At 48.0% G+C, this 68071-nt stretch overlaps 10 protein-coding genes; 3 read left to right on the top strand and 7 right to left on the bottom strand.

The window, feature by feature from the left end:
* Window positions 1–3623: 3623 nt before the first annotated feature.
* On the top strand, window positions 3624–5687 carry GSTUM_00010828001 (uncharacterized protein). XM_002841539.2 has 5 exons: window positions 3624–4022; window positions 4080–4173; window positions 4221–4333; window positions 4379–4981; window positions 5090–5687. The coding sequence occupies exons 1-5, from the start codon at window positions 3691–3693 to the stop codon at window positions 5478–5480; spliced, it is 1533 nt and encodes a 510-aa protein (XP_002841585.1). The 5' UTR covers window positions 3624–3690; the 3' UTR covers window positions 5481–5687.
* Window positions 5688–27691: 22004 nt separating this feature from the next.
* Window positions 27692–28767, top strand: GSTUM_00010824001 (uncharacterized protein). XM_002841538.2 has 3 exons: window positions 27692–28241; window positions 28303–28395; window positions 28484–28767. Exons 1-3 carry the CDS (start codon window positions 27808–27810, stop codon window positions 28572–28574), a joined length of 618 nt encoding a protein of 205 aa, XP_002841584.1. The 5' UTR covers window positions 27692–27807; the 3' UTR covers window positions 28575–28767.
* Window positions 28768–34530: 5763 nt separating this feature from the next.
* Window positions 34531–35230, top strand: GSTUM_00010822001 (uncharacterized protein). XM_002841537.2 has 3 exons: window positions 34531–34710; window positions 34778–34846; window positions 34900–35230. The coding sequence occupies exons 1-3, from the start codon at window positions 34615–34617 to the stop codon at window positions 35089–35091; spliced, it is 357 nt and encodes a 118-aa protein (XP_002841583.1). The 5' UTR covers window positions 34531–34614; the 3' UTR covers window positions 35092–35230.
* Window positions 35231–35452: 222 nt separating this feature from the next.
* Window positions 35453–38436, bottom strand: GSTUM_00010820001 (uncharacterized protein). XM_002841536.2 has 3 exons: window positions 37929–38436; window positions 36228–37686; window positions 35453–36176 (listed from the first exon to the last, which is right to left on the bottom strand). The coding sequence occupies exons 1-3, from the start codon at window positions 38144–38146 to the stop codon at window positions 35859–35861; spliced, it is 1995 nt and encodes a 664-aa protein (XP_002841582.1). The 5' UTR covers window positions 38147–38436; the 3' UTR covers window positions 35453–35858.
* Window positions 38437–39302: 866 nt separating this feature from the next.
* On the bottom strand, window positions 39303–39966 carry GSTUM_00010819001 (uncharacterized protein). XM_002841535.2 has 4 exons: window positions 39853–39966; window positions 39724–39793; window positions 39618–39649; window positions 39303–39541 (listed from the first exon to the last, which is right to left on the bottom strand). Exons 1-4 carry the CDS (start codon window positions 39904–39906, stop codon window positions 39461–39463), a joined length of 237 nt encoding a protein of 78 aa, XP_002841581.1. The 5' UTR covers window positions 39907–39966; the 3' UTR covers window positions 39303–39460.
* Window positions 39967–42681: 2715 nt separating this feature from the next.
* On the bottom strand, window positions 42682–45104 carry GSTUM_00010817001 (uncharacterized protein; the record flags this gene model as incomplete). XM_002841534.2 has 5 exons in its annotated part: window positions 42682–43175; window positions 43225–44093; window positions 44148–44862; window positions 44924–44945; window positions 45012–45104. The coding sequence occupies 5 exons, from the start codon at window positions 45102–45104 to the stop codon at window positions 43072–43074; spliced, it is 1803 nt and encodes a 600-aa protein (XP_002841580.1). The 3' UTR covers window positions 42682–43071.
* Window positions 45105–45113: 9 nt separating this feature from the next.
* GSTUM_00010816001 (uncharacterized protein) lies at window positions 45114–46382 on the bottom strand (the record flags this gene model as incomplete). XM_002841533.2 has 7 exons in its annotated part: window positions 45114–45237; window positions 45404–45420; window positions 45469–45626; window positions 45789–45959; window positions 46062–46150; window positions 46216–46242; window positions 46340–46382. The coding sequence occupies 7 exons, from the start codon at window positions 46380–46382 to the stop codon at window positions 45176–45178; spliced, it is 567 nt and encodes a 188-aa protein (XP_002841579.1). The 3' UTR covers window positions 45114–45175.
* Window positions 46383–49450: 3068 nt separating this feature from the next.
* Window positions 49451–51356, bottom strand: GSTUM_00010814001 (uncharacterized protein). XM_002841532.2 has 4 exons: window positions 50691–51356; window positions 50536–50621; window positions 50384–50477; window positions 49451–50296 (listed from the first exon to the last, which is right to left on the bottom strand). Exons 1-4 carry the CDS (start codon window positions 51229–51231, stop codon window positions 49770–49772), a joined length of 1248 nt encoding a protein of 415 aa, XP_002841578.1. The 5' UTR covers window positions 51232–51356; the 3' UTR covers window positions 49451–49769.
* A 276-nt stretch (window positions 51357–51632) lies between these two features.
* GSTUM_00010813001 (uncharacterized protein) lies at window positions 51633–52708 on the bottom strand. XM_002841531.2 has 1 exon: window positions 51633–52708. The coding sequence occupies exon 1, from the start codon at window positions 52627–52629 to the stop codon at window positions 51925–51927; it is 705 nt and encodes a 234-aa protein (XP_002841577.1). The 5' UTR covers window positions 52630–52708; the 3' UTR covers window positions 51633–51924.
* Window positions 52709–58794: 6086 nt separating this feature from the next.
* Window positions 58795–62700, bottom strand: GSTUM_00010812001 (uncharacterized protein; the record flags this gene model as incomplete). XM_002841530.2 has 2 exons in its annotated part: window positions 62370–62700; window positions 58795–62288 (listed from the first exon to the last, which is right to left on the bottom strand). Exon 2 carries the CDS (start codon window positions 62209–62211, stop codon window positions 58795–58797), a length of 3417 nt encoding a protein of 1138 aa, XP_002841576.1. The 5' UTR covers window positions 62212–62288; window positions 62370–62700.
* Between the last annotated feature and the right edge of the window lie 5371 nt (window positions 62701–68071).

The raw sequence follows: 68071 nt of genomic DNA, 5'->3' as shown, positions 1-68071 counted from the left end.
CAGTGGGTATGATATTCAATAGATATTTAAACCCTCATGCGAGTACAAATTCAGTTACAGGTAAATGCAACAGGTGTTTCCTGAGGATCTTAAGGTGTTGACGTGCTTTTGGTACTAGACCCTCAACTCCCTGCATTTGTGCATGTGGGGGAATACCCAACAGTCGTTACTTGGATCCTGGGAAGAAGGCGGTGAGCACCGTATTCGAGTATCGTAAAAGAAGGGGCATTGGGGAAATAGCACTTTGATTATGGTACGGTAGGTGCCCCGGAAATCTGAATTTATTGTGCCGGCACTTATGATGGAGAATCTGTGGCGGTGCAATACCTTAACGGCATCTCCCGGACAGCTGAGACACTGGGAAAATTTGGGCTGCCCTTGTCAGTGTCTGAGACACAGGTTAATAATAAGCAACTTTTGTTTAATTGCTGCGACTTCACATCAGCCAAATGCGCAAACCCCAGGCCATGGCCAATACGGTGCCAGCTATGATCGCACCTGCGCTTCCATCGTCGCTGAAGGGTGCTGGGGTGGTACTTGTACCTCGGTCCTCTCTGTCCTCTGACAGGGCCGCGCAAAAGACTTCCACCGCCTCAGCAGTTCAGGAGGGGAGTTGAACACTACAGGTACTGTGGCACTTGTATCATATTGCTTGTGATGTTGGAGGCATTTTTTGCGGGGGCAAGCTATGGTATCGGTACTGATACGGTGGTAAATGCTCGTGAAGCCGTCCGGATTCCTGGAACCCACTCTGATGAGCGATATCGATAACTATTGGTTCTAGTGTTACGTTGGTGGTATTCATTGTATCTTTCAGGACCTGGGTCGATTTATTCCACGGTTAATCGGGTGCTGCTACAAGTCCCAGACAAGAAGTATTCCGAAACAGGGGGCCCTGTCATGGGTTGCAGGGAGGGTGGAAGATGTGTGAAGGTCCTTGTACTTAGACTAAAAAGGTAGTTAGCCCCTAATTAAAGATCATGAAATACCTTTTCAAAAAACATCGGGTGCAATTATCATATCAAAATACTGTATCTTTTAAAGTGTTTTTTTCGTAAGTGAAGCGCCAAATATACCAAAATGGGATATCAGCTAATTTATCTATAGACAATGCCGCAAGTTAAAACCCAGGAAACCTCATACAAGGAGAGGTGCATAGTGCAGGCTTTACAATTCAAAGCAGGCTGGGGATATCAGCGGATTTCTGATAACCAAGGGTTAGCAATTAGTACTATATCAGATGTCTGTCAGGTACTAGCAACACCAAAAAAGAGAAAGAGTCAACCCTTCTCTATTACTCCCACTATCCGCAGAGTCCTTGTTGCTGCTGCAACAAGGGATATCAAGCATTGTCAGATGCCATTAACAGACATCGCAAATATCTGAGGAGTCCAGGCCTCAGAGAAAACACTTCGAAAAGCCTTTGTCCTCGAGGGCTACCACAGCTGCAAGGCTTGGAAAAAGCTTCTTGTAAATTCAGACCAGAAGGCTAAGCAGCTTGAATTCACTCTCACCTATCGAGGCTGGTTCTGAGATGATTGGCAACTGGTTATCTGGACTGATGAATGCTACATGTGGCTGTCAGGCATATGTGGCACAGTCTGGATAACCCGTTGCGCTGGTGAGGAGTATGAGGATGCATGCCTCTCTACTCAGTTCAAGAAGTGGGATGCTATCATGATCTGGAGGGGGATATGTGGTCAAGCAAAGGCACCTCTTGTTCTTTAGGAGCGAGAGAATTGGGGTACAATAACTGCAAGTGCGTATTGTACCTATGTTTTAACTCTGGCTCTCTCTCTATTCTGGTATCAGGATTGTACCCAGGTCCAACAAAGACTTTGGGTAATAGAGGATGGTGCCTCTGCCCACAAGGCACGATATACTCAAGCAAGGCAGGAGGAGTATGGTATGCCAATGTTCAATTGGTCCCCTAGCTCCCCTGACCTGAATCCGATTGAGAATGTTTGGAATCTTTTGAAAGGTATACTTGATGCCTGGTGTCATGAATGTGGCTTGGCATGGAAAAGGTTTTTACATGACTCATGATTATGAGTCATAGGTATGTTATTGTTTTACGCATATGACTTGTTTAGGTCATATGATTTATTATGTTATGATTTGTTATGTTTCACACATGGCTTAAATATGAGTCATGGGACATGCGCCTGGCGAGTTTGCCTTGCAAGTGTACCTTGTGAGTATGCCTTGTGCATATGATTTATGTTTTACACATGACCTTGTTATGAGGTCATGGGTTTCGTGCATATGACTCAGTCGAGTCATATGACTTGTTTATTGTGTTATGACTGGTTTATGAGTTTTCGTACATGACCTTGCTATGAGGTCATGGGTTTTGAGCGTGTGACCACTTTGGTCACATGACTTTTTTTTCCTTTGTTATGATTTGGTTTCGCACATGTGACCACTTGGAGTCACATGACTACAGGCGGGAAGAACACTATATAAGGAGGCAGATGCGGCCGAGAAGGATAGGTTCTTCATGCTTTATTCTAAGTACTTTTCCTACTTATTATTTTAACGAATATAAAACACCTTTACAATCTTTATCTTTATTGCAATATTTATCGTTATGCAGAGAAAAAGCTCTTCACAGAGAAGAGTTAGAGAAAGCTTACGATAGCCGTTTCCGATAGAAGACAGAGGTCTTGTACTATCGGTAATGTAGGTAGAGGCCTAGTGCTATCGTAAGACGAAGAAAGAGGAAGAAGGAGAAGAGAAGTATTGTTCCCCATCGCCAAGAACTAACCATCCGAGGAGGGATCATTACACCTGGTGGCCTTGCGTTCGGGGAAAAGCTGCCATGGCAGCTGCAGTTCCAGAAGAATGGGATCGGATATCTCCATCTGTTGTGGTTTCGTTCATTGATTCCATGCCCAAACCGATTGAGGCCATTATAGCTGCTAATAGAGAACATACTCGCTGGTAGACTAGACCAATCATTTTTTCATTTTCTCTAATTTTTAATTTTTAATATTTACAATTGTTTATTTATATTTATTATATCTATCTCAATGTACTCTATATACAAATATTCAATAGTTTATAATCGTTTATAAGTTTTTGGGAAGCTATTTAACAATCTTTGATCATGGGCTAACTGCCATTTTAGTCTAAGTACTCCAACATTCAGGCATCTTCCGCCCTCCCTTCAGCTTATGACAGGGGCCCCCTGTTTCCGAATACTTCTTGCCTGGGACGTGTACTCAGAGACCCGGTCAAGAAAATAATGGGATCTGGAGAGTCTCCTTCCTTAACTGGAAATAAATTACCAGGGTTTCAAACTAAGTACTTGTACTCGTACTAGTACAAGTACTTGTAGGACCTGCTCCGTTGACCTCGGGTGCTCGACGGACTGCGAGTACGGTAACTTAGTCTACGGGGCAGAGGGGAACTCCATCAGCTGGTCCCGAAAATCACAATGTAATAAGCTGGCCTCCCAACTATCAACCCCATATCAGTGGCCTACGATGTGTTACCCCACCGGCCTGATAATACTTCCATGCATTATTTGCGATTCCCAAGTTGCTCTAGTTTTAGGCGCGTGACGTGATGTTTTCCCAGCTTTTCATCGTTTCCCCCTCAATTCCCGCTGCCCCCACCTTGCTATGCGTCAGTCTGACTTACGCCATCCTCCCTAAACACTCTCGGTCTCTCAAGAGGATACCAATAATGTCGAAAAGAGCCTCGCCACGCGAACTAGAATCCCTACACGCTCCAGTTTCTCCTCCAATGCTGAAGCGAAAAGCGCAGTCTCCAACTCCACCATCGGAAAAGAGGTTGAAGGAGGGGAAGGCACGAATGGGGCCTGAGGATGAAGGCAGTAGCGACTTGATGGCTGTTAAACCGAGGATAAGGGTAGCTTCACCCTTCCAACTCACGAGAGTTGACGAATTACCCGAGAGCGAGAATGTCGACGCGGTGGGAATTAGAGATATTCTTCGCAGAGGTCCACTCAAGGAGGTTTGGATATTCAATTACTTGTTTGACTTGGATTGGGTTATGTATGTTATTCCCGGTTAGCGTGTTTTGCTATGTGCTGACTGGAAGGGATTATATAGGAATCAGTTTGATCCTGACGTCAAGGACACAGTGAAAGTGAGAATAGTCCATGGGAGCTGGAGACGGGAGGACGCCAACCGAGCTCGAATTCACGTTAGTCGACCACCATTATTGGAATGGATTATGCTAATCTTTGGTAGGACCAAGCGGAGAGTTATCCTAATGTCAAGCTTGTTTGTGCCTTTATGCCTGAGCCCTATGGAACCCATCATTCTAAGATGTTTGTTCTGTTCCGGACCGATGATCATGCTCAGTAAGACACCATCCGTATCGACGATGACAGGGCTGACAAACACAGGATCATAATACACACCGCCAATATGATCCCGTTCGACTGGCAGAATATGACACAAGCTGTCTGGCAATCTCCACTTCTCCCCCTCTTACCCCAAGATCATGGATCGCCTCGCGCCCAGACCTTTAAACCCATTGGACAGAGGTTCAAGACCGATATCTTGGCCTACTTCTCGGCTTATGGCGAGGGGAGGACAGACTTTCTCACTACACAGCTTTCGAGATACTCTTTCGATCCGGTCAAAGCAGTATTTGTCGGTAGTGTCCCCGGGAAATTCCACATTGACGCATCCAACGGGAAAGGCTACGAATGGGGTTGGAGGCGATTGGCCAGTGTCCTTCGGAAGGTGCCCCTTCGAAGTCCTGAAGCCAAAGGCTGCATAGTAGTCCAAGTGTCCTCTATTGCTACTCTCGGATCAAAGAACACATGGCTTTCCCCAGTCCTATTTGCAAGTTTGAAAACGAGCAGGTTCACAGCATCCGCTGAGCCAAAATTCCACGTGATATTCCCCACGGCCAACGAAATCCGCGAATCTCTAAATGGATATAGAAGTGGCTCATCTCTGCACATGAAGTTTCAGTCCCCAGCACAGCAGGCACAACTGGGGTATATGCGGCGACACCTCACACACTGGGACTCGAACCCTCCACCGAATACTCAGTCCTCCTCCTTCTCCTCCTCCTCCTCCTCCCCCGCTCTCAAGGATGCAGGAAGGGCGAGAGCAGCACCTCATATAAAAACCTACATCCGCTTCTCAGACACCGACTGCACGCAGATTGATTGGGCCCTTCTAACATCAGCAAACATTTCTATCCAAGCCTGGGGCGCCGCAGAGAAGGACCCGATAGGAAGAATTAACCACAGAGAAGTGCGCATCTGCAGTTACGAAGCAGGGGTTCTGGTGTACCCTGAGATCCTAGACGTGGAAGAAATGGTGCCGACATTTAGGAAGGATATCCCGGATGAGATTGGAGATGGGGGAACAGCGGGGTTGAGGATGCCGTATGGGTTGCCGTTGCGGAAGTACGCTTCAAACGAAATGCCGTGGTGTGCTTATAAGAGTTATTCGGATGTGGATTGGTTGGGACAACGTTGGGAAGCGTGATTGACGGAGTTGGCGTGGGGTGGACTGAGAACTTGCATCACACTGTGTTTTCTCATGATTTCTGGCTCTGGTTGCTCTGGAAACATGAAGTGTGAGAGGTGATTAATGTATAATAGTTTACTGCATCATGTGGGATCTGCTCGGGCTTTCTAGGTGGGTACGGTGTTTGCTAGACCTGATACAATATATGACTTATGGTATGCTTTTCCTGCACTGGCCGTAGGATGTGATTCCAGCAGGGGTGGGAGACTGGATAGTGGCGCTTCACCGAGAGCATGATATAAACTTCCTGGGGTTGTTTGCAGTTTGTTTCGGGGGGGCTGGATGATTATCGTATGAGGCGGAGTGATTCTCTGTGACCTGAGTACAAGTAGATACCGTACTGTAACAGCACTCACTACCATTGTGGTTGCTCCTGTTGCTTTCTACTGCTTGCCCGTGTCCTCTATCCACCTTTAATCACGGCGGCAGTCTTCGTGCCAACTGCCGTGGACAAGATTATTAAAAATTTTCTGAAGTTCTACCCTATATTATATAATATTATAGTTTACCCCACCAACGCCCATCCCCCGTGCTCTCACAAGGCTGATACCAATCCCATGTGGTGAGCAGATATTTGAAGCAGGGAAGGTGCAATTCATGCACCAGGATATGATATCAGTCTACCATACTCGGCGAGCGGAAATTAAGCAATCACATGAACGCCACCCGATGCTTTTTCCAGTTCTCCCCAACTCATCCCCTGGCTGCTCCTTTAATATAGGCCTCGTCGCGTTCGTCGGGCATATCGAACCCCCATGCTATGGGATCGTTGTGCCTGTCCAGGGGCTCCGGCTTTTTGGAGGAGCCATCCCACATTGGATTCTATTCCTTTAGTCTACAAGCAATATCCAGTAGACTCGAGACAAAGAGGAGAGACTCACGTTCGAAATTCGACGCAATTCTCGATTGAGTGATACTCTTGGGTATAACACTGGTGCCTTGCTTACTCGCCCGATCGATCAAAACCCTGCGCGAGGTCCTCCCCATCTCCTTTGCGATCTTTTGAGCCTCCTCATCATCGATAACCGTTTCCTTTCCATAAGTGTTGCTTCGCGATGGACTGTAGGCGGTTACATGGATTCCCTTGCCATCGAAGTATTTCTTTAGCTAGGGTGTTCCAGTTGCAGGAATGGGTGTGTTTCGATGGAGTTCTATCTGATTAACAGCCGGCACAATCTTGACCGTTTTTGGGAGCCCTCCGAGACTGTACGGATGTTGGATTTGGGGGCCGCGGTCGCGCGGACATTGCCCTCCTTCGCGAGTTTCTCCATCGCGGTCTAGGTGTCACCGGCGAGGATGCCTGCTTGTGCGAACTCGCCGGTTTCAGTATGGGGGAGCTGTTCATTTCCCGGACGGAAGACAATGCGCCAGCAGATCTGCCGGTGTGGAGGTTGGCTCCTGCTGGTGGGTGGGAGGAAGGGGAGGGGCAGTTACCGTACTCGTACGAGGTATTCCGTATAGATCCAGAGAGTAAGGTCTTGTTCGGTCTACCGGTAGTCCTTTCTAGACGTCCCCGCTGGTCTCGGGTGATTCGGGGGCTTGCCACCGATAGCAAGTAATGTTCCCTCTCTTGGGACACCAGAATTCTTGATTCGTTATTGCAGATGGCTCTATCGCTAAAACGCTTTCATTAGCCTCCAAAATTTCTTTCTCATACATTCTGGGTTGTAGAACTAACATCTATCCATGTCCCGCCTTCGACGCCCATTCAGTAGCCCTTTCGACCCCATTGGGCTTTGACGGCCAAGTTCCCAGTCCCACGGCTCGGATCTTAGTACTGGTTTTCAAAGTATAAATCATTTCAGAATACATTGTTGATAGTAATCTCTTGCCGGATGGAGGTTTTCGTATGAGACCATGGCAGATGGAATAAATTCTGTGGGTGGAAGGGCTGCGGGGGGGCCTGGGGTTTTTAACGGCGCGGACCCGGATTGCGGGCTATCTCATTGGTGTTTTTATTATCAGTTTGAGGGGGGGGGAGGTGTTTGCCCATGAATGATTGAAGGTCATTTTGGAAAGAGATATACCGGTAGCTATTTGGACTAATGAGTGGGATGGCGGGGTTTGAGTAGGGGGAGTGGAAATCGAAGAGCTTGCACAGGTTGGGTGGGCAGTTAGTTACAGATGATCGGAAGAGTCAGGGACGAGGACGAGGTTCTACTAGCACATAAGTATTTAGTCTTCTGTGATTGTGGTAATAGTCTCCTACAGTAGATGAACTAGTACTGGTGGCTATCTTAACTACGCCAGTGTTGGTTGGTTAAGATGTGACCTGCTCACGGACACAGCTAACAACTCAAGACATTTTGTTCTAATCACCCTGTACCTTTCAAACTCACAACTACCGTACAGCCTCCGCACTTGAAGCCGAATATTTTACCCACGGCTGGCTCCCTTTCCCCGGGTACTCGACTTCCCGAAATCCTTCTTGCCTCCGGCAATAATTCTGTAACATCTGGAAGACGCCTCCTGCAGAACCCTGACAAGCCACGAGGACCTTCCCAAAACTCAGAGCTCCATTGGCCGGATTTTATTTTAACAATCCGGAAAGATATATTTGCGAATTTGAGTTTGTGGACTTTCTAAACAGTCCAAGCGAGCAGATAATGCCTAAGTACGGCGGAGTGACTGGAGATTTGGGTGTACCGTAATGAAGGGGACTTGACTCCAGTGTGCTATTCATGGCGGTGTGTGCACGCAGAGGACAGTCTGCAGCCGTGCAATGACGGAACGGATATATCGGTAGTCTGGTGCTAGTAGATTTCCAATCCCCTATTATACACTGCTGGCTGTCAAAACCAGGGCCACGAAAGAAACTGGGGCAATTTATTTGTTTCTTATACTCGGAGAGCCTAGTTATTCGGTCAAGGTCGATGGAACATGCTACTGTATCGAAGGTCAAAGTAGTTGGAATATCAAAGCTTTTTTTCGCTGCAAACCTTGTTTTGATAGATAAGCTACTACTACTCGTCCCAAGCAAGAAGTACCGGTATCCGAAAGCCGGGATTCGCGAAATATATATGGCAAGATATGCATGCGTACCTGAGTGAACATATACACCCCCGATTGGCATCTTCGGATTCTTCTCGCCTAAGGCCAGCAGCGCTGATTTTGCCGGGTGAGATGTGGTGAGACAATCCGGGATGTTGCCTAGTCGAGTAGTGCGCCGGTACTATCTTGATGGTAATCTGCCTCAAAGCAAAGTTTAACTGACGTGCTGCGCTTTATTATATTCATACCAGGGAGGTAGGGCGGTACGTACTGTACCGGAGCGCGTGCTCTGGCGGAGAATTCGATCTGCGGCGGGAATGAGGTACTTGACGATCGGAACTTTACAAAGTGGCCGTAGACCACTGACAACGTCTAACTGAGGAAAGGTGGTATTCGGATTATTGTGGTGGGATAATGTGCTGGTGTATGATAACTCCAACAACGCTTGCGGGACTTGAAGGTAGTTCTTGGTCGTGCGTCTGGTGTAATAATTCGGGATGAGGTACTGTACCGGTATATAGCAGTTATCATACTTTCGCGGTAGGGGTTTTCAAAGTTAATAAGGTGGAAAAAAAACATGGCTTACTTTGCAGTTTCATGCAAGCTTGGCACCCCTGGAAACAGATAATTTACCATTACTTTACCTAACCATACAATACTTTTCTCTCTGGTAGAGAGAGGTCCAGAGGTTCTTAAATTGCTACAAAATTCCGTTTAACTGAACCCTACAAAAAACTAGAAACAATACATGAAGTACAAAGAAATTGATATAAATATTGTAGTGGTGTGCACTGACTTTAGAAAACAGTTATCCACATTCTGTGGCAAAAATATCTTGATTGATTTTTTGTTAATGAAATAAGATTTATACAAAGCCTGTAAGTACTAGTATTAAAACTTAAATGGGATGGAGAGTACTCTGTAGCATGCTCAATTTCCAAATTTAAAATTAATTGAACAATTATAGTTAGATACGTGCTAGATATGGAAAATGAGTTGGAAGGAAACCAGGGAATGGGTTGGCAATATTCCAATGTTCTAGAGAATGCTCTCAATACTGTTTGGAATCCAATTCCAACTGAAAGCCTTGAAGACATGATCAGAACAATGCCACAGCACCTCCAGGCCATTATTGATATTGATAGAGGACCAACTGGATATTAATTTCTATATTTTAGTGCACATAGTATAGACTTTATTTCTTTGCTGATTTTATTCATAATATATCACTTGCAGTACTCCTCATTTTGAAGGGACCTGACTTTTTGCCACCACCAATAAAATCTCACCAGCAATCACTTGAATTTCCTAACCTGGTTTAGCCTACATACAAATGTCACATCTCTTTTGGGATCAGGACCCGACTTTTGTCAACCCCCTAGTACTAGTACAAGTACATAGTTTTTTGTATGACGTTTTCGGTATGGGTTCGATCTTCCGCTATTACCTACGGGTGAGTCAGGGCGTCGTGATTTTCGGAGGCCTCTTTTATTCCTGTTGCCTTCACGTCCCAGCTGTATTCCCTATTCGGTCGCTGGGGTAGACAACAGGCTCGAGTGATGGTGTGTGAGGGGCAGGCTGGTCACTCGGTTTTGTTCGGTCTTGCCGAGGCTGCTATTGAAGTTTGTGTTCGGACAGTTCCCCCACCCTTCGCACTGGATGCGTCCAGATTTGGATTTAGGGGTCTGGATGATGGTCTGGATGAGTACTTGGTTGTGTTCTGTGGTTGCTCGAACATGGTGATCGGGAGTCTTCACTACTCTATTTTTTAAAGCTCCTGTGCGGTTTCTCTTGTCAACGAAGCAATTTTTGTAGAGCTCCTCTCGTCCCCTGACCATACAGCGGCTGTGATAGTATCATATTGCTTGAATGTGCATTTAGCAGTAATTTGAAATTCGGAGCTTTCATCGAGCTACCGTAGCTTGTTGTATTATATATGCTATGCAATAGACTGAACTGCTGAAACTCCTATTACCTGTCATAAACATTTTCCAAAAATGAAAAAAAAGCCAAAATTTCTATGTCGTATGCTCCGACCGATGCTCCACCATTACCAAAAAAATATTGTCCCAAGTGAAAGTTCAAACAACCACCCTCCCTGCACTGTTCACTCCACCACCAAAACACTCACACCCCGCCAGCGCCCACGGATCCCTCATCAGGGTGTCGATCTCCTGCCTCTCCTTCTTTATCAACACCTTAACAACCTCACAATCCAAATAGCCATCCCACTTCCCCGCCACTCCCGCCACCGCCGCCTCCTCCACATGCCGCGCCTGCGCCCACGCCAGTAGATTCTCGCCGATTGCGGAGGGGTTTAGGAAGCCGTTCGCCAGCGCCAAAAATTCCACATCATGTCTATTGGGGGAGTAGTGCAGAGCATGCAACGGCCAATTCTGCGAAGCGTACCCCAGCAACGAGTAATCCTCTACCCTCCTCTCAAACTCCGCCTCGTCCCTCGTGGGTCCCAACTCGAAATCTTCAAAGGACAAATACGTCAAGCAACGTTTTGCAAGAAGCACGTGTGTCTCTTCGAGGTTTATCTTGAATGGCGCTGCATCGGGACTGTTCTCGATATGCGGGGATATCAGGTACTCTTTTATAGAATAGTGCGCTAGGCCGACGGTTTTCCCGTCATCGCTGAGACTGACTAGGCCGGCGCATATGTCTATTATGTCCTCGGGGTCATTGAGCAGGGTTGTTCGATCGAGTGTGCAAGCTCCGGGCTCTATAGCTATGGCCTCGACAAGTTCTTCCAGTGTCAATGGCCGGAAGGAGCATACGAGCCACTGCAGGACGCGCTGGGCGAGGGCGGTGTCTTCCGGGGGGATTTTTGCGAATATGCCTTCGTAGGTTTGGTTCATGTCGCGGGAGAGGGCGTGGAGGGTGGATCTTATTGCTTTGTTGGAGCGCTGACGGGCGACACGGTCTAGGGAGTGTTTTGCCAAGCGGAACCTATGGTTTGTGCGTGATAGTGAGTTGCGCCGTCTGCGAGAGAAAGGGAGGGGATAGGGAAAATGTATCATACATTCCATCAGCGCCAATTGTCAAGGCATTCATGATCTCCGCTTTCATGTGCGGCGGTAGGCGCCGAAGCTTTGGCTGGCGCTCTATCTCTGCTGTGACGAACCTTTTGATATCACCCTTGATATCTGCCGGTTTGATCGCTATACTCGGGGCCCCCGAGAATGCCCACTTAATATCTGCTTCCTGGCGACTGGTGATAAGAAGATTGACCTTCCCGCTCGCTGGCTCATGGAGTTTCGACAAGCTGTCAAGGATCTCCGAACGATCCTGGCACTCATCTAGGGCGTCGATTACTATGACGGTCTTGGGCCGAGTTTCTAGCAGCTTGGGAAGGGCTATTTTCAGGTCGTCGAGATCTGGTGGGTTGCCGTTGGCGTCGTCGTAAAGTTTTTCAACCTCAGGAGGGACTTCGGCGTCGTGCTCGAGGAGTTGGGATATTAGGTTTCCGTAGAGGTCACGAGAGGTTTGCTTGGCGGCTTCTTTGAAGTCGAAGTAGTAATATATTAATTCTGTATCAGTTTGTTTAATTTCGTCTTGGATTTTGTCGATTATTACTGCTCTGAGTCGGTGTTAGAAGTGTATAGAGGCGGTTTGTTTGAGCACTTACGATAGGATGGTTTTTCCGCAACCGGCTAGTATTCTCTAAAGTTAGCCGCCGAGTACTGGTGCAGCAGTAGTAGCGGTATTGAGGACGCACGAATTCCATGAACCCAGAGCATTGAATTATCCTTCTGCAACCACTCCTTGAAATCATCCCTCTCTGTGAACCACTCGCCAGTCCCTGGCTGCCTCAGCATGCACGCCGCATCATAGTTTCTCCAACGTTCCGCTGGTGACAGCCAATTCAGTGTCTTAAGAAACTTATCCCCTACAATAACCACCTTCGCGATTAGAAAGCACATGGGGAAAATTCTTCGGAGTAGCAACCTTTCCTCTTCAAAACGGCCAATCTCCTCTCCTCCTCCTGGTCCTTCTTCAGCTCGAGTACGTTCACCGATATAACCCGTGAAAGATGTCTGAAGCCACCCCCAAGTTAGTCACATAGCCCGACCCGCAAAAGTAGAAGGGGGGTTCGAAACGTACAATCCATCCGTCGACAACGCCAGCGAAAACGTACTCTTATATCCCTCAATCCTCCCAATCCACTCTTTCGTCTCCTGCTCTTTCAACGGCCACTTCATCCTCTTCACAAGGTTCTTTACCTTCCCGGCTGCCGGGTCCTGATACTTTTGCAAAGTCAGCAAGAGCTTCTCCAACTGCGTAACGCATTCGTCAAGGCTACTTTGCAGTGAGTTCCCAATCAGTGTCGGATGTGCCCCCGCGATGGGGTTTTTGGTGGGGTCTAACACGCCCCTCACCGCATCGAGGACTGTACTGAAGGATACTAACTCGGCTGCTAGGTCTCGGAGTTCTTGAGGACAACCCAAGACACCGGCGCCATAGGAGTATCCCAGAGAGATTAGTTGGCCGGTTAGGGTGACAACGGTGATTACACTGGCAGTGATGGAGAGGGGGTCCATTTTGGGGGGTGTTTTGGGAGTGCTGTGAGGGGCGGGAGTGTGTGGGGGGGAGGTGTTATATATTGTCCGTATTTCTGGCTATCTGTCTGGCTATCTGTTTGTCTGTTTGTCTGTTTGTCTGTCTGCATTCAGAGATTTCCGTTCGGCGGGAAATGTGTACGTCTGCCACTCGAAGGGCTGATTCTAGTCCTGAGCGCCGGGGGACAGCCTTTGCATGGCAGGAAGGAAAGGAAGTGTCGCCTCTATAAGCTTCCACTCGAGCCACGGGATTTTGAGCGTCACGAAGTATGCGGGGGAGTTCCTGTGCTGTGAGGGAGGGGAGAATCGAGCTGTGTCCGCCTTAGCCGCGCTGGGTGGGAATCCCCTGCAGGCTGCCGAGCTCTGCCACTCCTTGCTATTGGCGATACACATGGTCTGAGACGCACAACAAATGACTTTTAAGTTTACTGGCACAGATAGTAGGCATGAAGCAACAGAGAGCAGGGATCAAAAACTTGCATGGCAAATTATCTGAGCGCATCTGAGCGCCTGTGCCAGTGCTAAATCCAGACTGAAATGCTGCGGGAACTTGTAGCAGGTTTGGAGATGTTGTAGGATCCTCTGACCTTTGAACTGAAATGGTTTTAAGAGTAGAATTCCCTAACTCACGTCGTGCTAGTCGATTCACTACTACGTACAAGTATGTTAAGGTAAGGCTTTCCAGACGCCAGAACAGTATGATACCGTAGGGTCAGTGGTTTGGGGTGGGCATAACGTCGTGTTCTTATCTCTCAATCCACATACCACCATAACTTACAGTACAAGTCTTCCCTTCCCTTCCCTTCCCTGACCTCCCGACCATGGCGCAGTCCAGCTCGCTTCCTGCAAATAACGGTGCCTAATCTACCCCCAGCAGAAAAGAAAAAAACAAACATGGAATTTCCTCTTTGCTCAACCCAGCTGTCGAAAACCCCGCAGTTGAACTAGCACCATTCCATGTAAACGGCCCGGTACCGCAACGGAACGGCCCGTCATATTAGCCGCCCCCTTGTGGCGCTTAAATCCACCAGAAACCTTGTGAAACTCCTCAGCCCCAACCAACGCAGGGCACTGCCCACAGTGTGAAAATTTCTTCGGTGTAAGTGAGCAGAGTACCAATGGATTAGTTCAAAGGGCCGTTTTTTTTTTTCGTCGGGTGGCGTGGCTGTGGGTGCTACGGTAGATGTGGTCATTTGACGCCGGCTGTGCTATGTCAAGATGGGTGGACGGGGGGGGTGCATTTAGAGTTTTGCTGTTCGTGCTGCGGTGGTGCAGTATCTTGTATAGTATCTTCTTACTAAGTACCGGTACTAGTACAGTGCCGTACGATCGCTCCGGTAGGACTGGGGGGACACGAAGCTTGTGCCGTACTTCTCTAATACAGGTAAACAATAAAATTCTGAGCTAGATCCCAGTGCTTACCCTTGAGGTCCTGAAGACTTGAACCGTATTGAGTCTCAACTACAGCCCACTAACTGTTCGACCTGATCAATCATAAACCGAGCTGGCTTAAACCTGGGGCCTAACTCGTATCCAACAGGCCCGTGCTAAACACAATTCTTACATCATGACACCTCCGACTGCGTCACACAATGGTATCCAGGAATCTAAGACTTATCTTGGTGCCTATCAGAGCAACCTCCCGTGCGAGCAATCAGCTTGGATAAATTCATTAAAAGTGTAAAGCGCCCAGAAGATTATTGAAAGAGGTCAAGTCGCCCCAAGGCAGAATTCTTGAAGGTAAACTTTTACCAAAGGGTTTAGCTACCACTGACGTATGGCAGTGGGGGATTATACGGGCTCATACACTTTACATCCTGCAAATACAGCGCATGCAATTACGTGTTAGTTACATCCTCTGTCTTCACGACACCTCTGGTCGTTGAAATTTATTTCCTAATTGGAAGTGACTCAGCATTGGAGAGCTATGATCACTTTTCTTGGTTTGTGCCCCCATTCATGGGCAGCATAGGCACCCTTCTACACCTCTACTTTGGCTATGGCCACCTTGTTTTCCTCTCCTGAGGTCTACACTCTCGTGGCTCTTCTCTGCTCTCTTCTCATCTTGTGATATTTTTCTCTAACTTCCTTCCCTTTTGCTTTGTATCTCACTTAGTATTTAAGAAGTAACAATTCTCAATTTCAGTTCAACAGATTAGGACCATACAAGTACTTTATAGATGGTAACTTGAGGGAGAGATATTTTTTTGTGAGTTATGGTGAAACCTTTGCTAGCTCCATCCTCTGATATTTTTAGAACTTTAATATTACAATCTCTTATGAGAAAGATGAGTTTTGTTTCATGGGCCTTCTTTTAACTTTTAGAATTCTATTGAAAATATCAGCAAATTCTAGGATTTATCACTGGTATCATAGTTTGAATTATATATATATTTTTTCATAATATATATTTTTTTTTTACAAAAGGGAAAGTGACCGAGAAGATTTTATGAGAAAAATTAATATTACTGGTAGTTATATGACTATTTAGGACAGTTATTTACTAGTATCTAATGTCCTATACAAACAAAAAAAAGTCTAACTTAATGTCAGTGCTATAGGCAGTCCCAACCAACTGGACCAAATTGTTTTTTTTCATGTCAGCAGTTTAGAGTATCTCAAATACTCGCATGACTGCAGTACTTGTGACTGACTGCCCAAAGAGGCTACCTCTCCAAGGAGGTTGTGCATAGGTGATGTAGTCTAAGAAAATACTTGAACAGAATAGGATTTTCGTACAATCATACGTGATTAGATTTTGACAAGGAAAGCTGTTGATTTCGATGTCTGGAAGGGGTAATAAATTGCTTCAATGTGCTAGTAACTGAGGGAAAGCATGTGCATACCAGTAGGGTTTTCATACTTGATTCTTGTATCTTATAGTAGTAACTTAACAATGTAACAGCGATTTTGTAGATAAGGTTTTTTTTTTTTTTTTTTTTTTTTTTTCGCGAACACGGCTGCTATTGCACACCGGTACCCTTCTTTTAAACTTACCTTAGTGTCATGCAATAGTGGTTCTGCTCCTAAACATTGTGCAATTAATTATGTGTACGATTACTGTACTCTACGCGGTATCATACCGTAGATTTTACTAGTAAAATGAAGAGTGTACAGTACTGTACTGTACGTACTGTAAACTGCATACCATTATAAGCTTCAGCACAACTTGCCGTGCAGCGTGCCGAGTTCGGATCATAACCACCAATAGCGAAAGGCGCGCTTCTCCCCCATCCGCTTCCGATTACACCACTTTGCGGCACTGAAATTGGCGACGCCAACCCACATCTGCCGCATACCATCATATTAGGCGACAGTGCTGCCTGCCCAGCTACCTGCCATTCGCTCCCCTGTTTTTATCCTTCTACGAGTATATAAACCTTTAGCCGCCGGGGCTCTGGGAGACTTGTGTGCTCTTTTTTTCCTTATCGGAAGCTTGGACGTCGTTTTTCTTTTTTGACCTACACGAACTTCTCACCGTCTATCGCTCTGAAGCCCCAGCATACAAGACCTATCATACACTCACCACCATGGAAGGCCTCTCGCTATCTTCCAATATCATAGCAGTGCTCACGCTCGCGGGCAAACTCCTCGCGACAGGATACAAATACGGCTCCAGTTCCGCCCAATTCCCTCCTGAACTCCGGCACCTGATACAGGAAGTCACGGCACTCAGCGGGGCCCTGCACACTGTAAAAGTGCTAGTCGATGACCCTGTTGCCCATACCAGAACCGCATGCGGGAGTTCCGGAGATCTTGTAAGAATTATGGGTGAACCTGTCGAGCAGTGTCGAAAGTTGATAGAGGGGATCTTGAAGGATTTGCAGAAGTATGATGCGGCGAGTAGGAGGCGGGGCACTTGGAGGTTTTGCTGGCCATTGAAGGAGAAGACAACGAAGGAGTGGTGTGAACGGTTGGAGAGGCATAAGTCGTTCTTTGAGGTTGCCTTGTCCGTGGATGAGGTGTGAGTGCTTTGTGAATATTTTGAGTGAGTAGGTAACGAGGGTTATCTAATGGGATATTAGGTCGCTAGCGAGGGAGATTCGAAATGATGTAGAGGACATTAAAGCAATCTAATTCTTGAATAAGCAGGACGAGAAGCAGGGTGTTTACAGTAGGTTGATCTCTATTCCCGCTGAATTGTGAAGATTTTGGGCGTTTGGGATGTTGGATTTAAGGACGCGGATACCAGATGAGGTTCTCTTGGCTCCGTAGTGTTTATCTCCGGAATATATCTTTTCATTCATCAATCCCCAACTTCAGATACCATCGAACTTTGCTAATTCCTTTAGGTAATAAGCAAAAGAAGATCCGCGATTGGCTTTCCTCGGCGGACCCGCAGTCTAATCATTTGGGGGCAAGAAAGTTGTGCCAGTATGGCACTGGGCGCTGGCTCACTGAAGGGAAAGAGTTTCAAGACTGGCTCAAGGGGGGCAAATTTTTTCTCTGGCTGTATGGGATACGTTAGTTTCCCTCTATACATCCGACTAAGCTTCAATTGGTGTGACGGTAGGCGGTTGCTAATCATAAAAAAGCTGGTGCGGGGAAAACAATCCTATCGTGAGAAAGTCTCCTAGTGTACCGTGGGAGTAGTTACTGATCAACCCCTCCAAGGTCTACCGTAATCGAACATGTTTCCGCAAGGTTTGCTAAAGAGCCCGGCTCAATGCTTGCATACTTCTATTGCAACTTCAAACAAGTATCCAAGCAAAACGCGACAAGCCTCATAGGATCTATCATTTGGCAAATATCAAATCAGGAGCATACCATGCCTCAGGATGTGGAAGACTACTTTTCAGAGAAGCCGCAGGATGGTCCGCCTAAATTATCGGGTCTCCTTAACCTTCTCCGACGTCTTTTAAGACGGATTCCTAAGCTTGCGACTGTAGTTGATGCGCTGGACGAGTGCAGAGATAGCTTACAATCGGTCATGCTAGAAACCTTAAGGGAACTCTCAGGTCTAAGCAATATCAATCTTTTGGTTGTCAGCCGGGACCGTATCAGTATAAAACTTCACTTCGAGGGCCTACCAAGTCTTGGCATCCAGAAGGAGTACGTTACAAAAGATATTGAGCTATACATCTCTCACGAGATTGAACAATATGGAAAGTTGAAACTCCTATCCAGTATCATTGGGCGCGAGATCATCGACGCTTTAATAAAGGGAGCTCAGGGAATGTGTGTGATTATCGCTGTTCCTTAGCTTCAGCGGGTTATTCTGATCACTTATGTGAAGGTTCCGTTGGGCAAAATGCTGCCTAGACCAGATTGGTAAACTCAGAAGCGATAGAGCTATAAAATGCGCTTTACAGTCACTCCCCCCAACCCTGGACGAAACGTACGAAAGAATCCTGTGCAGCATAGCAGAGGAGGACCGCGAACTCGCACTGCAAGTGTTTCGATTCTTGGTATGTGGTGACCGGGACTTGACTCTTTCCGAGATCAGAGAAGGCCTAGTGATAGAGATTGGGTCTGAGCGGATGGATCCCGATAACAGACTTAATGATGAGGAAGATATTCTAGACATCTGTGGTGGGCTCGTTGATAGGAACGAGAAGAACATAGCGGGATTAGCACACTTCACAGTAAAGGAATATTTGGTGTCACCGAATTTGGCTAAGAGCAAAGCTTCATACTTTTGTGTCAATGAAACGCGGGGAAATACTGAACTCGCAAAGATTACCTACACGTATCTACTGCTTCAGGATTTCAGTACAGGTCCTTGCAGCACTGACACTGAGATTGATCTCCGGGAGAAAGAGTACCCTCTATATCTGTATGCTTCAAAACATGGCTGGAGACACGTACTCAAGTACAACTACGGTTCAGACAAGACCCTGGACGCGCTGCTTGCGCAATTCTACAGTAATGATAACGATCCAAATTCCATTTCATGGCGGCAGGCCCAGACCCCCCACTCCCCAGATGTTACCTCTTATTTGAAACCAGCGCTCTCCTCAACAGCCACACTTTACTACGCCTCTGAACTTGGCCTCTGGCAACTAATTAAAGGGATAATTGGTGGAGGTGCGGACGTTAATCATCATGGTGGCATGCGTTCCACCCCACTCGCAGCCGTAGCGGCATATGAACACGTTAAAGCCACTAAAGTCCTCCTAGAGCACGGCGCAAACTCAGCGCCAACAGGTGGCAGCGACCCAATGGGAGCTGCAGCGGGAGGTGGGCATGTAGACTGTGTGAAGGTACTTATGGAAGGTGGTGGGACAAGCGACCACCCGGATTTCGGCCGGTATGGAGCAGCGTTGGATCAGGCAGGGGGTAGTGGACACGAGGATGTTGTTAATGCAATCCTGTGCTCTGAGTATTTCTCAAAGAGTGAGGATAGCATGCCCACCTCCTTGTGGGCGATGATGGATTGCACTGTGTACTCGGGGTTTGACAGAACCGCACAGATACCCATAGAGAAATATGGCTCCCAGATCCTCTGCGATAATAATGAGCGTTTCCCCATGACCTTGAAGCTTATGGCGGAGTTTGGCAGAGTCAAAATTCTCCAGTGTGTGCTGTAGAAGCTAGAAGCTGTGGCAATTCTTTTGAGAGATGATGTTTTTGTACTAGTATTGGAGGGCGCTGTTTACTTTGGTCAGGCGAAAATTGTGGAGTTTTTACTCAGAAATAAGGACTCGCAACAACTAGGGGTTTCGTTTCACCTTGCAACTGCAAAAGGATTTTCAAAGATTAGCAAGATGCTACTCCATGAAGGGGCGGATCCATGTGCTAAAGATGAACATAGCTAGACTCCGATGTTTTACGCTATGCAGTATTTGAAGGAGGGCTCCGTAGAGGGGGCTGCTGGCGGTGCTTGGAGATGTTGACAAATCGCAAATCATGAACATCACAGGAATGGGGCCGGAAGGGTGGGAAGTTGTCGATGATTCAACAGGGCTGAAGATTAGTGAAGATGGATGTGAAGTTGAGAATAGTGGGTAACTAATTTCCTGGCGGTACCCCCTGGCTAACGTTTCCCCCAGCCTCGGCCTTGGGGGCAGCTACGCGCGAAGTTTTCTATAACTCCGGTGGTAGACGACTACTACTTCGAAGTTCACATATTGAAGGGATCAAATGGCTGCAGAATTGGCTTTCTCGATGCCATAAAAATCTCACAATCCCGCCCCGCCACCGGGAGGGCGTGTTGGAAATCAGTGGTTGCTTCTCGGCATGCCAATGTGATGTTTTCATTGTCCCGAAAAAGTCTGGAATTTCGGTGATGACTTATGAATGCGGAGAGATCAAATGAACTGCATGGAAGCTATGGTACAGGTGGAAGAATATTCTGACGTGTTGGAGATTCGTTATTCTCAGCTGCTCACCACATACATATTTTCCCATTCGCCGAGTCACACGAAACAGAACCACTATGATCCGCTACACATCCTTCCTCACCAGTGGTTTCACTATAGTTAGCTTCATACATGGCCAAACATCCACCCTGCATACATAGTGCGACAACCACAAACACCGGATCACCTACCACCAAACACGAGCGGTGCTGATGCCAAACAACAACCATATCCTCGGTCAGCTCGGATAGAATTCGGCACTGCATGATGAAAGGAAGTAGAGTGGAACAATCTCATGTGAGATTAGGCATGCGCAGGCAGCATGCGAGGACAGGAGGTTTTTCTCTGGAGGAGGATATAAGGCTGTCTTGTTTTCCGCTGGTTCACTTGTGTTTATATCAGTTCTTCATCACATTCATTCGTTATTTGGTCAGACGATTTCCTATTACTTTGTTACGCTTTTGTTCTTTACTTCTCTATTCTCTCATTACAACATCTCTACTCGTACCAATAAAAGTTTCGTGTCCTTCGGTCCACAAGGATTAGATCCGCTGTGCCCCACCACCCGTTAGTTGTTTAAAATGACGCTGGGGTATTTTCACAGGAAAGCTGTGGGGGGGGGGAGGAGCTCTTTGCTTTAGATTTGCAGCGTTCGGAGGTTGCAGAGAATGTTCTTTTCTTTGGTTCTCATATGAGGAGGTGCGAGAGGGAGGCATTCATAGAGGAAGGATGATAGGTGTGGTGATGATAGAAATGATCGCGTTATGTTCTATATACTCCTGCTATTACCCGTTGGTTTGGAAACCGGACTGGGTCGCGGGCTATCATCGGTACCTGTTGCCATTCGGTACCATATCTGATTGCGCCCAAAAGGGTAGAGCTTTATTGGTGTGCTGGGGTGGTCCCCCTCGTACCATATCTGGCACCCTAGTGCTGTCACACAAACACGCCGGTATCGGCATCACTCTACTCTTAATTCTGCTGTTTGAGTCAAAAAACACAAGACCAATTAAATACGCGAGGGAGCTCCGTTGCCGAATTCGCAGATAACTACCATTGTCAAGCACTTGAGAATTACAGCAAGGGGTGCAGTTTAAGTCGTTGGATCTGTTGTACCTCTACATACTCCTATCGGCCAATGGCTTTAGCTTTGGTACTTAACCAAGTTTTTGCGTATTGGCCAATGGCACTCCGGATGACATTGTGATATCTTGATATTTTGAGTTTAGAACTACCATTACCATACTGTACCACTCATACCATTCGGGACAGGGACAAGCATGAATAGATGACTGACATTTTTAGATCGATATATGTAGGACAATCTGTACTAACAAAAAATCTAATGGGACAAAAAAAAAGTAGCTTTAGGACAGAAAAATTCTAATAGCTTTGGAATTTTGTATCCATATGCTAGTAGGCATCATCATCCACACATTATACTACATATTTCCTTTATCTGATCTTTTATCTAACATCTTACTATTTTGATAGAGTTGAGATCAGCGGAGTTTATTAGTCAAACAACTTGAAGTTTCTGCAAACCTAACATTTTTCAGAGAAGATTGTAATAGTAGTAGATGAGGATAGGAGTGTTATATTACCTAACATGGAGGTTTGAATAAATAACTTGAGTGATATTGATAAATGGATAAAGAAAGTAAAGAATACATTGGTGATATATGAGCCAATAATTATTGATCTTTCAGTTCACAGAGATGGGTAGGTTCCAGCCTCATCTCCAAAAGTTGTACTACCTCGGCCAGCTTAGGCTGGTATTCATGCTGGCTCCTCTTTTGGCTTTTAGAGGGCAGAAGATCTCACCCTTTGCTGAGGGTTTCTCACCACTTCCATTGGGGCACAGACAGTAGCGCACACTATAATTATTAAATTTTGAGGTTCTATCCCTCGTTTTCCCAATTTTTAAAATCCTGAATGTTTGGGGTGGATGGGGTTGGATTATGATGTATCTTTCGTATACCGGCGCAACTATCCCCCGATACCTCCGCACAGTAAAAGGAAGAAAAAAAACTTTAACACAATTCATGCCCGCAAGCTACACTACAAATTAACACCTATAGGCTCCTCATCCGCAAAGACAAAGTACCGTACATTCTTGATATCAGGAAGCCTCATAGTAATAGAGAAATTTTTGGATAAGATAAGTAAATACCTGGCTCCTTTACCCCCGCATTGATCAATAATTCTCGTCAAGAAAATTGATATTACATGCAAGAAAAGAAATTCCCGCTCCTACGCGTTTTTATAGACCTAGGGTCCATTACCGCAGACCTGACCCAAACATCATTTCATACGATCAACCAACCGAACATAGAGCGAGGCATCACTCGTCACTTATATGGTGGTACCACATGCTCTTTGGCCAATGTGTAAAGGCCTCCTTGATGTACGCCTCTGGAGCAGCAGGCTCGGGAATTTGGTATAGAAACGGTTCGCTGCCGAAATTAGTCCGAATTTTATCCCCCGGTGTGAGTCTGACCATTGGGCGTAATTTTCCACGGATCCCGGGTATTGGTTTGCCTTTCTCAGTCAGTACAGCAAAGGCCGTTAAAATAATAAAAGAGAGCTTACTAGCTCGTTTCCCGTTTAGGGTGAATGAGACCGCCCCTCGTACTCGGTCAAAATGACAGCCTATGGTGTCATTCGTGTCAAAATGGGGAGCCGGTTCATCATAAACTTCGGCGTCGCCATTGATAAATCCAGAGCGGTAGCCCCAGGAACCTAGGGCTTCTCCGAGGCAGGTAGAGTAGAGGTCGGTGGCATCGTTGATATGATGATATATGGCATCCACAAATCCGATTTTGCAGCCCGTTGATCCCTTCACTAAGTGAACTTCGAAGTAGTAGTCGTCTACAACTGGAGTTATGGGGAATTTTGCCCGGAGTTGTTCTGTAGAGCCAGAAGCTGGGGGAGATATCAGCCCCAGAATACTGCTGGGAAATTGGTTACGATACTTACTATTCTCAACTTCACACCCATCTTCACTAATCTTCAGCCCTGTTGAATTATCGATAGCCTCCCACCCCCACGGCCCCATTCCCACAATATTCATAATTTCCGATTTCTCGACGTTCCCAAGTACTGCCAGTAGTCCCTCCACGGAGCCTTCCTTCAAACACTGCATAGCGTAAAACATCGGAGTCCAGCCATGTTCATCTTTGGCCCACGGATCCGCCCCTTCGCGAAGTAGCATCTCACTAATCTTGTTAAACCCCCTGGCAGTTGCAAGGTGAAACGAAACCCCTAATCCTAGCGACTCCTTCCTATTTCTGAGTAGTAATTCCACCATTTTGGCGTGCCCATAGAAAGCAGCGCCCTCCAACACTGGTACAAAAACCTCATCTCTCGAAAGGATCTCCATAGCTTCCGGCTTCTGTAGCATGCGTTGAAGAGTTGTGACTCTCCCGTGCTCCGCTGTAACCTTTAGGGTCCGGGGGAGATGTTCATTGCTATCGCAGATGATCTTGGAGCCATATTTCTCCACAAGCAGCTGCGCGGTTCGGTCGAGTCCCATATGCGAAAGGTCATACATGAATAGCCAGAGGGGCTTGCTATTCCGAACCTCTCTGAAGTCCTCCGAACTTAGAATTGCATTCAAGACGTCCTCGTGCCTGTTTGACATGGCCACAGATATAGATGCTCCATACCGGCTATAGTCCGGGTTGTCGCTTCTACTAGCTTCAATAAGTGCTTTTACGCAGTCTACATGCCCACGTTTCGCTGCAGCTGCCATTGCGTCGCTTTTTCCTATCGGTGTCGTCTTTGCACCGCAGTTCAGGAGGACTTCAGTGGTTTTAACGTGTCCATGTTCTGCTGCAGCTTCAAGTGGGGTGAAATGCGGGCCACCGTAGTGATTGACGTCAGCTCCTCTGCCAATTATCCCTTTAATTAGCTGCCAGAGACCAACTGCAGATGCGTAGTATAACGTGGCTGTTGAGGAACTCTTTGAATTTAGGTAATTGTTGACATCCCAAGCGTCGGAGCATTGCGCCTGCCGCCATGAAATAAAATTGGGGTCGTTATCATTACTGTAGAATTCCGCAAGCAGAGCATCTAGGATCTGGTCTGAACCGTACTTGTACCTGAGCACGTGTCTCCAGCCGTGTTTAGCAGCATATAGATATAGAGGGTACTCTTTTTGCCGGAGATCAAACCCGGCAGTAGTGCTGCAAGGACCTGTGCTGAAATCCTCGAGTAGTAGATATGTGTATGTGGCCTTTGCGAGCTCGGTATTTCCCCGAGTTTCATTGACATAATAATATGAAGCTTTGCTCTTAGCCAAATTCGGTGACACCAAATATTCCTTTACCGTAAAGTGTGCTAATCCCGCTATGTTCTTCTCGTTCCTATCAACAAGTCCACCACAGATGTCTAGAATATCTTCCTCATCATTAAGTCTATTGTCGGGATCCATCCGCATAGATCCAATCTCAATTGCTAGCCCTTCTCTGATCTCGGAAAGAGTCAAGTCCCGGTCACCGCATACTAAGAATCGAAACACTTGCAGTGCAAGCTCGCGGTCTTCCTCTGCTATGTTGCATAGGATTCTTTCGTACGTTTCGTCCAGGGTCGGGGGAAGTGATTCTAAAGCGGATTTGATGGCTTTATCGCTTCTGAGTTTACCGATCTGGACCAGACAGCATTTTGCCCAACGGAACCTTCACATAAGTAATCAGAATAACCCGCTGAAGCTAAGGAACAGCGATAATCACACACATTCCCTGAGCTCCCTTTATTAAAGCGTCGATGATCTCGCGCTTAATGGTACTGGATAGACGTTTCAACCTTCCATATTGTTCAATCTCGTGAGAGATGTATAGCTCAATATCCTTTCTAACGTCCTCCTTCCGGATGCCAAGACTGGGCAGGCCCTCGAAGTGAAGCTTTATATTGAGATGATCCCGGCTGATGACTAGAAGATTGATATTGTTTAGGCCTGAGAGCTCCCTCAAGGTTTCTAGCATGATAGGTTGTAAGCTATCTCTGCACTCATCCAATGCATCAACAACAATCGCAAGTTTAGGAATCCGTCTTAAAAGTTGTCGGAGAAGGTTAAGGAGACCCGATAATTTAGGCGGGCCATCCCGTGACTTCTCCGAAAAGTAGTCCTCCACATCTTGAGTCATGGTATGCCCCTGATTCGATATTTGCCAAATGATAGATCCTACGAGGCTTGTCGCGTTTTGCTTGGATACTTGTTTGAAGTCGCAATAGAAATATGCGAGTATTGAGCCGGGCTCTTTAGCAAACTTTGCGGAAACATGTTCGATTAGGGTAGAACTTGGAGAGATTGATCAGTGTCTATTCCCTCGGGACGCTAGAAAATTTTCTCACGATAGGATTGTTTTTCCCGCACCAGCTTTTTGTTATAATTAGCAACTGCCTGCCGTCATACTAATCGAAGCTTGGTCGGATGTATGGAGGGAAACTAACGTATCCCATGCAGCCAGAGAAAAGATTTGGCCCCCTTCAACCAGTCTTGAAATTCCTTCCCTTCAGTGAACCAACGCCCAGTGCCATACTGGCATAGTTTTCTTGCTGCCAAATGATTAGATTGCGTGTCCGCCGGGCAAACCCAATCTCGGATTCTCTTTTGCATATCGCCTAGAGGCGTTAGTATAACGTAATGGCATCTGAAAGTATGAAGAGTAGTGAATAAAAAGGTATATCGAGAGATGAACACCACGGGGCTAGGAGAATCTCATCTGGTATCTCCCTCCTGTGGTTGCGGCACCCTACAACGCCGGCAATCCAGCATCCCAAATGCACAGAAGCGTTACAATTTAGAAGAAATTCAGGAAAGCCTACTATAGACAGCCTGTTTCTCGTCCTGCTTATTTAAGAGTTGAATTGCTTTAATATCCTCTACATCGTTTCGAACCTCCCGCGCTAACGACCTATTGTCCAATTAGATATGTCCCGACTACCCACTCATTCAAAAGATTCAGAAAAAAGCACTAACACCTCATCCACAGATAAAGCAACCTCAAGTAACGACTTATGCCTCTCCAACCGTTCACACCACTCCTTTGTTGTCTTCTCTCTCAATGGCCAGGAAATCTTCCAAAGACCCCGCCTCCTACCGGCCATCTCATACTTCTGCAAATCCCTCAACATCGCTTCCATCAACTTGCGACACTGCTCGACAGGCTCGCCCATAGTTCTTATGAGATTTCCGGAACCCCCATTAGCGGTTCCGGCATTGGCGGCCAGGTCGTCAACTAGCTTCTTTATAGTGTGTAGGACCCCACTGAGTGCCGTGACTTCTCGTACAAGGTGTTGTAGTTCGGTCGGGAGTTGGGCAGAACTGGAGCCGTATTGGTATCCTGTAGTAAGGAGTTTTCCAGCGAGCGATAGCACCGCTATGATATTGGCAGACAACGAGAGCCCTTCCATGGTAATAGGTGTATGAAAGGTGCTGGTATGATATGTTGTTAATTGGCACTGGGGATCTGTCAGAAATTCGGCAAAGTTTTATACATCACCGAGGTTCAGGCTTCTGATGTGAAAGAAATGGCAAGTAAGACTCAGCGCCCTACGGGCTTAGGATTACCTGTGTGGAAGGTTCGAAAGAAGGGGCTTCGAATGGCAGGCAGCAAGGTTGCTGGCACTGCCGCCTATCCACTGCGATACCAGTTGCAGGCAAGAAGTATTGGATAATTCGAGTCGAGAGTTTGTATTACGCAGAGATTTTGGTTATGTAATTTACGAGTATTTCTCGAATCCCTGCTTCCGGGAATTTCTTGTTTGCTACGAGTAACGTCTATGTCGCCACAAGCGGAAGTGCCGGTAAGCTGCGGAGGGTGGCCAGTGCCGCCAATCACGGGTCCGCTCATACCCCGCGGACCGCGGCAAATTTGTGTGGGAGAAGAAGGAGATACTAGTACTCGAGTACTCGAGCAATGTTCTCTTGACCGGAATCTTACAAGTATAGTCTACGGTAGACTATGAGTTTGTGATGCCTGGATGGTTGCGTGCAATCCTAGAATCTTTGGGATGTATCCGGTTCTGAGTTGCCGACGGATGTGCTGAATTTGTGGTTATTATGCGAACCCCACTCCATGCGTGCCAAGTTTTGCCAGCGCTTAGACGCAGTTCTTCCACATTTCTTTTTGCTTTTGTTAAACCTGCGTGACATGATACAGGACCACCAGTGATTTACCGGCACTCGAGTACGATACTCGAGTAGCTTAGGGGTTGGATTACCGCAGCCTCAGTGCTGCCTGGACAACTGCCTACCATCCCCCACTCCCTTCTTTGGATCTTTCCACTCCAGGGCTCTGGGAGTCTTACACGCCCTCCTTTTCCTAGAGGAAGTCCGAATATAATTTTTATAAAAGACTCTTGAGTTTTCATTTGGTGTCACTCCCAAGTCACAGCTTACCAGTACTTATCACGCACGTGATCATGGAGGGACTCTCATTAGCTTCCAATATCATAGCGGTGCTCACGCTCGCCGGCAAACTCCTTACCACAGGATACCAATATGGCTCCAGCTCCGCTCAATCCCCACCCGAACTCCGACGCCTGGTACGAGAAGTCACGACACTCAGTGGCGTCCTGCACGCTGTAAACAGGCTAGTCGGCGACCCTGTTGCCAGTCCGAGAACCGATAATGGGAGTTCTGGAAATCTCATAAGAAATATGGCCGAGCCCGTCGAGCAGTGCCGGAAGTTGATGGAGGGGATGTTGAGGGATTTACAGAAGTACGATGCGTCGAGTAGGAGGCGGGGCGCCTGGAGGCTTTGCTGGCCATTGAAGGAGAAGACGACGAAAGAGTGGTGTGAGCGACTGGAGAGGTATAAGTCGTCGTTTGAGGTTGCTTTGTCCGTGGATGAGGTGTGAGTGCTTCGTGGGCCGTTCGATTGAGTTGGAGTGGGCGCATATCTAATTGGACATTAGGTCGTTAGCATGGGAGATTCGAAACGATGTAGAGGATATTAAGGCAATTCAACTCTTAAATAAGCAGGACGAGAAGCAGGCTGTCTATAGTAGGTTGTTCTCTATTCTCACTAAGTTGTGAAGCTTCTGGGCGTTTGGGATGCTAGATTGACGGCTTTGCCGGGCACCCCAATCATAGAAGAGAAAGATATCAAGCGCGAATTCTTTGGGCGCCGTGGAGTCCATCTCTAGGATATGTCTTTTTGCCCACCGCTCTCTATACTTTCGGATGACATTGCCCTCTACTAATACCTCTAGGTGCTACGCAAGAGAGGATCCAAAATTGGCTTTCCCCAGCAGACCCAAAATCTAATCATTTGGCTGCGAGAAAGCTGTGCCAGTATGGCACTGGGCGCTGGTTCACTGAAGGGAAGGAGTTTCAAGACTGGCTGGGGCGGGGCAAATCGTTTCTCTGGTTGCATGGGATCCGTCAGTCTCCCTCCATACATCCCGCGAAGCTTCAATTGATGAGACGGTAGGCAGTTGCTAATTATAGAAAAGCTGGCGCGGGGAAAACGATCCTCACGTGAGAAGCTCTCCTAGTATCCATAGAGAGTAGTCATAGAGGGTAGTTACTGATCAGTCCCTCCAAGGTCTACGGTGATCGAACACGTCTCTACAAAGTTTGCTAACGAGCCCGGTTCAATACTGGCATATTTCTATTGCGACTTCAAGGAAGTATCCAAGCAAAACGCGACAAGCCTCATAGGATCGATCATTTGGCAAATAGCAAGTCAGGAGCTTACCATGCCTCAGGACGTGGAACGCTTCTTTCAGGGGACATCACGGAACGGTCCGCCGAAGCTATCAAGTCTCATTAAAGTTCTTCACCAGCTTTTGAGACGGATCCCTAAGCTTGCAATTGTTGTCGATGCATTGGATGAGTGCAGAGATAGCTTACAGCCGGTCATGCTAGAAACCTTGAGGGAGCTCTCAGGCCTAAACAATATCAATCTTTTGGTCGTCAGTCGGGATCATCTCAATATAAAGCTTCACTTCGAGGGCCTACCAAGTCTTGGTATACAGAAGGCGGACGTTGCGAAGGATATTGAGCTATACATCTCTGATGGGATTGAGCGAAACGAAAGGTTGAAACGTCTATCTAGTCGTATTAAGCACGAGATCATCGACGCTTTAGTAAAGGGAGCTCGTGGAATGTATTGTTGTCGTCCCCTAGCTTCAGCGGGTTGTTCTGATCATCTATGAAGGTTTCGTTGGGCAAAATGCTGCCTAGACCAAATCGGTAAACTCAGAAGTGATAAAGCTGTCAAATCCGCCTTGGAGTCACTTCCCCCAACCCTAGACGAAACGTACGAAAGAATCCTATGCAACATAGCAGAGGAAGACCGCGAGCTTGCACTTCAAGTGTTTCGATTCTTAGTATGCGGTGACCGGGACTTGACTCTTTCAGAGATCAGAGAGGGGCTAGCAATTGAGATTGGATCTATGCGGATGGATCCCGACAATAGACTTAATGATGATGAAGATATTCTAGATATCTGTGGTGGACTTGTTGATAGGAACGAGAAAAATATAGTAGGATTAGCACACTTCACGGTAAAGGAATATTTGTTATCACCTGTTTTGGCTAAAAGCAAAGCATCATACTACTATATCGCCGAAACTCCAGGAAATACTGAGCTCGCAAAGATCACATACACATATCTATTACTCGAGGATTTCAGCACAGGTCCTTGCACCACTACCGCTGAGTTTGATCTCCGGCAAAAAGAGTACCCTCTATACCTATATGCTGCTAAACACGGCTGGAAGCACGTACTCAAGTACAAATACGGTTCAGACCGAATCCTGGATGCCCTCCTTGCACAATTTTACTGTAATGATAGTAATCCGAATTTTATTTCATGGCGGCAGGCGGAGTGCTTCAACCCTGGGAATGCCACTGATTACCTAAAGCCAGAGAGCTCCTCGACAGCCACACTATACTACGCTTCCGCGCTCGGCCTCTGGCAAGTACTTAAGGGGATAATTGGGGGAGGTGCGGACGTCAATCATTACGGTGGCCCGCTCTTCACGCCACTCCAAGCCGCGGCGCAATATGGACACGTTAAAACCATTAAAGTCCTCCTGGAGCGTGGCGCAAACACAACTCCGATAGGGAAGAGCGACGCAATGATAGCTGCGGCACAACGTGGGCATGTAGACTGCGTGAAGGTACTTTTGGAAGCCGAGGAAAGAACAGGCGATGACCCAGATCTCGACCGGTATCAGACATCCATCCTTGGGGCTATGTGGAATAGGCACGAGGGTGCCGCCAATACAGTCCTATGTTCGAAGCACTTCACAAAATCTCAGGATAGCGAGCGCTTCTGGTTGTTGATGGCTCATGCTGTGATTATGGGATTCGACAGAACCTCACATATACTCATAGAGAAACATGGTTCCCAGATTATCTCTGACAAAAATGAGCATTTCCCCAGGACTCTACAGGTTACAGCGGAGTACGGCAGAGTCAAAACTCTTCAATGTATGTTACAAAAGCCGGAAACCATGGAGATCCTTTTGAGAGATGAGGTTTTTGCGCCAGTGTTGGAGGGCGCTGCTTTCTATGGGCAGACCAAGATGGTGGAGTTGCTACTCAGAAATAGGAAAAAGGACTCGCTGAAATTGGGGGCTTCGTTTCACCTTGCAACTGCGAAGGCATTTCCAAAAATTAGTGAGATGCTGCTTCGCGAAGGTGCGGATCCCCGTGCCAGAGATGAACATGGCTGGACTCCGATGTTTTACGCCATGCAGTGCTTGAAGGCGGGTTCTGTGGAGGGACTACTGGCGGTACTCGGGGATGTTGAAAAATCGGAGATCATGAATATTGCGGGAACAGGACCGGGGGGGTGGGAGGCTATCGATAATTCAACAGGGCTGAAGATTAGTGAAGATGGATGTGAAGTTGAGAATCGTAAGCAACCGATCTCCTAGCAGCCTGAGCACCTCAGCCTAACACGCTCCCCAGTCTCGGCCACTGACGAGCAACTCCGGGCAAAATTCCCTATAACTCCGGTCCTGGACAACTACTACTTCGAGGTTCACATCTTGAATAGATCATCGAATGGCTGCCAAATTGGCTTCGTGGATGCCATGTACCACTACGTCAGCGACGGTTTCGAGCTCTACAATTCTTTCCCTGGACAAATGCTCCGTTCCTGGGCCTACGCCTCAGGGCGCATCTACGCAGAAGAGGATTGTCACACGAAATCCGTTCCTGATTTTACCACCAACGACATCATAGGCTGCCATTTCGACCGGGTGCGAGGCGCAGTCTCATTCACGCTGAATGGAAAACGAGCTGGTAAGCACCATTAATTATCGGCTCTCACAGCACTAACAGGTACAGGTCAACCACTGCCCGGGATCCGCGGAAAATTACGTCCAATTGCCAGACTCGCGCCTGGGGATAAAATTCGAACTAATTTCGGCAGCGCACCTTTTGTACACGATATCCCCGAACCGGCTACTCCGGAGGCCTACATCAAGCAGGGATCGGCTGCTCGTTGCGTAACGTTCTGGTTTGGCCATCCTGATGAGACCGCCGAGTGATGCTTTGTGTCTAACATTTGTGGCTTGTTGTGCGATGTTTGGGCTGAGCATGTAACAGTGGGCCCTCAATATAAGAGAAGGCGCGGGGGCAAGGGTTTAATGTCCTGTATAATAACAACTTGCTTTCACCAATGGGAGTTTCTCGCCTAGATGATGTTATAGGAGCCAGGTTCGATCGATTCCACGGAAGCTCTCCTTATGATATGTGAACGTTTCTGATATCGAGTCTACGGTATTCGGCCCTTGCGCGTGAGGGGCCTACGGGGACGTAGGTTAACATAGAGGCACGAATTGTGTTACCGTTTTCCCTAACCACGCATAGCTATGGTTCCCAGATATAGCTCACCGCCCAGCCGATCATCGCACCTTGCAGCAACACAGAAAAACCACACCAAAGCGCCAAGGAAACGGCCATTCTGATTTTACACTTTCTATGTCCGTCCTCATGACCGATCACGCCGCATAGATGCGCCAGAGCAGCTGAGAATCCAGGGGCCAAACGACCGCCCAGGGGAAATTCTGCGCCAAAGAGCTCTAAGCCTCAGGGCAAGCAAGCACAGGGAATCTGCATGGGCACCCACAGAAAAAGGTATAATACGCGATTGGAAAAGTGCTCAACTGACGATAGGCCTCATCACTATGATACACCAACTTTACTCTACCCATACCATAGGACGAGTGTAGAGTAAAGTACCGATATAGGGAGGATGCCTTGCAGCCTAACCCACCTCAATCATGTCATTCTTGGTATACGGGGGGGGGGGTAAGGGTTTGGAAAGAGAAAGAAAAGGAAAAAGGAAAAAAAAAAGTATGATATTATGATACCGTGGAATCTCAAATAATTGGACCGTGAGCCAGGTATCGTAGTCCAACATTTCCATCTCTTGAAAGGGTTCGAAAATGCAGACCAAGCCTGTGCCGCTCAGCCCTCTGAAAAGGCAAAATAAACATGACCTCCCTGTGCCCCAATCACATCTCCCAACCGCTCTAGCATACCTTTTATCAAGTTGATCCAAAGTAGTCTATCATACCCCGATCAACCGCCTTGTACTAGTACACAAGCATCATCCTAATCCTTTCCTTTTCCTTGCGGCCAAGACACTACCACAGCACTGTACTGGAACTGTACAAATACTGCGCCATAAAAACCATAATGATCGAAGTTTGCGGTACAGTACAAGTATTCGTGCCTCCGAGCCAAGAATTGGCACCTCTTTTGGAATAGCCCTCATGGATCTGTAGGGGGTATAGCGTTGAAGCTGCTGTACGAGTAAAGGAGCGCGCACACAACCGCCATGTACTTGAGTAGACTACGAGTACGAGTAGAGAAATAATCTAAACATCACAGACCTTGGCGGCACAATGTTTTGGCCATCAGACTAAACTATCCTACTAAGTATTACGATAGACTAGGTTACCTGCTGCCACATTTCCCTACTACTCCCGATAAAACTATATTGCACCATTGAGCCCCCAATGTAGCTCCTACATGGCCAAGAAAGGAAAGCGTCCAATTCCTTGTAAGAGTCGCTGTGCTGTTAAACGTGTGATGCGATCACTCTCACCGGATAGACTACCTTGCGCCTCTGGCTCAGTCTTTCCAGCAGCTCGAACGCTATACTTTTTATGGGTCGGGCGGGGCCATTCCAAAAGAGGTGCCAATTCTTGGCTCGGAGGCACGAGTACTGTTATGTCGCTGGACTTGCCTTGCTCCGGCAAGGTCTGGTATTTCTCTGCTTCTGTATGTATCTCAGTGGGACTGAGCAGCTCTTTTTTCTTTTCTTCTTTGCCTTGTTTTTCGCCCCCCCCCCCCTTAAAAGTAGGGAATACTGAACCGCATTGCGTGTTGTTCGGTGCGATGCGGTATACGGTAGTCTACTCGTAGTATCATACCCGTACAGTACCGGTACAGTACCTCACTTTCCGCGGAAACTTTGCGGACAGGAGTGTACCGGCCGCACTCGGGTAAGATACCAGTATTCGGACCCGGTCGTTCCTGCGAACGTCAGAGAATTATCATACGAATACAAGCATGCGAAAATTTTCGTGCCAAGCTTTCTCTACCAAACAACAAATTCCGTACGAGTATGATACCTAAGTACCGGTAGTCTAATGGGGTGGACCTTTGTGAACAACTGTAATATATGTCCCTAATCCGTGTTCTCTACTCGTAGCAAAGCTCTACCACCGGCAAGCCCAAAATTCGGCGGTATGCAATAGCAGTCGTGTTCACAAACACCAATCCACTCCGAGCGCTGTGCCCCTCTCCAACAGCATTGTGCCCCCCCCTCTCCAACCAGCACTGTGCCTCTCTCCGCCAGCACTGTGCCCCCCCCCCACCAGTTCTGTGCCCCTCTCCACCAGCACTGTAGCAAGCCTCGACCAAGTCCCCCAGCACCTCAACGCTTTTCCCAACCCGTAATACTCGAGTACGACGCCACCCACCCGCAAATCCCTGCTCCCAAGGCTTAATAACACCAACCTCCCCAATTAACCACTCCAACTTTCCAATGTGCTTACTTGTGCAGCCACTTACTCATACGCGAGTACGGGTAGACAGTGCCTACCCCGCCCGCGTCTAGACTATATAGATACTCCCCTCTCCTCAGCGAGTACTTAATTCCCCAAACCCCACCTACCCACCCTACCCTATCAATCCAAACCATCCATCCCATCTCATCCTAAACCATAAAACAATATACCGGTACAAACCTTCAAATGACCAGCAGGTACAACCCTACCTCCGCCTTCTACACTGCCGCCGAGAGTGTTGGAAATCTAGCCGGGTATGATGACCCTGGCGTGAAGTTGCTAGTATGATAACTTCTTTCTCCCATTCGCCCCAACGCACATAGTACAGTCGAGATTTATGACAGGAAAGGCGTATAGCCTTTACAAGCAAACTAGGGTGGGCGACGTCACAGGTTCTAGGCCGCTCCTCGACCCCGAGGTTTATCCCCCCCCAATTACCCCCCCTCACGTGGTACTAAATTGTTGCAACAGAGCAAAATGAAATTCGATGCCTGGACACTCGTCAAGGGTATGACGCACCAGGAAGCCGACGCGCGCTATCTTAACTGCTCGGAGCATATGGTTCAGGGAGTGCCATTGAATCCAGAGAACTCCGCGCTGTTGGGGGCGATTAAAGAGAAGCTGGGCGTGAACAAACCCTATCTCTCATCACTTTGGCGCTGATAGAGGGAAGGAAGTAGGGAGCACAGCTGCTACCGACTACAGGATGGATGGAGGGTTGAGCGGGAGTTTGTGTATGAGTGAGGGAGCGGTTGCGCTTAAGAATTTAACAGAGCTGCGAGGGGTTTCTTCTTGTTACTGATTTGATTGATCCATCAATTAACGTAGTTGTTGATCTACCAAGACGTACGGGTGATGCGAAGCGTCCCTCCTTGAACAATCCAAATCTAAGGTTTCCTTCTGCAAGCATCTCTAGGCAGTCCTCAAGGGGGCTATCGAGTAAACGAATCGTTACTTGCGAAAGAGGTTTCCGTTGTTGCCGTTCCGTGTGGCCGTAGCTCTCGCTACGCCATCGGCTGCCTTATAGGAGAGTGAAAATTATATTGCCCTGCTATTCCCCCACTCCTTCCATTCTTCTTCCCATTCCAACGCCCTAGGCCCCTACCAATCCACCTATCCCCACACATCAGCGATAGCCGAATCCCATGAAACAATCGATACTACCTGCATGAGAGCTTTACTTTAGCCCCCCAGCCCTAAGACCAATGCCGAACCCTTCATTTTCCGATCCAAGTCTAAGGAAACGAAATAGGGGGTGAAAAAAAAACCAAGATTGCCATCAGTAGAAATAGAAACAAAGGTGAATTCGCAAGATACACAAAAAAGATGAATAAGAGACAAGAAAACAAAAAACCCATGCACATTTAGATGTTACTCCACCCCCATCCTATTTCCCTCCCGGCACACCGACACTACGCCACACTACTCAATTAATCAACCTTTCCACCAACACCTTCCTCCTTGGTAGACTCAAGCCTAAAGAACCCACCAGTGCCCCGCCTCTTCATCCGTCCACGACCCCAAACGGCTAGCGCGATAACGACAGAGGCAAGGAGGAACCACGAGACCAAAGGATGGTTGGAAACCTTAGCCCTGATCTGGTAGTATGCAGTCTCGAACCTGTTCGTAGTACTCTTGCTTCTGATGCGAGGATGCTCGGCAATGACAGCCTTGAGGGTATCGAGGATAGTCGAGCGCGAGGGGACAATGGCAGTGCCCTCGAGCGTGGTATCCCAATATTGTTTGGTCTACAATATATCAGCTCAATGAATTGATTGGGAAGGGTAGCGAGAACTGACATCTTCTTCGTTAACAATAATTCTCTCGCCCATCTCCCCAACGTTAATGCCATACGTAGTCCTGACCCAGCGCTCCCAGAAGACGCCATCAACCCAGGCAAAGCCAACTTCCTTCTTCTTCTCCAAGTTAATCTTCATGTTCTTCGCGGCTCTGAGAGCCCTTTGGTCATTTCTGTCTTCAGCCTCTTCGATTCGAAGTTGCTTTTTGTCTCTCAACTCCTGCTTCTCGTTCTTCTCCTGAAGCTGGCGCTGATCCATAAACTCTAGGGCAGCCGCCTTAAGCTCCTTCTTCGCAGCGGCAAAGTCCTTGGGCCTATCCCTAGATAATATACCGAGAACAACAGTCTTCCCATTCATAACTTCATGCGAGTTGGATGCAGAGAGCTCGGGGAGGATGGGAAGCCAAACAGTGCGCGCCCATCCGGTGACACGGCCAAAATCACGAATGGCACCCGGGGAGATACCCGGGAAATAGCTCGGATGGCCGTCACGAACAACTATAAGCCTGGGCCACGTGGTTATTCTGAAACGTCTAGCGAGAAGCTCACTCTTAGTCTTCAAGAGAGGAGCATGGCCAATAAGGGTCAAGGGAAGCCTCTCCATAGCCTTGAAGTCTTCGGTGGTGGTGGCAGAATCGTAGAAGAACAAGAAAGCAACCTCCATACCACCCTTCTCCATCTCCTCAAAGTCGGTGAACTCAATTTCCTTAATGCTTGAATCGACAGCTTTCTTGGCAAACGAGACAAGATCTCCGAGACCACGAAGACCATTATACTCAATCCTTTCACCGTGCTGGAAATAAATAATGGTCGGATATCCGCGAATCTTGAGCTCTTTGCAAAGACGTCTATCGTTCTCGCAATTGATCTCTCCAATGTTAAGCTGGTTCTTCATCTCACGGCCAAGCTCGGCCCATGTTGAAGCCAATGCCTGGCAATGCTGGCACCAAGGAGCATAAAACTTGATAAACCATCCATCACCGGTCCCGATAACCTCTTTCAAGAAATCATCCGCAGCCAATGCGACACTCTTACCCTCAGGGTTCTTCGATTCATCGTAAATGGTTTTCGGAAGAGCAAGATTGCGATTTGACTTGGCAGCGATTTCCACAATGTACTTATCGACGAATTTAGACATATCCTCCACAGTGCGGTCCGCTTCTATCGGGTACTGCTCGATAGCCTTTCCATCCTTGAAGAGGATAAAGCTAGGGAACATCTCAATTCCAACCTTCTTATCGGCACAGATATCACCGTAGGAAACGCAATTAATATTGGCAAAGTGAAAGTCATATTTCTCCGTGAAGGTTGGACTAGAAGACGGGGATCCAGGGTTCGAATTAGGCGAAGGGGGAGTCCCTGAATCTACCACCTGGGTCGCGTACTTGTCGTGCAATTGCTTCCATATAGGGGCGGCCTTAATACAGTGTGGACACGTCGGCGAGTATCCCTTCACAAACCTTGAAAACGATAACAAATCCAAAGTCAGCCTCACGACAAACCGCTGCCGAAGTTACTACAGCAGGGCCAGGAAATAGGAAGGGGGGGGGAACGAAGATGACCCAAATAGATCGTAACCCTCCCCACCCATGTGTGGGGAGCATGCACGGCCAATGGTTGTAGAGCGATTGAAAGTGCAAATAAACAGGAAGAAAGACAAAAAAAGAACTTCCTTCCCAACAGAGAAACAAAAATAGCTCACCAGTAACTCTTCCCGATAGTTGTCCAGAAGTTCCCCGTTGTCAACTCGATGATATCAGGAGCTTTGACTTCCGATTCAACCTTCGCCGGCAAAGTAGCAGCCGAAGCAGGTGCTACAGTAGCAACACTAGCAGTCCGAGCGGTCTGGATAGGCTCTCCGACCACTAGCGGGGCCGCAAGAGCAGCGAATAGTAATGGAATAAATGTTGAAAAGCGCATCGTGGACGATGGACGATGTGGTATGGGGGGGAGCCCTCTGGGGGGCGAACGGCGAAGGGAGCTCAGGGCCAAAGAAAGTGGGTGAAGAAAGGGATGGCGAGGATGAACGGAATGGCGTATGGGTTCGTGTTTCTAATGTAAGGGTGAACAGGAAGGCGGGTTAAGGGGAAATGGAAGAAGGAAGTGTGAAGAGTGAAAGCTATCGAGGCTGCTCCCTTTTTCAGGGGCGGGATGGGTGAGTACCGGTGGTGGTGGTGGTATAATGATAGGTGAACCCGCTAGGAAGAGCGTTTCCCTAGCTATTCTCGCGAATAGAGAGAGTTGCAGGGGAGGCTCTCTTTTTCTTCCTCTCCACACTCCTTTCTTCTCCCCAAACCCAGCACTGTGGCATGGTTTACATAATCAGCCACACAAAATAAACTGCCGCCTCCCATGCTGCCAGCTGCCACTTAAGCATTTCTATTTTGGTGCAACACCTCAAATACCGGTACGAGTACAGTACCGGTACAGTACTGGCGCAGTGATGTGCTGTGTCATATTCATCGTTCACCGAACGGGCAAATCAGAAAATGCTTCATCTCCCTTACCGTACCCATTAGCTTAGCCTGCATACCAAATGCCTTGAGGTTCGGTGGTTGTCCCGTAGTCAGTTGCGAATATATGATTGAACCAGGGGGATATTTATCAACTTTGAAGTACTGTACTCGTAAGGTGACATTGAGCTCCAAGTCACCTAGCCGCTCTATTCATACCGGTATGATATATTTTTCACGCAAAGTTCGAAAAGCCCCAGAGCACCGCCTGAATCAACCCCATGAAAAAGATCTCCCTCGGCTCGTGGGTCGAAAGGATCAGGAAAGACCATGTACGACGCACATACTGTAGCGCCTGTAACCGCCACTCAGAACCCACCCAGCCCGAAGGTACTGTACTCGTACCACGACAGCCCCAATACCACCTTCTACGATACAAATTGTGCTACCGATAACGATTAATTGCCGTTCGCTGGCTCAGGTGGCCTGTTGTTGCCCAAGTGATATCAAACCAAGGGTATGCCGGTCGTCTACTTATCACAGCGTTCATCCCCTCACCTCCTGTTCAGCCCATAAAATGCTAGAGCTTGTCAATGATCGACGGGGCGAGAGTTTAGCTCAAATTTAACTGGGGAAAATAAGACTTCATTTCAATTGATCTCCCCTAGCTTATCCACCGAAAACACTAAAGAACTGCCACTTGAGTAAGAAAAACAGTGATACCAACACCCATCATCATCACCATCATCCTACAGGCATTCCAAGACATGACAAGCCGTGCCTACTTCTTCCCAGAGCCACTGCCGCCGGAAGGAGCCGTATAGGTGCTATTACCACTCGAGCTGCTATGGTACGTGGAGCCCTGCACCCGGCATTAATATCCCGACCTTTGGTATGATAACATGATACCCTTTAAAAATAAAAATAAAAAGACTCACATTGGCATTACTATAATAGTAGCTCCCGTCACCTGCCGGTGAAGCTTCAAGTCAATGTATTGATCCCCAACAACAATAAAACCAGAGGTGCATCATAACGACTTACTATTGGAGTAGTGATACGCGTTAGAATTTGCAGCTCCGCTACCATAGTCGCGAGCACAGTAGTGATTACCCTATCAGCATTCGGTGAGTTTACTCGTAAACAACCCCAAAGGAAAGCGGGAAGGAAAACCTCGCTATTGGTCCCAGAGGACTTGTAGGAGTATCCTTGGTTGTTGGAAGACATTTTTTCTGGTTTGGAGCTTAGATTTTGTAAATTGTGATTTGGTAGGGTTGAGTGCGTGGGCAGGAGGATTGAGGAAGAGGAAAAAGAGTCCAGAGTGCGGGGTACGCGTTGATCTTAAGTACTTTAGGGAGGTACGTAGGTCAGGTGACAAGGCGTGGTTTTTCGTTATCCAGATGAAGGCCATTTACTGTTGATGTACTAGTACAGTACAATCAGGTTTCCGCACCCAGGCAGGGCACCCCCATCAGGAAATAATGAAAGTGCAGAACCAGCGATGACTCCTCCTTTGTGAGTTAAGGGACTTGCTTTTGTTCAACCTCTTTCAAAAAGGTGGAGGCAATTGCATGCACAAGCAGAGTATCATACCGCACTTTCTCAGCTCCCGTTTCCACCAGCCCTCCATCACAAATATGCCAAAACACTACTCTAAACACCCATTTCTGGCAGATTCTACGAGCAGATAGTAGTGCGGGCCACATTTCGTCCAGCAACATTAACCGGCCCCCTCACCTCTGTGAAGTAAAACCCGTACTATACACGTACAGTATCGGTAGACAAGATCAAGCCTTAGTGCAGGGGACCTCCTACAAGAAAGCCACCAAGTGAGCCAGAACAGGCAGCAATCCCCACAAGATTGCGCTATAGTACTTGCAGCTTATACTTGTCGTTCCTGTAGCTCCGAAACTCAAATTTTTAGAAGATCGCCTGCTTTACCCCTGCGTTGCCATGCCAATGCGGAATTTAAGGCCTCCCAAAAGTTCCCCTCACCTCCAGCTCTCCAGCTCACCCCCCCTGCGCTATACAGCACAGTACAAGCTCCACGCATCACACCCTCAGTTTTGCTCCCCGCAAGATGTCACTCAAGGCGCCGGCAGGTGACGGGTGTCACCCGGAACCAACTGACACCCATCCGACGGATATCATGAGTGGGTATCCAAGTTTAGTCGGCTAAAGATAAGAGAAACGCCAACAGTATTAGAAAAGTGTACTCTTTCGCTATCCTTTCTGAAAAGGGTTCCATCTGATCCCAACAAGTGCTATTCAAGGGGATGTTAATTGTTTCTAGTGTAAAGTTCACTCTTTCTATCAATGCTAATATGGGCATTGTACCCACACCAGAAGATTCTCTAGTATGATACCACGGGAAGAAAAGGACATTATAGCCCTCACCCTCCCCTTGACACTCCGCCCTCCGAATTGACACCCCTATTGCCCCCTCCGCCGACAGGGTTATCATATCGAGATGCTCCGTCAGTGACATGACCATGTCGCCTATGATACCCATCACCCGTCGCAAGCAACGCTGCATACCCCCCTGGGACACCAGCAGCAGAAGTCCCAAAATGGCTCTTTACATTTTCCCCTTGTCCGATTTCTTGCACTTCAAGCTGCTCCCATAGGACCTGTATTACGGTACGGTTACCCTTGCCAATCACGACTGACGAGGAAGGGTAATTACCCAGCATTGGGGTGTGGCGTCAGCGCGTACTAGAGTACTCGAGTAGAGAGAGTTTTCCAGATTCCAGGGGTATGAATCTGTTTATGGTGTTGGAAACGGACTGCCGGTGCAGTACAGGGTAGGGGGGAGTTTGGCATTGGGAAATGATTTTGTTTCGAAACTAAGGAGCACAGAGACTCACTCGGCTTGGCGGAATTTCAGTAAGAATTGAGCCCGATGTTGCAGTTATAGAGGGTATTAGAGACCACCGGCTGGGCGAGCGCCAGTGCGGAAGGGCCTTCTTGCTTTCTCCTAGGGGATGGCGCGGAGCCCACGCGGTGACCAGGTGTATGGGACGAGGCCGTGGCCCTCTCATTAAACTAGTCGATGGAAGCAATAGGACAAGCACTACAAAAATACCGGAAAACCCCAGCGAACCAAAATGCCCTCGCCACACCGGTAGTTCGAAGGAAACGAGTTGGAGGCTTACGCAGCGCGGATATGCTGCAAAAAGTGAGGAGGAGCAGATACTTTTTTCTCTGGGAACATATGCATTACATTGGTCCATAGACAGGCCAGAAAACTTCTTGCCATCGTACATGATATTACACTGGAGGTCCCAGCTACCGGTACACGACAATAAAATCTCCCCTCTACCAATTCTCTTGCTCTTTCCCCAACTAGCAGAGCTTTTGTAGACCCATCACGTATTTCTTTCTACGAGGCTAACGACCCGACCTCGGAGCGCACTTACGACCATGTTGCAAAAAACCCTTCCAGCAGCAGCACCAATACCATTTCAAATCTTGGGCACTGAGTTGTCGTACTCCACACTTTTTACCAACCGGTATTTCAGGGGGGTCAGGGGCCCAACAACGCCAATACCATAAACATCCTACAGCACCCCCCATCTCGTATTCTGCTATGATATCATACCATGATACCTCAGTACTTACCTCGCTGCTTTCGGTACTAAGGACTTGAGAATGGCCAGATCAAGTCATACGAAGCTCCTCTAGTTAATTAAGAATAGTCAAGAGCAGCCGATCCGCTCTCTAACATAAGACACTGTGCCTATCTTCGCTGAGAGCACGACGAGTACAGTACTTGCGACTCGCCAGATGACTACAATACAAGCCAAAGCGATTCTCACAAAAGATCACTCACAAGAAAGCGGCCAACCGTTAGGATAATAAATTACTAAACAACGGTTAGTCGCCTATCACTTCACTATCCCTAATGTTTTCTGGCCTAAACCGACAAGCTGACATTCACAGGGCGTCCCGGGTGCACAATATATAACAAGGATATCAAGCGCAAGCTTCTGCGGGAATACGCCCAGATATAACCTCCCAGTAACATTATCCCGTTACAAACAGACGAAGGAGCAAGCGGGCCGGACACAGAGACTGAAAAATCAAACCCAACCCTACATACGTGTTGAAACAACATCCACCTACGCCCAATCCGCTTGAAAATCACACAAAACGCCTCCGAAACCCATTCCCATGCACCACCGGCCAAACATGTTGAAGTTTGTCCTCCATAGTACGTGTCCCCCCTCCAACAAGCAAAACAAAGAGACGGGAAAGGGAAAGATAGGGAAAGGATAATTTTTAGTTAAAAATCTAAACCTCAGCTCCGCTAGTCACTTCTAAAACTCCGATATTTTTTCCCCCTTAGAGAGGGGGATATGGAAGATGAAAAAGGTAAACAAGGAAAGGCTATTAAGCTGAGGTTAGGCCATCGATGAGGCTCTCATCCATGTTGGGAACCTCCATGCCGTCAAAGAGCCTGTAAATTTTCTCGCTCCGGTAGAAATCGTTGTCAACTTTGCTCATGTTAGCCTGAAGCTCCTAAAAAATGAATGAGAAACTTACCGATGTTCAACAAGAACCAAGTATCCATGACCTCCTGGATCAAGTGCCTGCTTGCACTGTCTGCCTCGTAACACTTGGCCCAATCGTCACCAAGTCTGAAGGCTTCGTCTTTCCAAGCGAGGAAACTGATCGTCTCGACAATGGTTGGTTGGATGATCTCCTTGCCGGGGTATACACCCCAAGTAACGGCGTTGGGGCCCTCGCTGGAATTGGTCTTGAGGGTTCCATTCTTATCGACAGCGTGGTACGACAAATCTGGATCCCTCTCGATACGAGTGATAAGCTCGGCGAGATGCTCAGGGGATACTAGAAGCTCAAGGTAGGACTTTTGGTACACATATCCATTTTTGGGACCCCAGCCATAGACAGGATGGGTAGATTTCACACCGTTAACAGCAGGCTGGGAGTTGATGGTCAAGAAACCACGCTCGTTCAGCTTCAAAAGCTCATCCCTAATCGTATCGGCCTCTGAGTTGATGTATCCCTCAGACCAAGGCAATGACGGAAGGTTTCCTGTGAGGTACTGCTTGATGAGCTCGCCAAGGTCCCGAATTGTCTTTGGATATCCATAGATCTTGATGTTTGCTTCATTGCTGCCCCGCAGACCAATACCGTATGCATCCAGCTCCCCGAAAGCCGGTGACCGGGAATCACCCCAGCGGCCATTAGGGAACTCATCCCACTCCTGGGTGCGTTGAACATAGGACATGTGACGGTTCTTCCAGAAGATAGGGCGGACATTCTCTTCCTTTCGGTTAAGACCCAGAGATGGGCGGAAGGGAAGAGCCTTGGTGCGCTCTTGAAGTGAGGGAATGAGCCCAAGCCCCTCAAGACACATGCGGGTGGCGGTTGCCAGATTCATAGTATAACTAGGATTTATTTCCGTAAGTGCGAATTCATTGACTGCGTTAAGGTAAACTCACAAGTGAAGGTGTAGGATCCCTGCGTCAATGATCTTCTGGCACAACTCGACCATCAAATCCCTCCCGATATCCCTCACAGCGACGTCATCATTCTTAACAGGCTCTAGCAGGTACAGCCACTTCTCGGGGATGTGGCACTTTGTCCAAGTAGCTCTCCTCATGAACGCAGCATATGTGTGGATAGGCATGATACCGGGAATAATAGGTACAGTAATACCGATATCCCTACACTTTCTAACCCAGTCCAAAAAGATGTCGACGTCGTAGAACATCTGAGTGATAATGCTAGAGGCACCAGCATCCACCTTCTCCTTCAAGTGCTCAAGAAGCAATTCTGGGTCGGTGCCATCGTCGCATCCCTCCGGGTAACCGGCGACATGAATGTCAAAGTGGTTTCCATAATTTGATTTAATGTACTTTACGAGATCCTTAGCGTAGCGGAAGCCGTGAGGGTCAGCCTCCCACTTCTCGTTTTCTCTAGGAGGATCTCCGCGAAGGGCAAGAATGTTCGTGCACCCGGCTTTATAAGCTTCCTTCAGGGCATTGTCAACCTTGGATTTGGGCATTCCTGTACAGGTAAGATGCATGCATGTCTCGATTCCGTAGACCGATTGTGCGACATTGACCATTTCACAAGTCAAATTAGAAAGACGACCACCAGCATTCCAGGTAATGTCGATGAATTGAGGCCCAAGCTGGTTCATACGGTCCATGCCTGTTAACTGATTAGCGACCCTTTCATTGCCGCGCCATGCGCCACGATTGAATTAACATACGGTCATAAAGATTTTGAACACCCTACGGAGGCAAAAGTGTCAGTAAACCGCCAGTGGTGGGCAACATTGCGTCACAAAAGACACTAACCTGAGCTGTCTTTGGAACAAAGTATTCGAAAGAGAATGTAGGCCTCCCATTCTTCTTGTGCTCCGCCACGAGCTTAGGAGCTATGTGAACCATGATGCTGAATAAGACTCTGAACTGTATCTATGACGGATAGATTCAAATGAGAAACTATCCCGCGATTGACACTATCTGCAGCACAAATAAAGTGACGAGGGTTCGAGGGGAAGAAGAGAAAAATATCCTAGGCCTGGCGAGGGTTAGAGGAAACGAGCAGTTAAGAAGGATTCTCGCGAAGAAGCAGGGAAGAATTGAAGTGAAGAGAGTAGGGTGCCAAAGAAGCGACCCCAGGGTTTGAAGGGAAAGGTAACGGAAAAAAAAAATAGTGACCGAAAGGAAATGGGGCGAGTAAGTACCCGCAATGCAATCAACCCTGGAAACAAAAATTTACCCTCAAAGCTCCCTTTCTAATTCCGCAAACACAATCTGGCAAACAATGACGACGAGGCAAAGGCCAGAGGCTCTTCGTTGACTCCGTTTCCCCAATTTACTCGGATCGGATCTCCAGATGCTCAGATCTAACTCCCAAAACAATTGACGATTCCTCCTCTTGCGAGTCAAGATTCGCCGTGATGAGACCTTATCTGAGTCTCGTTCTCAATTGTTCGGTGGGTACCAAGAGAAATTCCCTACGAGATCCCTTCGCAACACAACCCAGCCGGTCTCTTAGCGCTGTGCATGCACCGCTGGCTGGTGATGACGCTGGCCGATTGTTTGTGCTGCTTAGATCGAGGGAAGGACTATCAAATTGTCCGCGGGGACTCTCCGTCTAACCTGCTGAATCCTTGGGCGAATATGAGTAGGGAAGAGGGAAGAGGGAAGTGAGTAGATTGCCTCTGGGAGGTAAAAGTGAAAATGTGGGAAAGAACCGAGGGGGCCACACACACACAAGTGGTGTAGAAGAGGAGAGAACTATAGAACGAAGGTCAGAGAAGGAAAAGGTGATACACAAGAGGCAGGGTCCGCCGCTTTTTGTAAGGGTAACTCGAGTTCGGAAAGTCGATACTAGATTACCGAGAAGAAAAAAATTTCCACCAAAATCCCTGCCAAGAGGATGTCAACCAGCCTGCCAGACAGTAACTGCCACTTTATTCTTCCCTGCTCTTTGGAATAGTTAGACACCCACAAGTATAGCACAGTACCTGTACAGTATTCGTAGAGTACTCACCCAAGTACCATAGAGCGCGATCAGTCCCTTAACACTTGGCGAGACGACTACATTGACAACACTTGGGAAAGAATGAAAGGGAACTCTTGTAAGGGAATTGTCAAAGAATTGTCAAAGAAAGCACCCCCCTCACTAAAGGGACATTCTTCCTCGCTCTTTCCTTTCATTGCGAACTTGTCTATTATCCCCAATGCCGTATGAGCCCATCTACTATCGCCACCAGATCGGAATCAGACATCTTTCCATTAGAATCCCAATTGGGCCACAGTGGAATACTCGTACAAAGACCATTTTCTTTCCTTTTTTTTTTCCCCCACTTTTCCGTTGCACTGTGCCACCAGCAACAGTGCGGTACTCGAGAACACGCATCCCCACGAGTACTCGTAAAATACCATGCCAATGAATATGATACAAGTACCATTCTGTGGCCCCTCCTTTTTTTCCCGTTTCCCCTTCCCCTGCATCCTCCCTCCTGCCTTCCCCGCCAGTTGAACACCCCGCAAGCAGGAGGCCACACGCACAACAGAAAAAAAATTTACGCTCCCCAACTGTTTCTTCCACGCTCTTCCTAAACTGGCTGCCAGCGGTGTGCGGAACACCGCCCTGCACTGCACCACCACTTGCGGGTACTGTTCTCGAGGGCAGGCCCTTCATGGCCTGTTAATAATTCACTGCTGCGGACTTTGCTCGAATTGCACAAATTCGATAGGGCTCTAGTGATGTTGTGCTCGAGTCTCAGAGTCTCAGAGGCCCGATTCGATGTCCTATTACCGTACACATAGTTCTGAAAGGGGCAGTTTAAGGCGTCGGTGGGCCACCTGCCTTTGTCCGTCGATACAGGTGGGTAAAAATCTACGCCACCGACGACGATACACCACAGGGACCTTTGAGGGAAGAGGGAAGGTTGGAAGAAGAAGAAAACCCCCTCCGTGCGCTGGATATATCGCGGGCCGCTATTGCCGCATTGTGTCCAGATCAAGCAGTATCTTTTGCCAATTTAAAAGATATCCGGACACCCTGACGCCAAGGATCCGCGCTTTTGGATACTTATAAAATCCGCGAGTATAGTACAGTACGATACGAGTACAGTATAGTACTCGTAGGCTTCGACTAACAAAAATTTACCCAAAGAGTCTTACCAATTCTGCGGGCGACAGGACCAAATTTAAAGAAATTTGACTTTTCCTCCCCTTCCACAAGGGTCTCCAAAACCCCAACAATTAAAGTACCGTACATAAATTTATATACATATATCTAAGCCTAGGCCCCACTACTTCCCTCTTGATGCCTTTTCTCTCTCAAGTCGGTCACCTTAACAGCCAGACACCTCTGGGCATCGAAAATGCCGGATCACTGGTAGATCGCAAGAGTTCATAATAGATTATCCCAGGAGCCTTCGGCGAACCCACGTTTTCTGATTTCCGAAGTTTAAAGAAAAAGAAAGAAAAAAACCCCTCCCCAAGACGACCAGGCACGCATGCCTTAGCTGTAATCGTAATGATTACGAGAGCTTTCAGGGTCAGATTGGATCATTCCTATTCTCGGTGATAGACTATGAGGATGCATCGATGTTAGGACAGCATAAAGCTATTTACGGAATAAACCATCCCAACGTTTTTAGCCCATAATACTCGTAGTGCCCTAATAACCGGTCCGGCACCCACCACCATCCGCGAAAAGCTTAATAAACCTGCGCGAGCCCGAGGGAAGAAAAGTTGTTCCAATCCCCCCAAACCGAACACCCGAAGGATATCAGGCAAAAAAAACCAAAAATCTTCTTGCCATCACAACTTCCGCAGTATCGGAACCACTCCCGAGGTGACGAACATGTACGAGCGTCCAAGATATCCTACATAACTTAAATTTATCTCCTTTTTCCCCGGCTCACCCGAGGCATCTCCCGGGTCAGTCGCAACAATATTATGATATTTGCAAACCGAGAACAGCACCCGCATACCCCCCCCCATACCTACACGCATGACCAAATCCCGTGCACATATCGTATGTCTTTGGAATAGGGAGGGGATGGCAAGTATATATCATGATTGAACGGTCATACGTAGAAACCAACTTAGACCGGGCTACCGGTACCGCGATGAAGGTCCGACAAACTCGTGCGGGTAACTTGAGCCGGGATTTGTGTTCGGTGGTTGGGCGCTGGGTTCTTGTGTGTGTGGATGTGTGTGTGGGAAGTGCTTATGGTACTGGGATTTTGTGGGTGGGGTTGAAGTACAATACGGTATGGCACCGGTATGATATCCTATTGTATATACTAGTCCCACGGTTATTCTATCGGAGATGTCGTGAGAGGCCTGCTTCCTTTTCCCTATTGTAAGATTGGTGCGGTCTGTTTGGAGTGCGGAAAGTGCTCAACCTCCCCTACTCGTACCAGTACCCGTCCATCATTCATTCATCTATCGTTCATAGAGCGGGTGAGAGCTTTCCAGTAACATACGGGTACTACGGTAAACGGGTAGCGACGCCTATAAGCCCCATATAACTTAAATCTATATGCTTACCGGTATATCACAGTGCGGTCCCCCAACCCCATACTGTGCTCGAGTACTGCAAGGTACTGTACACTGTACAGCACAGCACCAGCTCAGCCTCCAAGACCGCAGTACCAGTGCGGTACCAGCACCGCAATAAAGTGCGCGTCGGAGATCACATGCAAGAAGCTAGCTAGAACTCGAAGGCCGAACAGGAGAAAGATATGCGGAACGGTATTGACAAGAAAAAGAGAGGGTTCCTTCTCTCCAACCCATACTGTACAGTACTGTATCAATACACGTACAGTACACGTGCCTGAGACTGCCCTGCCCTACTCATAACACTCAGTGAATGTCAATATACACCAACACGACTCTTGTCATTTCCCAAATCCTTATGCCACGAGTACCGTGGTCAGTCCAGCGGACGGCCGGAACATACTCATACTTTCCATCATCAAATTGAGAGTACGATATAATAATACTTTTGATAGCGCGAGAGAAAAAATAATAATAGGAGAACGAGTGATACTACGTGACTCCACCGTGTCGCCTCACCCATGCTCTCGATATTAAGGCGCCATATTGTGGACCCACTCCAAAGCCCCTACCTACTCGAGTAGGTAGGTATGATGCCGTATCTAAATCAAGTTAATGTTACAATCTCACAATTTGCAGCACGCACTGCTTTCCAAAAAAGGATGAAGAATGGTCTAATGCAAACAAACACCTTTGACCCCAGGAATACCTTTTTGGGCTACCGGTATTTGTGACCAGACGAGACGAGAAGTGATGGAATGGAGGGAGAGGGAAAAAGAGGGGAACAAAAAACAAGAAGAGTGAGGAAGAAACTACTAGTGACAAGAGTAAAAATTTAATGATAAAAAAAGTGAAAGGAAAGAAAGGTTACTAGTTGGTAGGAGGTGGGAGGGTGTGAATCCACTACTGCTAGTATCTGGCGGAACAACAATCACGCCCATATCTCCAGAACTACTGTTATCACTACTATGAGACTGTACGCTCCTTACTCCCCCGTGCCCCCCCATCCCACAGTCTCAAACACTCTCATCTCCCAAACTTCACCTTCATCCCCGTCTCAATACCATCCCAAATCGACTCGCAAACCTCGCGATCCCTGAATCTCCTATTCCGCTCAATGCTCAAACACTTCACGCCAGCACCCCACCCCCTCACCTGGTCCGGCACCGCCTCCCCATCCCATCCGACATAAAACCCCCTCACCTGTCTGAACAGCTCCACGGGATTATTCCATTTGTAATCCCTAAATTGCCACGCCTGCCCGGTTGTAAACACCCCAACCACGCGGTCCCAGTAGTCCGGCTTGAATTTCTCGATGCTGTCCACGACTAGGAAGCGCACGGGGGCGGTGGGGTGGATTGCTGGAATCAGCCGGGAGATTTGGTGGATTGTCTCGTGGGGTCCCGGCAGTTGGGAGGAGGGGATGAAGGAGCCATTTTCTAGAAAGGCTTTTATGTTCGCCATTGTTAGGAGGGAAGAGGCGGAGGGGGACAGAAGGATTATGGGATCACGGGAGCGGGATTTGCTGGGCGATTTGCTGGGGGTCGAGGTTGCTGAGGTGCCACCGCCGGCGGGGTGGCCGGAGCGGTGGGGAAGGGACTTTTGCTGAGAGAGGTGGTGGGGATGGGGATGGTGGGGACCTGGTGTTGAGGGAGGAGGATTGTTGCCGCTAGGTTTTTGGTTGCGGAGCCGGGTTATGAAGTCTTCGGCTTGTTTTCGGACGTGGGAGAAATCCTGTATTGTTTGTTAGCTCGCGACAGTTTTGTTGTAAGGAGTTAGCAGGGGGCATTACGGTAGGTTTGACTCCGCGAAGGAACGTATTCCGGTTAGATAACACTCTCTCATGGCTGTAAATCTCCAGCAATCTCGGATCCGTGACTCTAACCTTCCCAGCTAACGCTGACGACCCGCCAATCTTCGCATTCCCCCCAAGCGTGCTCTGCGCACCTTGCGCTCCCATCGCCGCCGCACCCACTACCCCACCGCCCGACACGGCACTGGTAGCATGAGCGTCAGCACTAGCTGAAGCGGAAGCAACGGCTGACGCCAAAGGCTTAATAAAATCCGACTCTTCCTGCCCGCCCTCGAGCCAAGTGACCAACTCTAACCTCTCCAAGAACGCAAGATTGGTAACTACCCCATCACCCAAATTCTGCGCTTTGGTAATGTAGTCTGGAATCGTATCCTCGCGATGAAGCCAGGCAAAATAGATAGAGCGCAGGTCGACGGATTCCCCACTGGACTTGTGAAAGCGCGTTTTTGTCCACAGGGGGAATGCGGCGGAATGGAAGATCAGGTATGACGCGGAGGCCAAAGAGACCCCCTGTGGCGGGGGGTTAGGGGTGTGGGAGAGTGACGGCGGGGAGGATTGGGAGATTGAGAGACGGAGGAGGGAGAGGGGATCTGTGTCAGCAGTGGTAGACGAGGATGACATTGCGGTATCGGGGCGCGAGACTGGGACTCTAAGGAGAGTATCAAACTCCACCATTCGTCTGGCTGCAGTCTAAGTCGAAAAATCTTCCTTCGCGAACGCGATGACGGCTGTTGGTTAGTTTTGGCTGTGTGGGGGAGGGAGAGGAGAATGGGGTGGTAGTTGTGTTTGTTCGGGTTCAGTTTGCTGAGGTAGTCGTGGGAAAGGGAAGCTTGAGCGGTTGACGTGATACCAGGAGCATGATATCGTGCAGGCAAGTTGGGTATCATAGCGTTGGTTTTGGCCCCAGTGTTGGGTGGCTTGGCATTTGTTTGGTTGCCTGGGTTAGGGCTAAATCCCCGAATTTTAATCGCAGTGCTATCCTAGGGGACAGCTTCCATGCGCTGTGTGATGTATCATATCATAGTTTAGAAAATAGCCTATCGATGAATATACTAGTAATCGAGATGTCTATTTGACCAAATGTGGGTCAAGCCGATCTTGTGAAAGCACCAAAAGTTAGGAATTCGAGCTGTAAAGAGCCTGACCAACCACGAGAACTATTTGACATCGACAGGCCCCTGTTCACTCATCGTGATATCGCCAAACCATCCTGCCCCAATACGAACCAACAGAGCAAACTCCTCTAAATAAACAGGGAATTAAGAGCGAATGAATGATGCCGCTCAATCGTGAAAGCATCAAGAACTGTGGCGTCAATGTTTAGTTACACGCGACAAGAACCAGAATCCCCTCCAAAATTCCCTCCCATTATGGTGTCCGCTCGAACCCAACCCACTGACCCTCCTCCGGTTGAACCTCCAACGACTCCCAAACCTTCGCCTCTTCCATCTCCTTTATAAGGTTCAGCTCATTCCACCCCTGCTCAAGAACTTCCTCAATAAGCCCGGCACCAATCTTCTCCTCCAACTCAGCAACCTGCTCGGCGTGCAACGGCGGCTCCTCAGGCAGCAGCGGGACCTCACTTGAAGAGCCCTTCTGCTCAACCGGAACATCATCCCCAACATACGCGGCAGAGGTATCGACTGCAGGGTCGAGCCCCCAGCGGCCCACCTCTTTATCCAAGAAGGCTTGTATGACTGGACTATCCGTAGTGACCCTGTTCGCCATTACGGAGAACTGCTTTCCGACCACCTTCAATTCGAACTCCGTGTCCTTTTTTCCCCGGATACCGTTGGCTTCCCGTTCGGACTTGAGGGCGGCTTGGTACCCTTCCCACCCCTCTGGCTTGACCGACTCGACGATTGCCAGGCGGTGCTTTGTGAAGTTCTCCGTCGACTGGCGGTAGACAGAGTGTTGCGGTAGTCGGGAGAGGAGGGATATGGTGTGGTTGTAGACTGCGATGAGGGCTGGTCGGGGGTTCGGGTGTGTGAGGATTCCTGCTATTCCGGTTGTGGAGAAGGGCGCGAGGCGCTGGGTTCCGACTTGGGCGAGAAGGCGGAGTGTCGGTAACATTTTTTTCTGGCTGGGGGGATGGCAATTGCTGGTGATTTTTGGGTTGGTGATGGTTTGGGCTTTTGGTGGGGAAAGTGTTGTTTGGTGGGTTGTGGAGGGGGGAACCAATCAGAATTCTTGCTCGTGCAACGTTAAAAAGTCGATGTCATGGAGTATCACTCGTAAAATTCACTCTTGGGACTTGTCTAGTTTAATAATTTGCTCATAAAGAAGATCTTTGTATCCCCTTTCTGTTAGAAAGTACTGAGCCCTTGGCTAGAAATGAGGTGTTAATAGTAGGTTATTCTCTGATGGAGTTTTGTGGATGTCTTTTCCTGGAGATATTTATTTCCTTGGGCAGGAGTGTTGGCAAATTTTTCGAAATGCCAACCAATAGCATGAGCACACCCCAAGACCTATACTCGTTATGATCGGGGTTTCACTGCGGAAAAGAGTGAGGTATCATAATAATATTATTATGATAATAATATTATGATAACTCCATTGGGTGTGTAAAGGACAATTCACGTAACAAACCCACAGAAAACCACCATCATCATAGTGTTATGATACCGAAAAAAAAAAACCCCCTCCGGAGATCCCAAACCGGGGCTCCAAGTTATGACTTAGTCTAACCTGCAAGAAATCCACTTGTATATAAAATCCATATCTTATCGTGTGACTACCCAGCAACAATAAACGGCTTCTCCTTCCGCAATCTCTCGAGTGTCGCGTCGTCAAACCAGAGCGTATCTTGGGAAACCTGCCGCCAGGTCGACGCCATCCATTACCCCAAAGAAATGTCTTGAAATTGGGGTGAAAAGCTTTATCTCATGTAGTGGATCTGATTTTGAGTTCCTGGTGTTTGAAGCTGGGTTTCGGCCGGCTGTGTGGCAAGTTACCGGTGGTTCTACTCGTGTCTGGATTACATGCAGCATTAGAAGCTCTGGTGCTTAGGCACTTGAACCTTAGGGTAGAATTTTTGCGTGGGGGCTGAGAGCTCCTGGGGGGTTTATGCGGGTGGTTGTTTTTTCAGGCTTGGGAATCGCCCTGGGCGCTACTATAGTACCGGTTGTTGTTGCGGTGGTGGTGGTGAATCTGTGTCCGCTTGCTTATCTTTTGTTGAGAGTCTACTAGGAGAAAAGCGAGCGTTCAAAAGACTCGATTCCCTACAACCTGCGAAGGCAGATCCGAAGCGTTATAATGCCGAAACCTTCACCAAGGGCTCTTTCCCACTTTACTGCACACATCGCGGCAGTCTAGCTGGCTATGTTGCATGTTTGCTCCTTGAAACACGCATTCATAACTTTGAGCTGCAGTTATTTATGTCTCAAACCTGGAGCCTTCTCTGGAAGACGCTCTTGAGCGCTTTTCTGCTTCCCACAGGGTGGGTATCCTTCCGGAAGAACTAAGTCACTTCTAAGTGTAGCAGGGTAGGAGAATTCCAAGGCAACCCAAACTTGGGGGGTATGTGTTCGGATGCCTAACTTAGATCTGGGTTCAGTGGTCCTTTTTCCTATCCATTAGCTTAGAAGTAATAGGAAATTAAACTCTTGTGTTAGGGGGCTTGCGCGGTAATGTTTCTTTCTTGCGCAACCTTGGGTTTTATCGATACTGTTCTGTACTCTCCAGACTTGGGTAGATACACCCTAACTCCGGTATAGTTTGAAAAATGATGTGGAAAAACTCTCTACCGTGAAGAACGTACCGTATCTGGGGAGAATGCAGCTACAAGGCACGCAGTATATTGTGCCCGCTAACCGGGTAAGTTGCTTTGGTTATGCTCACGTGCAATCACTCGTTGGAAACGCCACGGATTCTTAATACAGCTAGTGTTCGGCATGCCCGCACACGGAAAGTGGGGATAGCATCACGTGTCTCACGTTAGCTTCTAGAGCTTATAGGTGCCTTTGGCTTAATTGCTGACATTTCGAAGGGGCAGTACAGTGTTCTAAATGTTGAAAACCTGTGGAAAACTAGTATGAATGTAGAACACGAGGGGAAAGGGGGAGTTGTCTCCTTCCTTATTTTCTTATATTCCGTCTCTGGAATGGATTGCATTATTTCCTAATATCTTCCAACTACCGGTTATTCTAATATATCCACAACCTCCAAATGAGCACTTACGGTATTACCAACGTATCGGGAACCTCAGAATCAACATGAGGCAAGGCTAAGAGCCAACAGCTTTGTGACCGATACGGATTGATCAGTCCGACAGCATTTAAGGTTGTCTTACAATCTCGCGGTAGCCCCCTCTGACAAACAAGAGCTCCGCAGTCTAGAGTAGTTCCCCTACATTGGTGAGTGATAGTTGGATTAAGCACCCAACACCATGAGTGGGATTTCGCAAGCGATACTCATTCTAAGTGTTTGAGAGTTAATGAATAACACAATTGCTGCGATACCTAGGTCTTTCCTGGAATGCCAAGCATTTCCGGGGGAGAGTTATTCGTGGTGCTGGTGATCGACTATTCTGTCCTGAGAAAGTGGGAACCTGGGGGAATTATATTTAAAGAAATATAGTACCCCTAGGTTCCCCGGTTAGTGCTCCAGAGTCTCGGTAAACACTAGAAGGTATGGTCCCTACCTATATGCAATTTAGGTGAGATCGCAGGAGAGAGCACTCAGACGTTGTATGATATCGAGTGAGAAACAGTGATCCGAAGAAGACAGACCGGACTACGGTCCCACCATGGGTCGGCAGTCCGACCAGCCCGACCATAATTTTGAAAAGCTTGGGTCAGTCCGGTCGAAATTATTTACAGCCACCAAAGCCGGGTGGATTGGCCGCTTGGGTTCACTATATGATGATGATGCTACCAATTTAGGGTGTGTAAGATTTCATTCAGCATTGGGTTATAAGCAGTTTTAATGGTTTCGTATTCGAAAAAGCTGCATGTCGTAGTAGGTACGTATTGACCCGAATACAAGGATTTGCAAAATACATGGCAAAAAGATTCGTGCCTATCTAAGCACCTTGCGAGCATAATCCCCTGTTTTCAGAACTTTCTTGCCTGCCATGAGCAACTGCAATTGGGTGACTTTGCATATGTCGGGGTAATTTTAAGTGGCGGCGCATCTGACCACAGACCCAGACACTGACAATAACTCACTATCAAACAACACTACTTCGACATAACTATATAACCGCTTTTTGCGCACCTCACCAGCCCAGTTACCCTCTTCTCCGCTTCCACCTTAGACAGTTGGCCTTAGACCTTGTAAAAAAAAAGGGAAAGAGGTCACCTACCAATCCCTCTATTAAGCAGTGCAACAGAGAGGGCTCTCGCTAAAATATCCTATAGATCACCAAAACCCTCTCCCTAAAAGTCCTCAACTCCTTCGCAGTTCCCGCAGCGCGAGAGACCTCCTCCCGTCCCTCCATGCCCTAGAAATTGAAGACAAAGAACGCCTATCATACCAGCACTGGCCACGGGCGACTAGCATCACTTCTCCTACCCAAGGGCGCTTCACCAAACTGGAAGGGCTCGACGGGCATGACCTCCCTCAGCTGGTCCACCTAGACCAGGAGTACAGACTTGACAAAGTTGCTGTTCTCCCACAGAGCCCAGATGAACACTCCCGACGACCAATTCCGTGTGACCCCGCTGATATGGGCAGCCAACATGGAGCGCCCCTCCACTTGCGAGCTACTCGTCTCAGTAGGGGCGGACGTCTTCGCTAGTAGCTTCCGCGGGCTCGTCTGGCAGCTCATCAAGGAGGTGGGAGTGAAAGTAGATACCAGTGAGATTTGCGGCAACACGCCGCTCCACTGCGCCGTCCTCCTCGACCGGGAGGACAAATTCCGGTTCCTAATAGGGGCCAGCACGAACCCGAATGTTAAGGACAGCGTGGGTATGATGGCCCCAATTGGGCTGTTGGGTATCGGGATGGAGTCATGGGCATCACTTACTATCCACCGGAGCACAGTGCTAACCCCAAGATTCCGGACGACTCTGGGGGAAAAGCGGTCTACCACGTGCAGGTGTGCGAGAATATTTCCTTCATTTTGCTTTTACAAGAGAGGCCAAGGGGGAAAGTGGTGGTGATAGGAAGTGCGCTAAATTTGGGGTTTACTCCTATTCATGATTCTGGGATAGGGATTTTGTCTGTCATAATATTATCATAAGAGTCGTTGGGTTCGACCCTTCCTTCGGGGAGGGTGGTTTGGAGGATAAGGTTTGGTTTGTGCTTTTTGTACGCGATATAAGGCCTGTGTGCTGGGGGGTTTACTGTTTAGAACACTGATGCGTTTGGTTTACTTTGCTCAGTAGCTTTCCTTTTCTCCTGACCCCTTGCCTCTCCCTATCATCTTCACCTCACTGCATCTAAGGGACGGGGCATTCATTAAACGAACGACTAGTGTCGATCCGGACTTCAAATTCTCACCGAATCCAGAACCCCGGCTTATCAATTCCCTCTTCCAATCTTTCCTACACCACTATTCCCAAGCCATCCCCCTCCCCCCCCACCATCACTCTAATCCGGGAGCGTACAATTTATTACATAGCAGTGTGAACTACCGCAGAAAATTCACACCTTATATGTGAAAGGCTTCCGATCTCTCACGCAAGCGCTTCAAGCGCCTAAACTCACAACCACACCTCAAAACAGACGACACCCTGAGTAAAATCGCGCTTAGAGCTTAGAATTTAACCTCCCTCCCCCCACTCATTCCCGAAATGGTGAAGAAGAAAAATATTGTCACCACCAACTAATCATAAAATCAACCTCAGTATAGGGTCTGAAATACCGGTACTCGCGGGGCCGAGTTGAGGTTGGACCCCCCCCCACAAAGCGTTGGGATCGCCGGTCCGGCGAATGGCCATCTCCAAAGTGCCAAGCCGAGTGATGTGATGATGTTATATCGTAGAAAATAAGTGGTAGCTTGGTATGTGGGGAAAAAAAGGTACTTTTAAGGACCCAGGAAGCTCTTCCAAGAAGCTGTAATTTATCAAAGGTCTTAGATACTTCGTGGGAAGGCTTTGAAGAGCAGTGCTTCATAATCGAAAGAATAATTTCAATGGTCAGATTCTAGGTTGTGTGGGTATACAGTAGTTTGCTACTAGGTCGTGTGCGATCGTGCACTGCTGTCGAAGAACATATGTTGTAGAGCTGTCTCTTTTTGTGTCATGCCGTTATTAAATGTGTTGCCCTGCGTGATCTCCTTATTGGTCGGACAATTACTACACTTTGTGGGTGTCCAACTTCAACTCGGCTGCGCGGGCCGTTAAAGCTCTTCTCCCCCACCAGTTATCTACTATCCCTGCACTCCTAGAAAAAGATCATGGTATGATACGGTGTCATATCGCCCTACATATCATACCACTAACGTAACGCCAGGGCTTCCAGAACCTGCCAATGTATACTAAGGCAAACGATAGCTACAAACGACCCAGTGCCCGGAGAAAGAACAAAAGTGGAGGGAAAACATAACTTTTCAAGAAACTTCCGGGAGAAAAAGAAAGGACAAACTCCTCACTCGAGAGAAAGGATATCTGCAGAATAGAGAGGCACCTTTTGTTTGAATAGAACGCAGCAGGCAAGAATTAGCCCTTTGAAAATTGACAAAATGTGAGAGTACAAAACCCCGGTCATATCGTAGCCGAGAAGGATGGTGAAGAAACCCCAGAAAATGGAAGAAAAAGAAAAGCAGGAAGACAAAGCCCAAGACAATTCACCCCTCACCACCGGTAAGTAAACAGACGCAGGAGAAAAGGTACGAAAAGTGATAGGCAGTAAAAGAAATGATAACCACAAAAGTAAACATTTCCCAGCCGTCAAAATCCAGCTTTCGAAGGCTCCATCTAAGAACCCCTTGTTAAAAAGAAACAACCCCCCCGCACGACAAATAGGTTGTCAACGAAAATCGGAAGAAAAATTATGAAAGTGGTAAATATCAAGAGCAAACAGGTTTTCCACATGTGATTTCTTAGACCGTGACTCCAAATCAAGCATCATAGCAAATTTCCCATTTCTCCCCCGGTTCCTTGGAAAGAAAAAGAAAAAAAAAGCAGCCATCTCAACAATAGATCCCATAGCTGAAACCGGGGGCTAGCCCTCCCCCCAAAAAACAAAAAAACAAAAAAAAACAGCCCACTGATTTAAGCAAAAAAGAAAAGTGGCCGGTAAATCGCTAGTAGCATTACCACCAAGGACCAGCGGAATAACATGACGGGGCCCCTAGCTCGGCGATGAATCCGTCCCGATAGGCCTAAATAGCAACTTCATATCATAGGTGAGTTCATCCATAGCGTATCCATCATCTATCGCCGACACAGCACCCTGCAGGTCCAGTCTTCCAGTATCGTCCGCGATAAACCCTCGCACATGCTTCAACATATTCTTAACCCTAGCAACCGTCCGATCATCGTCGATTCCATGCCTCCATTCGGTTGTCCGGTTACGTGCAAGGTACAGCTTCGCCAGCCAATAGAAGGGCAATCCGTCCCGCCCAAAACCCACTCTTGCAGTGGGTAGTGGAAATTGGCTATGAAGATCTGTCTCCCACGCTTTCTTCCACTTCTCCAACGAGTATTGGCAGATCCTTACCGCGCGGGCTGCTTCCGATAAGGTGTTGGGTCGTTGCTGACAACCGATTAGAGTGTTATCTATGAATCCTTCTGGTGTTCCCCTCCCACTGCTCCCGCCATTGGCGCTCAATACACCGCCTTCATTCTTCCATTCCAGGGATGAATTAGTCATGCTCCCTATTGCCTGGCCAATTCCCATTTCGGTAGCGTTCGGCAGCCTCTGTTGAGTAACCCATATATGCGAGTGCAGGGCATGAACAAGAATAAACTTTGAGTAGGCATTCGTGGTCCCCGGCTTGAACTCTTGAGAAGGTTCAAGAAGCGCGGTCACGGTTGCCATAAATTCTGGCTGTTGTACTCTCCTGGAACCAGTTATATTCTTAATATTCGGCCCTTCACCATTCAGTCCCAAGGCATTGGCGCATTCCTCGGCATCCAGGGCATCCCAGGAAGCATCATCAGACGGTAGTGTTAACCTGATATCGTGGAGGTTCACGCGTGGGGGGTGGTTGAAGAAAATTGCATATGCGGTGTCCAAGAGCAGGATCCCAAACATCACCCTATTCCTTCTTTCCTGCTCTACCCACGACGCCCAATCCCAATCTGCCGGACTTGATGACTGGTGGTCTCCAACCTGATGGCATATGCTAAACCCTGCGGCTCCCGGATTGCTAGGTGTGAATGGAGAGAAAAGGCCTGCTTCCCGGGCTTTTGTGATAACAGTCCCGTAGGCCCTTCTGGTGTTTTCTCTTTGATGGAAAGTACCATGCCAAGCAGATAATACATGAAGGAAATATCGGGCCTGGATTTCTTCTAGTTGCCATGAGGTCGATACCTGGCTCCCATCGCTCAAACCGTGATCAGCTCCATCCAATGCTGCAAAAGACCTATCGATCATCGCCCGAACATCCTCAGCTGTGATGCCCTTATCTGAATAGACTGCACCAATGCAGATCATGGCAAGCAAGAGACCGTCTGCTATGGTGAGCATGTTGAAAGTCGGCAAATGGATCATCGGGAAATGCCCCTGGAAATTGATAAAAAACAACCGGACAAAATGCTTAACATGATCCGGGGTCAGCCACTTTTTCAAATCCTCGGCTGTAGAATCTGATTCAATCCTTTGGTCAGGTGATCCGGCAGATGAGTTTCCCCGGCCGGGGCTTTCCGGAAAGCAGATTGCGATGAGCTGGTCACATTTGACTTGTAATGGGTCGATTTGTTGTGTAATATCCCAGCCACCAAACACTCCTCCTAATGGGCCCAGAGGCGGCATGTCCGTTAGATCAGTGGGGAAGTACATGCCATATACTGGTTGGTCACTATCCTGGAGGGATTGGTCTATTCCACCTACAGAAGTGCTAATGCCATCACTAGGGGATTGTGTAGATGGAGGCAAATAAAATGGCAAAAATTGCTGCTCCGGTAACTCTATTAAATTCTCCCATCCACTGTTATAAAACGGATTTGCAGGAGATTGTGAGACCCCGGCATGGTGGGACGATTGTTGTTGGCTATCAGGAGTTTGTGATTGCCGTTGCGGGGGCGAAAGGGAATGTCGACCCGAATGCGCCACATGAGCATGAGGATGTGTCGGTGGGGGGAAATTGAATCCTTCCCCGTATCCCACTGGTTGACCTTTTAATGTTGATGAATCCGAAAGCTCGGGCATCGACATCAAACCAATTTCGCTCCCAGAATCTGTTCTTCGAGGGATCCCCGAGTAAGAGCATTCCACTCCGTCCCTCATCCGGCATCTCTCGCAGGGGTTGCCTGAGTCGCATTGGGCCCCCGATCTTACGCATTGGTCACAAGATCTTGTAGTCGATCCCCTCCCTTCCGAGGATGATTCCGGAGAGAATCTATCGGACCCTTCCGCAGGAGCAACAATGGGAGTTGAGATCGGACTCTCCGCCGGCAGAGGAGGCGGAGGTGGTGGTGGAGGGGGAGCAGGATGATGGTGATTAGGCCGTCTTCCCTGTTGGTGAGCATGCGCATGGCTTAAATGTGTTGCCCCAGTAGGATTTCCCCTCCTGATAGAGCACTTTTGAAAATGTCTCTTCAGGATATCTGACCTTGAAAACGTATCCTTACATAAAATACATTGGTAAGGGCGATCACCAGTATGTCTCAGAAGATGTCTCTTTAAATGCTTTGCATGAAGATACGTTTTAGGGCAATGAGGGCAAGGAAATTTCCCATCCTGATCCTTCACCGGGGTGATTTGACTTGTCGCCCCAGGCGTTATTCCAGTGTGACCACCAGAAACACGACCACTACTCTGTCCACTACTTGGCCTAGGGTTTGCGTTCCCTGGTAAAGTTAGGGAAGGAGGCTCTCCTACCTGGCTCTCGGCTCCCGATGTCGCCAAAATTTCTGAACCCATTCCTACCCGGGACCTATTTGAAGGTGTGCCAACTCCGGAGCCCTGGATTGGGCCAGAAGATCCCAAGGTTGACATCACCATCCGATTTCCTTGCCTGTCAGTTGTGGGCGGCGGCATAGGTCGCAAGGTGGCTGGGGCTTGCCGCTGTTGTTGAACATGCCGGTGATGCTGTTGGTGCGACTGCTGGTGAGTAGATCGAACCGGGGAAGACGGAGGTGGTGGATTTGACATAGATTGTAAGCTTTGGTGAAGAGACATATGAGGCTGCATCTCTAAGAAGGAGCTAGGGTCTGAAGGGGTGCGCGAGTGGTGAAGAGTGGGAGGCTGGTATTGCATGCGAACTTGTGATTCTATGGTGGGCGCTTGAGAAGTCGGAAGTTGGGTTAATAGTCCTCCAGGGCCCGAAACTTGATGCGCGTCCATGCTCAGGTGGAAACTGGTGGGTGAGGAAGACTGCCCTTGCGACTGCAAGGGACGTAGTGCATGGGGTTGGTTGGTTAACATTTCAGTCTGTGGTAACTCTAGCCCAGTATCAAGTTGAAAAACGGCCGAAGCAAGCTGGTACCGCTCCTGTTGGAGCGCCTGAAGAGATTGCTGATGATGCTGTTGCTGTTGCTGTTGCTGTGGATGGCCCGGAGCAGAACTGCTGTGCTGTGAGTGGTGGTGATGGAGGTGAGCCATGGCTGAGACCAAGAAGGGCCACACAAGAGGGCGATAGTTGAGAGTGGGGCACGATATATAATGATCCGATAATAGCTCTAGATGAAGGAAGACACGAGGGTAAAATTGTTAGTGATAAGACCTATGACGGAAAATCCTATCAGGGTGGAGAAGGGTACAAGAGTGGTTGGGAACTCTGCGGTATATCAACAACTCTTTCGCCAGTTACACTCTCCTCTCGACCAGAACGTCCGTACAAGCACGTTTCAAGAAACCCAAAATCAAAGATGAAGCAGAACCTCCACAAAAGTTCACATGGCCCCTAGGGGTGGAGGGGAGGTAATGATGCAGCGACAACCGAATACTCACTTTCGGTAGCCCTTTTTCGATCCCGCGTTCCCAAGCTACTGGTGCCGTAGGAGGCGGTCGCCGATGCCTTTTAATAAATTCCGCTTGCAACCTGCACGGAAACCTAGTCACTCCTTTTCCCTCCCTCTCTTTCTCGACTAGTCCGCCTCTCAACTTCCTGCTCGCAATGGCGCGCGCGCCTTTCGGGGGCGCTGTTTATGAGTCTCTCCTTCCCGTCCTTCAACTTGAATATTTCACTTCTACCTTCTCCTTTCCCGTCCCCCCCCTAGTATTTGATAAGTCCCGGCCAAAAAAAATCGAAAATCGCCAGAGCAAGTTCCTCTAGCCTGGTTCCGTGCTCAACCTTCGACGAGAGTTTGGAGAGAGGGGTGACAGCTAGTGCAAAAGGCTATGACCAGGGCCAGTTTCAGCTGAAGCTCCCAGAAAGCTGGAGCTAAGTATCAACGTAACGTACGGGGAGTAGCAAATTATAGGAAGGGCAATAGCTGAATATGGCTTCCACGAGATCGAAGTGAAGCTTCGGCAACGTGAGTGTAATGACAACTGTGAATCTGCCCCGGCAATGTGGGTATGATATCGCCTGTCTGCCCTGCCCTATGACGACCACCAGACAACCCAAAACTAGCGTCCTTCCTTCCCTCTTTCTCTCCTTCCAGACAACACAAAACGGTTGCAGCGAAGGACGGTACCGGCAAGACCAGAATCGAACACCGCCTCGCCCCAATTTTTTTTTCCGCTCCACAAGCAGACAACGAATCGCCAATTCTGACCCCGTTAAGTTTTCTTTTTTTCCCTCTCTTCTCCCTGACCTCTTATTATTTTCCTTCCTTTTTTTTTTTTTCGCCCGCGTACTGTACACGCTTTTGTCTCCCTTTATCCCCTCTTCACCCTCTTGGTATCCCTCCGGTCATGGGCAAATGAAGTAGATAAATTTAAAAAAAATACGTTCACTTCAAAAAAAAAGCTTTACAAGACTTTTTTTCCGCAAAAAGGGAAAAAACAAGGACTCGAGAGACTCGAGAAACAGCACCGGTAACTCGATCTCCCGTTGAATCTAAAAGGGCTGAGCCCAGAAAATGAGCAAGAGGACCCGTTCGTTGCGCACTAGAGGTAGGCAAGCTTACCTTCGTCGGCAATTTCTTCACCACGGGAACGGGGGTAGGGGGGGGGTGAGGGATCGGAAAGAGGGAGGGGGTGAAGGGTTTTTCCCTCCTTTACAGAACCGACTTCTAAGACAGAATTTCGCCCTCCAGCGATGTCCCTCGCTTTGCCAAATTTGGTGAATGTGGGAGCTTCTCCTAGCAAGCCGACACCGACATGGACAATTCTGAAAAAAAAAGGGATGCGGTACTGTACAGTACAGTGCGAGTGAATGAGTAAGGTACAAGTAACCCAGGCAAACCGAAGGGAGGAGAAGAATAAGAAGCAAATAATAATAATACTCGAGTAATGGGGTGCTTCTTGTCGACACGCGCTAGACCCCGAGAGGAATACGAGGATGTTTGGATGTTAGAATAAAGACACGAATGGGTGTGGAAGAAAAGAAGAAAAGAAGCGAAAAAAAAGGAATACTAGTAGGGTCTAGAGAGAGTGTGGGATGCTCCTTATCAAAAATAGTTAATGGTGAGGAGGTAAACGAGAGAAGGGAGAGGGAGAACAGCAAAAGAAAGTCGGATCAGGAGTGAGAGAATTTGAACCAGAACGTGTATGATATTTATTTGGGACTAGGTAAGTTATGTGTGGATGATATCGAGATGAGGGCGAGGTGTGTGATCGTGTGGTGAACCGGGTAAGGTGGTTGTATCTCTCTTCTCCAGATTGCCTCGAGGGAGAACGTGAATATTGGGTGATTAAGTTGAGCTAAGCATGCAGTGAATTGATTCGAGGGGAAAGGGATGATACCGGTAATGACAGCAGGGACGTGGGGAGCTACTCTATTCACTTACTACTCATACTGCGCTTGTAAATCTCATCAATGGAAAAAGTGGCAAGCAGATTTGATATCCGTCTATCCATCTCAGTTTCCATATATCATGAGTTATCCCACTTCCGGATACAGCCCTAAGGGAGTTTTATGCCCCCATCCCCCTACGAGTACCATCCTTAACATAGGTAATCCTCGCCCTGGAGAAAAATGGAAAAAAGTAAAGAAGATATCCAGTCTCTCCTTTCTCCCTCCCTTTCCTTCCTGTCCCTTCGGCCAACTCCGGGTTAACCCATGCTCGCACGCATTCTTCCTCGTTTGCTCGTCTATTTCTCTGATGATCCTTTCTGCTCCGGGTTGCCCTAACTCTGGCGACCCGAACATCGATGCCCAGTACCGTACTTTGAACCGGTATGATACCAGATACCCCTAGGGTAGGAATTGGGGAAATGGGGAGTGACAAAGGGACGCCGGGAAGCGACCCCAAAAATGTACTAATAGGCTGCTAGCTACGAGTACTACTCTTCGTACCGAAGTGTTCCGTGGCAAGATGTTGGTGATGGATAGTAGGAATCTAGGCTTGGGCATGTGTCAAATGCTTGTCGGGTGTAACGATAGGTGGATATTCCCACCTTTATTCATTATATGCTTGTTCCTACCATGAAGAACCTACCGTAAAACATTTGTGTCTGAATTTAGTATGGGAGCTCAGATACGCACAGGTAAATTGCCATAAAAAATTTTGATCCCCGCGTTCGGGTTCTTCATGCCCGAACGTGTGCGGTACTCGAGATGTACTGTACCACCCACGGTATAATCTGCCGGGGGTACAGTAACTCAGGAAGTGTTGATCCCGCAATGTTTTCCAACAGCTTTGGGTTGGCCGGTTCCCGTCTGGGTGGCATCGGTAGCGGGTATTTACTACTCGAGTACCACTACAGTACATGTGGAGGCATTATTTATGCACTGGGAAATCTACTGGCAATGGCGGCGGTGGAATGATAGAATCGAAGCTAATGGGAAGCGCTTCACTCACATATACAGTATTAGTAGTTGAGTCCAAAAGGGCTTTTGACGGATGAAAATAAAGAAATTGGAAGCTTCAAACTTGGTCTCGACATTCCCCGCAAATATTCCAACATAGTGGTACCCCCTCATACATCTGAAATACAGTACTGCATCCCTCCTTCATCCTATTTCACTACGAGTGATAGCCGAAAGCCGTAAGTAGTACCACAAGTAATACCCATTACCCGTACTCCGTTCCCGCGGCTTTGCGATATCAGACCGGTTGCGTTTCAAAGGCAGCGCAGCACAACAAGCGCCTCAATTCGCGCGACTTCCCCGGATGGTACAAATACGAGGGGGAGCATAGCTTCTAATCCCCTCCCCCTTCATCCGAACTCATGAGTCGCCCGAGTGATTGGTTGAATGGTTGAGAGGTACCGGTACCGTTGACTGATTGATTGATCTATCCGAGAGCCGGCTTGGTCGGTTTACTGATCAATCGACAATGATTCGCCGAACAGTAATGTCTTGAGGATGCAGCCCCGACCAGTAGGTTGCACAAGTGAAAGCTCCAAGGTTCATGCGATTGAGGCTCCGGACTAAGGTAGGGTATCCAAGCGAGCCATGGGTTTCGGTGAAAGAGTTACATTGTGGCTTTGTGAAAGTTATGTAAGTCAAAATGATAGGAGAGATATCCAAAGGGCGGAAAAGAGTTCCTCAAAAAGTACCATCAAAAGAACAAGCGGAAGTAGCCGCCGCTTGTTGTCCTGAAACCTACTTCTATCCTGATTTCTTGCATCTATATTTTTTTTCTTCGTTTTTCCCCCCCTCTTGTCTGCGTTTTCCTTTTTTTTTTTTTTTTCCCCTCTATTGTACTCGTACCTTTCGCCTCATTATTTTGCTTATTTCAACTCCCTTGTCTCAACGATGGAAATTCGCGTACCGGTATTGGACGCACTCATTTCGTTCTTGTCGATTTCTACTATTCATATCTGTGATATCATACATGCAAGAACTATCAGTAAAGGTATTCCCGTGATAGGGTTGGTGCCCAGACTTACAATAAGCAAGCAAGCAAGCGTGGCGCCAACTCGACCATACAGCCTAACGCAGTGCTGCTGAAGCTGTCCAAGCAGGTGGCGTACAGTATTTGTACGAGTACTGTACGTGTAGCACAGCGTATACCGGTACTGTATTAACTCAACAAAATGAGTGGCGCCTTTGCAGAGTTTGATCGCCCGAGACAGGCGGATTTGGAGAATATGGTAGGTTTTGACATTCAATCAGAAAAATCTCATCGCAGCAAACTATAATAATTATTATTATGTGAACCGCCGAGCCGGCATATGCCACCTATGGCATGACGCCCTAAGAGGGGCTTGAGGCTTCTTGACAGCAATTACGGTACCGTAACTCGATCTTGCCATTTCTTTTTTGTTCGCTACTGGGCTCCTCTCGGGAACTTTTGTTTCAAACCGGAGATTAGAGCCCTGCACGGAGATACTCGATTCGTTGAGTTAATGCGGTATCAGTATACCATACCGGACGGCAGCTCACCACTGCAGAAGGGGAGGACGATGAGGGGAAAAGCCGCCGGTGGAAAACTTAAAGCGCTAGGGTTGTACAGTACTATGTCTACGGACTTAAAACTTTTCGCGACGATGCCGTATCATTTAAGGGACAAGGAGGGTGCAGTGGTATCTATCTCGGCATGTCCACTGTATGGCACTCGCACATTGTTGTAGGGATTCTGAGACCTCCAGCTGTAAAAATAGAGAGGGTAGTGTGTGTCATAGAGGGGTGTTTTGGAAAGGGCTCTCGCCAACTGCCCTCCGTACCATCCCCGAGACACTCCACACGAGCCCATCAAAGCCTGCACAGACTATCAGTAAACATTCTCACTCCAACAGACTCTACTATACCGAAAACACCAAAAACCCCCCAAGGATGGTCATACTCGAGCAGTGGTTAGTCGTTCGGAGAGGGGAAAGAAAATCCACAACGAGCAAGAATCCCCAAGAATCCTACAAAGCTGAGGACGAAAGGTCTAACGTCACCCTAAATGCGGGAGCACAAACGCTTGATTGGGCGCAACTCTACACGAGCATGTACCCGGGGAAATGTTTCCGTGCTCGAGGGCAAGACATGGACGGTTAACCAGCAGAATAGACCCTATCTTGTACTCGTACTGCATGGAAACACCTCCCCTAGTATTTGTATGTCTGGCAACCATGGCTCAGGGAAGGAACTGAAACGAGACGTGGTAAGGAACCACCTGGACAGGAAAAAAATATCAACACTCGACAATGACAATTACTTTGAGATATTCATCCTTACATCAATGGAGAGCCAACCCGGGATTCAACCTCTCAAAAATATCGTGTCCTGGCTGAGTGGATGGAGGAGGTAGTTTGTATGGGGGTAGGTAATTTCGAACTCAATGCAAAGTTGCAAAGGCTGGATCAAAGTCTACTCTACTACTAATCATACTAATATCAGGTGCTAGCAAGTCCTGTTTAGGCTAACTTCATACCCAAACCTTGATTAGTGAATGATATATCATCACAAGCCTTTCGTCTA

This window comes from Tuber melanosporum (assembly GCF_000151645.1).
Source record: "Tuber melanosporum whole genome shotgun sequence assembly, scaffold_75, strain Mel28".
NCBI lineage: Eukaryota > Fungi > Ascomycota > Pezizomycetes > Pezizales > Tuberaceae > Tuber > Tuber melanosporum.
This window is presented reverse-complemented; position numbering and strand designations above follow the sequence as displayed.

Excerpts from the sequence above, each read along its gene's own strand:
- GSTUM_00010814001 (XM_002841532.2), bottom strand. The coding sequence starts at position 51,231 with ATGGTGGAGTTTGATACTCTCCTTAGAGTCCCAGTCTCGCGCCCCGAT. Across the intron at positions 50,622-50,690 it reads GGCGGCGATGGGAGCGCAAG|TCACGGATCCGAGATTGCTG; the intron begins GTGCGCAGAGCA and ends GGAAGGTTAGAG. Across the intron at positions 50,297-50,383 it reads TCCTCCTCCCTCAACACCAG|CAACCTCGACCCCCAGCAAA; the intron begins GTCCCCACCATC and ends GTGGCACCTCAG.
- GSTUM_00010819001 (XM_002841535.2), bottom strand. The coding sequence starts at position 39,906 with ATGTCTTCCAACAACCAAGGATACTCCTACAAGTCCTCTGGGACCAAT. Across the intron at positions 39,650-39,723 it reads CGCGTATCACTACTCCAATA|GTGACGGGAGCTACTATTAT; the intron begins GTAAGTCGTTAT and ends CTTCACCGGCAG. Across the intron at positions 39,542-39,617 it reads ACTATTATAGTAATGCCAAT|GGCTCCACGTACCATAGCAG; the intron begins GTGAGTCTTTTT and ends TGCCGGGTGCAG.
- GSTUM_00010828001 (XM_002841539.2), top strand. The coding sequence starts at position 3,691 with ATGTCGAAAAGAGCCTCGCCACGCGAACTAGAATCCCTACACGCTCCA. Across the intron at positions 4,023-4,079 it reads TTTGACTTGGATTGGGTTAT|GAATCAGTTTGATCCTGACG; the intron begins GTATGTTATTCC and ends GGGATTATATAG. Across the intron at positions 4,334-4,378 it reads CGGACCGATGATCATGCTCA|GATCATAATACACACCGCCA; the intron begins GTAAGACACCAT and ends TGACAAACACAG.
- GSTUM_00010813001 (XM_002841531.2), bottom strand. The coding sequence starts at position 52,629 with ATGTTACCGACACTCCGCCTTCTCGCCCAAGTCGGAACCCAGCGCCTC.
- GSTUM_00010822001 (XM_002841537.2), top strand. The coding sequence starts at position 34,615 with ATGACCAGCAGGTACAACCCTACCTCCGCCTTCTACACTGCCGCCGAG. Across the intron at positions 34,711-34,777 it reads ACCCTGGCGTGAAGTTGCTA|GCGTATAGCCTTTACAAGCA; the intron begins GTATGATAACTT and ends ATGACAGGAAAG. Across the intron at positions 34,847-34,899 it reads GGCCGCTCCTCGACCCCGAG|AGCAAAATGAAATTCGATGC; the intron begins GTTTATCCCCCC and ends TTGTTGCAACAG.
- GSTUM_00010824001 (XM_002841538.2), top strand. The coding sequence starts at position 27,808 with ATGGAGGGACTCTCATTAGCTTCCAATATCATAGCGGTGCTCACGCTC. Across the intron at positions 28,242-28,302 it reads GCTTTGTCCGTGGATGAGGT|GTCGTTAGCATGGGAGATTC; the intron begins GTGAGTGCTTCG and ends ATTGGACATTAG. Across the intron at positions 28,396-28,483 it reads AAGCAGGCTGTCTATAGTAG|AGAAAGATATCAAGCGCGAA; the intron begins GTTGTTCTCTAT and ends CAATCATAGAAG.
- GSTUM_00010820001 (XM_002841536.2), bottom strand. The coding sequence starts at position 38,146 with ATGCGCTTTTCAACATTTATTCCATTACTATTCGCTGCTCTTGCGGCC. Across the intron at positions 37,687-37,928 it reads ACTATCGGGAAGAGTTACTG|GTTTGTGAAGGGATACTCGC; the intron begins GTGAGCTATTTT and ends ATCGTTTTCAAG. Across the intron at positions 36,177-36,227 it reads TTATTGTTAACGAAGAAGAT|ACCAAACAATATTGGGATAC; the intron begins GTCAGTTCTCGC and ends GATATATTGTAG.